This window comes from Aedes albopictus, chromosome 1 (genome assembly GCF_035046485.1).
Source record: "Aedes albopictus strain Foshan chromosome 1, AalbF5, whole genome shotgun sequence".
Lineage (NCBI taxonomy): Eukaryota > Metazoa > Arthropoda > Insecta > Diptera > Culicidae > Aedes > Aedes albopictus.
The window spans coordinates 286035845-286107933 of record NC_085136.1 but is presented as its reverse complement, the minus strand read 5'-3'; positions in this window follow the sequence as shown (position 1 = coordinate 286107933).

Genomic DNA, 72089 nt, shown 5'->3' with positions numbered 1-72089 from the left:
TTGGAGGAATTCCTGACAAAATTTCTTCAAAAATTCCTGGAACAATTCCCAAATAAACTACTGAAATAAATACTTAGGAAATATTTGAAAGAGTTTCTCAAGAAATTCTTAATTTGGTTTCTGAAGAAATTTCTGGATTAATTTTAAATGGAATTCCTGAAGAACTCATGGAAGATTTCCCAACAAAATTCCATAAAAAATTTCTGGAAGAGTTTCTGAAGAAAACCCTGGAAGAATTTTTGAAAAAATTTCGAATAAAAAATCTAGAGGGATACCTGAAGTAGTTCTTGAATGTATTCTTAGAGATTTTTTTTGTCTGTATTAACGAGATTTTTAACCCTTGGCTAGTTCATCTCGGGACCCACGCTTTACTTCCCTTCTGAAGGAAGAACCCACATTTTGTGAGTTTGTCGGGAGTGGGATTCGATCCCAGGTCCTCAGCGTGGTAGTCAAGTATTCTAACCATCATACCAGATGCGCTCCACTATTCTTAGAGATTTTTTTGGAGAAATCCCTGAAGAAATTCCTTCAGAAAGCTCAGTTATTCCGGAAGAAATTCCTGGATGAGATATCGAAGAAACCTTTGCAAGGATTCGTCAAGATATTCCCAAATTAACTTCCGAAGAAGATTTTGGAGGCATTCCTGAAGAAATTCCTGAATAGAATCCTGGAGGTATTCCTTCATAAATTTCTGAGGAATTCTCCTCGATTTTTGGGAGAAATTCCTGAAAAAAAAAAATTCAAAGACTTTTTTTGAAGAAATTCTGTAAGAATTCAAGAACGAAAATGCGGAATAAGACCTCACAAAACTTTTAGGAAAATTTCTAAAAAACAATAACAGGAAGTCCTGAAAAAAGTAGAAGACTTCCCAAAAAAATTTGAAAAAGTTCCTGGAGGAAATTAGAAATTAATTCCTGGAAAAATTCCTTTCTTGATGAAATTCCTAGAGAAATTATAGAAAAAAATCTGAAGAAACTCCTGCAGATATGCTTGAAATTTTTTTTGGTGTTATTCCTGCAGAAATTCTTCCAGAAATGTCTAGAACATCATGGAAGAAATACTGAAGAAAGTTTTGAGAGACTTTCTTAAGCAGTTCCTGAATGGATGCCTGAACAAATTCCTGGAACAATTCCAAAAGAAATTTCCTGAAGATACTCCTGGAAGAATTCATGTAGTTATTTCTGGAAAAAATACTGAAAGAACTTTCGAAAGAATCCTTCAAGGCGACGAAGCCACACCCGGAATTATGAAGAGCACAAATCTTATCCACTGGTGGTGACCAATTGAAATTTCAGGGTGTTGCTTCGTCACATCTTTTCTTTTAGAAATTTCCAAAAGGGTTCCCGATGAAGTTTCTTAACATTAATAAAAACAAAAATAAAGTTTCTGGAGGAATTCCAAATGAAATTCCTGAGTAAACTTGTAGAAGAGATTTTGAAGAAACTGCATCAGATATTTCCAAGCAAATTCCTCGAAGACTTTCTGAAGAAAATACTGGAGGAATTCCTGAAAAAATCCTGGAAGGATTGCTGCAGGTATTCTTGGAGAAAGTCTTGAAGATATTTTCGGAGGATTTCCCAAACAAATTTCATCAGAAATTTTTGGAACAATTCCTGAAGAAATACTTAAGGCAAAACTGGAAGCATTTCCTCACTTTTTGGTTTTTGATTTTTTATTAAATAACGTAGCAATATTTTCAAAATCGGTTTTCGTGCCCATGTAGGGTAATGATCAAGGTATCTTCTGATTTCTTTTTGATGTGGAAAATGTTTTTCGTTTTTGCAGAAAACATTTTTGAACAAAATTTCACGAAAAACTGGTTTCTGCAAAAATGGAAAACATTTTCCACCTTAAAAAAAATCAGAAGATACCTTGGTCCATACTCTACATGTGCACGAAAACCGATTTTGAAAATATTGCTTAGTTATTTAATAAAAAACCAAAAACCGAAAAAAATGAGAAAATGCTTCCAGTTTCGCCTTAAGACGCCTTTGAAAAAATAAATCCTCAATGTATTTGTACAGAAGTTTCGGTAGAAACTCCGAAAAAAAAATGCTGAAGAAACTCCTGGAGGTATTGCTGAAGAAATTTCCTGTCAAATTCCTGGGAGAATTTCTGAACAAATTCTTGAATGAATGACAGAAAAAAAAATCCGGAGGAATTCCTAAAGAAATTCCTGGAAGGATTGTTGACAATTTATTATAGGAATTTTTGAAACAGTTCCTGAAAAAATTCTTGGAAAAATAAATGAAGAAACTTTTGAATGAATTCCTCTAGAAATTGCGAGATGATTTTTTAGAAGTTCCTAGAGGAATTCCAAACAAATCGTTAAACTTGTAAAAGAATTTCTGAACAGTTCTGTAGAATAAATCCTGACGAAATTTTTAGAATAATTCCAAAAATAAACCTAGAAGAATCGCGGAACAAACTTTTGCAGGAAATCTTGAAGAAATACCTTTATAACTTCCAGAAAAACCCTTTTTTGCAGAAGTTCCAGGAAGAATTCCGAAAGAAATTTCTGAAGAAATTCATGGAAGAGTTTCTGAAGAAATTTCATCAGAAATATTTGGAAGAATTTTTGGAGAAACTCCTGGAAGAAAACCAAAAAAAATTCTGGAGGAATTCCTGGAAAAATCCCAGGAAGCATTCCTGAAGAAATCTTTGGAGGATTCTTTAAGATTTTTTTGAATGAATGACTGCAGAAAATACTTCAGAAATACCGGAACAATTCCTGGAGGAATTTCTGGAAAAGGAAATGATAAAAATTAATAAAAAAAATCCTTTTGGAAATTCTTAAATGGATTTCTGAAGGAGTTTCCGGAGGAATACCAGAAGAAGTTCACAAAGAAACTTCAGGAAGAACTGCTGAAGAAGTCTGTGGAATAAATTCTGACGAATTTTTCAGACGAATTCTTTAAAAAAAACCTGGAAGAATTCCTTAAGGAACTTCTGTATGATTTCCAGAAGAAATTCCTCCCCCCCCCTTTCTGAAGAAAGACATGCTGTCGATGGTTCAATAGGTTTCGTTCTTGAAGAATGATGATGAGTTCTTCAAGCAAATTTTCAATCGAAAACTTTTGAGTTATATCTGACAATCATTTTTTATATTATAAATTTCCCAAATTCATATTTTTTATTTTTTGGAATTTACAAAAATGCGCAACTTTTAATTAAAAGGGAAATAATTTCAATTTTTTAAGCATAAATAATAATCTGAATCTATTTATTTTTGAACATTTCAATAGCGTTTGCGAAAGATTGATTGAAACTGTGTTTTTTGCAACATACTATAGTGTCAATGATTGAAAAAACGGTGCGTTATCAATAGAATCAATAGATGATAGCTGGGAGAAATAGCCGAGCTTATGTAGTATCAGTGGTTTTCAGGAGACCTGTTGAGAAACTACCTTCACTTGGCATCATGAAGCACAGTACATATGAAGACGATTAGAATGGTGGCTCCAGAGAGGATTTCTAGACCGCAATCTAGGATCACAGGTGAAGGCTGTTATAAATAAGGATGCTGTCGTAGGGGATTTTGATATCAATAATATGTTCTCAATGATGCAAGTAAATAAATGGAGATTCTATTCAAGTCTAGGCCCGATATAACGAATATAGAGCGCTACAATGCGGCTCACACTGGGGTGCACCACATTGTGATTACATTATGATCTCGGTTTTCCTAGCTAAGAAATTAAATAGCAACAATGTCCATTTTCGTTGTATTCTTTATTTAAATCCGACAGAATAGAATTGTATCAAATTGCATTGTATTCTATGAACCACCACAGAGTACCTTTATTTGTAAAGCATCATATGTTTAATTGAATTTGCACAAAATGCTACAAAGTATGTTATCAGCTCTAATATCAAATTCAACTCATAATCCACTACAAAGCCATCAATTGCAGCGGATAACGGAACGTGGAAAATCCACAAAAAATCCTCCACCACTCTGCCACGGGTCACCGCATGTTCGGACTTAAAACCGCATCCCACTTTTGACCATCCTGCTCCTCATCACCCCGCACAAACGAGCTTATGAATTCGCGAAATTCCACTCGCATAAACCGTTCAGCAACCTCTGCCTGTTTTATACCGATCGCGAACCCGTAGCAGCAGGAAAGGATAACAACCCAAAAACGAGTTAAACAGTAGGAGCGTGTGTGGCGGTGTGAATGCATTCGCGTTCATACGTTGGTATGAGATATGGTGCTCCTGGCGGGAGCTTATCCCGTGGACGACTAGGACGGTGCGATGGTTGGACGTGCCCTCCTTGGTCCTGCTCAGAGATGATGATGTTGGTTTTGTAGCTCTAGCTCTAGCTGGCTGGCTGGCTGTTCCTCCAAGCTATCAGCTAGCAGTTGCAGAACACACATTCGCGGGAACACTCATGACTTGAACCGTAACGAGAAAAACAATGGCCACAAAAGAATGAAACAGTGTGTAGAGACTGTAGAGTCGTATAATAAGCCAACTCCGGAATAGTCCTCGCGAAGGTTGGGGTCCTTCTTTCCATTTGCCATTGTGAACAGTTTCATTTGGCGTTCTTTTGCTGCAAAATAGTATCACATTCAATGTCGGTAGGAATGCCGCTGAATGTGAGGGATTGGATGAGGAATGCTTCTTTTGTTTATGTTTCACCTTGAAGAATATACAATTCTAACGTCTAAACTGCCCTCTATTAGTTTCATAAAAGTTGACTTAAGGCGAAACTGGAAGTATTTTTTCATTTTTTCGGTTTTTGATTTTTTATTAAATAACGAAGCAATATTTTCAAATTCGGTTTTCGTGCACATGTAGAGTATGGATCAGGGTATCTTCTGAATTTTTTACGCGGTAGAAAATGTTTTTCGTTTTTGCAGAAACCATTTTTTAGTGAAATTTTGTTCAAAAATGGTTTCTGCAAAAACGAAAAACATTTTCTACCGCGTAAAAAAATCTGAAGATACCCTGATCCATACTCTACGTGTGCACGAAAACCGATTTTGAAAATATCGCTTCGTTATTTAATGAAAAATCAAGAACCAAAAATTGAGGAAATACTTCCAGTTTCGCCTTAAGGTTCAATTTGACTTGAAAATGTAGCTTGAGTGCATTCTACCCCACTATCCCCCATGCATACGGCGGTCGTGCCCGTATGTGGCAACGAGGTCGTTGTGAAAATAAAAACCTCATTTCAAACCCGGTTTCTAATGGGTTGGCTTCCATTTTCAGCAGAAACAGAAACAGAAAGGATTGAGGTTATCTTAGCCAACAAGCAACGGAGCTTCATCGCAGATCTCACTCCTCCTCCCTCTCCTTTAAAACAATCGCGCGGCTAACTACTTTTTCGTCTAGACGACGACGACAGGAGTGCAACAATTTCGGTTCGAAAATTTCACCATTTATAAACCATGGAGGCGGTGGTGATGGTGATTGTATCGCACCACACCACGTGACAATTTATTAAACAACGTCGCTGAAACTATCGCCATCGACGAGCATTCACAGATACCTAGTTTCCTGGTTAGTGCCCGCATCCGCGCATGCATGCATGCATGCATATCGTATGCATGTAATAATCTAAAGTGCGCGTTTGTAAATTAGCTTTACATAATTGACAGGTCCCGTTTGTCACACACAGACGGCAAGCTAGGGCCATTCGGTATCGACACTTTATTAACAATTCATTTTCATTGGACCGGTTTTCCGTTATCTCTACGGCGCGGCACTGGTGAAGTGATCACCTGGTTGTTATGTAGAACCACTGTCACATGGCATTTTTGGGTTGGGGTACGTTTGTTTGAATGGAGTAAGTGTAATGCTTTCATGTAAGCATACAGAGTTTTTTTTATGTTAATGTTTGTTAGATTTAGTTTTACATTCAATGGATTAGAACTCAATACAAGCACGGCTAGTTCTTTGTGTTTCTCCTGCGGATTTGAATTGAGGAATAGAATTGAAGACTAGAAGTAAGGACTAAGGTCCGCAACTGTGCACCAAACTCAAAACTGACACTAAGAACAGTGGACTAGAACTGACTACTACTCTGTAGTGTACAAAGTATTACAACCAAAAGCCAGGACCCTACATCGTTGACCCAAACATAGGTAGATTGGGAGGAGGCATTCCATGGGGGCCCCAGGAGATTTGAGGGGGAACAAGGAGGCCTCAGTCTCAGGTACGTTCAAGGGTGTCTCAGGGGTGCTTTCAGGGGATCCCACAGGGTTTCAGAATAATCTGAGGGATCTCAGGAACGCTTCAGAAGGTCTCATGGGGCGTTTCAGAGATTCCAGGGTGTCTCAGGGGCGCTTCAGAAGGTAATTTTAGGAGATCTCAAGAGTGTTTCAGTGCTCTTAGGAACATTTCAGGGGTTCCCAGGGGTTTTCAAGGGGGTGTCCGCATGTCTAAGAAAAGTTTAAGAGGGAACCAGGGGCATTTAAGACTCCAGGGGGTCACAGGAGCGCTTTTGGGGCATTTCAGCGGGCCTAAAGCAGGTTTCAGAGGAACTTAGGGGTCTCAGAGTGTACCGAGGGATCTCAAAGGCTTTTCATGGGATCTAGGGGGAGTTTCAGGGGAACTCAAGGGTTCTCTGGGGGTATCAAGAGATGTCAAGGGGTCTCAGGGACGCTTCATGAGGTCTCAGGGGCGTTTCAGGGTTCTCATAAGATTTCAAAGAGCACCAGGAGATGTCAGTGGATACAAGGAGATCTCAGGAGCGTTTAAGAGGTTCCAAGGGGTCTCAAGGGTGCTTGCGGAGGTCTCAATGGCGTTTTAGTGGGTCTCAGGAAAATTTCAGGGGATATGTGGAGGTCTCTTGAATGTTTCAGGGGGTCTCACGGGGATTCTAAGGGGATCGAGTGGGTCTCTGGTACTTCATACTAATGGAACGCTGCCGAAGTCCCCTGCACGCCCTTTAAATCCTTAGATCCCTCCAGAAAAAACTGAAATGCTTTGATACGCCACTGAAACCTCCATAATCCAATTGAAACGCCGTTGAAATTCCTGTAATCTATTTTAAATGCCCCTGAAACGTCTTTTTTTATCCATTTGTTTATTTATTTTGGCTCATTTGTTTTATAAAAAACTTTACGGAGCCGATGATCTATACAAATAATTAGATATTTTAAAGAAAATTCATGTACAATATTAATAAAATTGCCTACGTGTACATTTTTTCTTCGGGCGTGATCCCGAGCCGGAGCTGGATCCGGATGCAGCGAATTGCGCACGACGTTGACTGGCGTCCGGGATTTCCATCGCATCTTTAATCGCCCTAGCTACTTCTTCCAGTGCTTCCAAACCTTCCTTCCGTCGTCGTTCCTTATCAACAGCCTCGGTGGTCTTGCAATGGACTGCCTGAGCTTGTTCCTCTTCTAACGTTTCCAATTGCTCATATTCGTCTTCCAATACCTCGATAACGTCGTTCTCTAATGTTTCCGGTGTCTCCTGTTCGCGTGGATCGTTTGCCGCTCCAGACACAACGGAAGCATAAGAGCTATTTCCTGTTCCTGCTTGCTGAGTCTTCTTTTGGTTGTTCCGCATTTGACGCTTCGGGCACGAATCCTTTCGATGACCTTCTGCTTGGCAGTGAAAGCAAGTGTCTGCCAAGCCGTCGTAAAACATTCTTGCCTTCCATTTTCCGAGGTGAACCGCCGGTATCAATATACACACCGCGCACGCCGTTGTGTAGATTACCAAGGCCCAAATCCGTTGGAAACTTTTCACGAACAATACGTTCAACATTTCCAAACTGACTAAGTGCCGAAGATAGCAGTTCATCAGGTAGCTCCGGTGGTAAATCGAATACTCGAACGTATCTGGTTCCAGCGATGCACATTTGTACTTGCACCGACGTCCCATTTGCATACTGAAATTGCTTCGGTTCCGTATTTTTCTGCAATGATTGTGTCATTGCTTCACCCCTGAAACGTCTTGGAACACCCTTAAAATGTTTTTGAAATCCCCTGAAACGACCCTGAAAACTCTTTGAAGCGCTTCTGAACCGCCTCGATATACCCTTGAAACCTCCTTAGTCCCATTGAAATATCCCCTTTTGAGACCACCGAGAAGCGGGTTAGCTTTAGAAAAATAGAAGGAGGTGAAGGCAGTGATGAGGACCATCAGCAAAACTAGATGTAGAGGATCGACTGGGAAGTTGACTTATTTCTCGGGGATTTCGGCTTTCAGTTAAAAAAAATTCGAGCCCTGAAGAAGATCTCAACATCTGGATCGAAACGTTGGCGATGAGATAAGAAAATCAACGCTTTTTTTTACTGAAAGCCGAAATTCCAGATAAATAAGCAAAAATAGAGATGGTATCATGGGGAATTTCACCAGGCATTCGTTCGGGATTTTTTAGGAATTCCATGACAAATTTTCCCTTGGTCTTCTTTCAGGGAGTTTCACGAGAAATTTCTTAAGAAAAAAAATCATCTTGAAACTAGTTCACGGTTTTCTCAAGAAATTCCTCTTGAGATTCCTCCAGCGATTCTTTAGGAAATACCTTTAACCGTTATGTGTCCGACATTTTTTTTGCTTTTTTCTACACCGTGCTTTTTAAATGGGCGCTGGGTACCGGGGTACCCTGTCGGCCATATACGGGTTAAGGGTTCCTAGAGAAACTCGTACATGTGTTCTTCAAACATTCCTGAGGGTATTCCTTCAGGAATATTATCACAATTTCCACCAAGATTATTTCTTCTGGACTCTTTCTAAAATCCTTCTTGAAAATTCATTCCAGGAATTCTTCTAAAGACTTCCTCAAAAGACGCAACTCCTCTGGGGTTTTCCTTTAAAAATTCAGAAATTTTTCAAGGAACTCTTTCACAAATTACTGCTGGAAATGCTTCATAGGTTAGTTCAGGTATTTGAATGTACAGTCATTTATTCAGGGATTCTATCAGGCACTCATTTGACAATTCCTCATGAAAATTCTTAATTAATTCATACGTTCAGGGATTCTTTTAGAAATTAATCTGGTGATGGTTCAGGAATTTATCTAAATAATCTCTCAGCAATTCCTGCAGAAACGATTCCATAATGTATTTCTTGGCATTTTCAAGGAATTTTTGAAAAAAATCTTCAATGAATACTTTCAGGGGATTCTTCAGTTCTTCCAGATATTTTTCCAAGATTCCTTCAAAAGTTCATTTTTTTCAGATAATTTTTCAGTGATTCTCCAATAATTTCTTCCAGCATTTCTATTTGGTTGTTGCCGGATTCCCTTCAGATATTTCTTGAAATACTATTTTGAAGGGGTTTTTGTGTACTGATCTTGAGAAATTTTTAGAAGTCTTTGAAAAAAATTCCTCCAGAAGTAGCTCTACAAGATCAAAAATTTATTGAAGAATTCATTTAAGAATTCCAGTACCATTACCTTTGTCTTCGACACATTTGAAATGTTATTACAGAAATTCACATAGAAATGTCTTTCGGAATTCATTCGGAAATTTCTCAAGCAGTTTTTTCTTGGAACTATTCTCAGAGTTCCTCAAGAAATTTCTTCAAGTATTCTCTCAGGCGTTTATTTCTCCAGGGATAACTTCAGAAATTGTTCCAGGAGTTGTCCAGAAATGCCTCCAGAAAATTTTGAAAAAATGCTTCTGGGAATCTCTGATTTGTTTTTAATGGATTCCTCATTTCTAATTTCTAAAAATTTCTAGTAAAAAAAATCTAAAACAGTCTTTTTAGGAATTTATGCAGAAATCTCTAAAGGCATGTCTCACAGAAATCGTGGAGACAGGATTTTCGAGGGAATCTCTGCAGCATTTGAAAGAAATTGAAGAAAATTATGAAAAAAAATTTTTTTGAAGTTTGAAGAAATTTCTAAAATTGCGAAGAAAAGGAATCTGTGCAGGAATTTCTGAAAAAATCCCTGAAGAATCTTAATAAATCTCCGGCAGAATCACTGTAGAAATTTCAGGAGGTACTTTTGGATGAACCTTCTCAGGAGGAATTTCCTAGTTTTTTTTTCTAGAGGAACTTTACGAGAAAGTATTGGTGGAGTTCCTAGAAAAGTTCATAGAGCAATGTTTAGGAAGTTTTTGTGTACTAATCTCTTTAGAAATAAATTAAAATTACTTTAGAAGTAGCTCCACAAGATCAGAAATTTATTGAAGAATTTCTTCAAGAATATCAGTACCATTACCTATGTCTTCAACACATTTAAAATGTCATTAGGTTTGCACATATGGATATCTTCGAGAATCCCTTGTGCAAGAATCCCTTCTTTAGCAACTTTTCATTGGAATTATTTCTAGAGTTCCTCTAGAAGTTTATCATGCTTTTTTTGTATAAATTAAGGATAAACAATATACAAGTTTTCCCTCAGGCACTCGTTCCTCCTCAGAAATTGTTTCAAATTTTTGTCTAGAAATGTCTCCAGAATTTTTTTAAGAATTGCTTCTGGGAATCTCCAAGATTTTTTCAATAGTTTCTTTCTAAATTTCTAAACATTTCTAAAAAAATCTAAAACAATCTTTGTAACAAGTTATGCATTAATCTCCAAAGGAAGGTCTCACGGAATTCGTGGAGGAAGGATTTTCGAGGAAGTCTCTGCAGCATTTAAATGGAATAGAAGAAAATTTTGAAAAAAAAAAATACTAGAAGAAGTTTCAAGAAATTTCTAAAATTGTGATGAAGAGGAATCTGAGCAGGAATTTCTGAAAAAATCCCTGAAGAATTTGAAAAAATCTCCAGCAGAATCACTTTAGAAATTTCAGGAGGTATTGTTGGATGAATCTCTCGAGAAATATCCTAGAAGAAATTTCGTAGTTTTTTTTTTTCTAGAGAAACTTTACGAGAAAGTATTGGTGGAGTACCTAGAAAAGTTAATAGAGAAATTTTTAGGAAGATTTTATGTATTAATCTCTTTAGAAATAAATTAAAATTCCTCCAGAAAAAGCTCCACATGATCAGAAATTTATTGAAGAATTTCTTCAACAATTCCAGCACCATTACCTATGTCTTCAACACATTTAAAATGTCATAAGAAATTCACATACAGATATCTTCGAGAATCCCTTAAGAAATTTCTTAAGCAATTTTTCTTTGGAATTATTTGTAGAGTTCCTCTAGAAGCTTATCATGCTTTTTTTGTGAAAAATGAGGAGGCTTTTTTTTTTAACTTCTTCAAGTGTTCCCTCAGGCATTCGTTCCCCCAAGCATAACTTCAGGAATTGTTTCAGAAATTTTTGTCCAGAAATGCATCCAGAAAATTTTTAAGAATGGCTTCTGGGAATCTCCAAGATTTTTATAATATTTTTTAGAAATTTTTTTTAAGAAGTTATGGAGGAATCTCCAAAGGAAGGTCCCACGGAATTCATGGAGGAAGGATTTTCGAGGGAATCTCTGCGACATTTAAATGGAATAGAAGAAAATTCTAAAAAAAAAAAACTCTTTAAGAATTTTTAAGAAATTTCTAAAATTATCTGAGCAGGAATTTCCCTGAAGAATCTGAAGAAATCTCCAGCATAATTTCAGGAGGTACTTTTGGATCAATCTTTCGAGAAGTATCCCAGGAGCAATTTCGTAGACTTTTTTAGAGAAACTTTACGAGGAACTATTGGTGGAGTTCCCAGAAAAGTTCATAGAGAAATTTTTAGGAAATTTATTTGAAAAATCTTTTCTATAAAACTATTGGAAGATTTCTTGAAAGTATTCGTGTAGCTATCTGTGTACGTATTCCTAAAGAAATTCCTGCAGGAGTATCTGGAGAAACGCCAAGATAATTTTCTATAGAGCTCCCTCATAAACATACTTTCTTAGAGAGTTCCTGTAGAAATTCATAGAAAATATTTCTAAATAAATTCCTTAAGGAATTCGTGAAGAAAAAATGTCAACGAAATTTCTGGGGAAATGTATCTCTGTAAGAACTCATGCAGGAATATCTGGAGGATTTTTTGTCTGAACAATTGAAAGTAGAAATGAAAAAAAAAAATCCATGGAAGAATTCCCACAATTTTGTGGATTATTCCCTACCGAAATTTGTAGACACATTCCTGCGGATTTTTTTCCTAAGATTTTTTTAAAATGAATACCCAGAAGATTTTCAAAAGTAACCCCACGAAAATCTTCTCCAATAGAAGGAATACTTAAGAAAATTTGTTGAAAAATTCTTGAGAGAATGCTTGAAGAAAATGCCGGAGAAATGTCTTAAATATCACTGGAGGTATTTCTAAAAAAAAAACCTGGAGGAGTTTCTTAAAAAAAAAAAACTTTGTAAGATTCCCAACCAAGTTCTTGAATTTATTTTTTGGATGTAATTTTGAGAGAAATCCATAGAAGATGTCTTAAGGAAATGCCCAGATAAATTAATTGTAAATTGTAAATCGTTGGTGCAATTTCTTGAGAAATGCTGAATTTTAGTTTTTTTTGCAGAAATCCGTGGATGATTTCCTGAACGTATTTTCGTATCGATTTCCGAAAGAATTTGTAGATGATCTTCTGAGGAAACTTTTATGAAGATTTTTTTGGAAAAATTTCCGGAAAATCCTCTTGAAGAACTTCTGAAAGAAATTCAAGAGGAATTTCTTAAGCAGCCCATAAGAGATGTTCTTTGACGGATTTTCGATAGAATCAGTGGGACAATTTCGGAAGAGAATGCGAGAAAGGTTTCATAATGAAGTTCTTAAATTAATCTTAGGATTAACCTAAAAAAAGCTTGGAAAATTCTTAAAAAACTATGAATTTTCCGAAAGACCGCTGGAAGAGCTCCTTAAGGAGTTTCAGAGAAATCTCCTCAGACATACCTCACAGAGTTTCATGAAAAATTCTTTGATGGTTCTCTGAAGGAATCGCTCGAGGACATTTTTAAGAAATACCTGGAGGGTTTTTACTGGAATCCATGGGCGAATTTCTAATTTCTAATTTTTTGATACATTTCTAGAGGAATTCCGCAAAGAATTTTCGAAGGAATCAGATGGGAATTCTGAAAAAAGTCATGGAGAAATTTCTGAAGCAATTCATTTCAGAGGAACAGGTAGTAAAATATCTAAATTAATTTATGAAACTTTAAAAAAAATCCTGTAGAAAAATTCCGAAATATCTTAGGCCATTGATATAGTATTTAGGATTGGATTATAGACAGTGCTGTAATGGTAAAATCAGAGCTGGTTACTCAAACTTTTCAAATCTTAGCGCTTCCTAAGCTGGTACGCCCCAAGGAAATGACTTCACTATTGCACCTAATTAAGAATTATTCCGTGAAAACCCCTGCTTGCATTATTGCATTTAACGGAATTTTTATGTAATTATCGCAAAAATGACATTTTAACTGGAATTCCTTGTATGAGTTTTGCACGAATTCTCCTTAATATATCTTGAAAACTCTTCTGGATTACTTCCAGAAACACTGCCAAAAATTCTTTTGAAGATTCTTTAAGGATTTACCAAAAAAAATGTTTACAGTAGGAAAATTCTCGCAAGATTTCCATGAATGATTTCCAGTAAGAATTCTTCTAAAGTTTCCTCTTAGTACTCCTTGAAAATGCCTTCCTGTTCATGGATTTCTCCAGACATTCTTTAAGGAATTCCCCCAGGAATTTTCCTGAGCACTTCTTCAAAAGATCATCTTGAACCTGATACATGAGTGTCATCAGACATTTCTTCCAGAACTCCTCATGGGATTCTGTAGAGGGGATTCTGTAGAGAGTTCCTTGTTCCTTCAAGTATTGCTGCATAAGCTTATGGTTGTATTCCTTTATGTATTATTATTATTATTATTATTATTATTATTATTATTATTATTATTATTATTATTATTATTATTATTATTATTATTATTATTATTATTATTATTATTATTATTATTATTATTATTATAATTATTATTATAATTATTATTATAATTATTATTATTATTATTATTATTATTATTATTATTATTATTATTATTATTATTATTATTATTATTATTATTATTATTATTATTATTATTATTTATTAGCGACACTTTATCTTTAGGAGGCATTCGTGTCATATTAATTAAATTTAACAACTACAAGCAAAACAAAAATACTAAATTGCATTGAAAAGGTTACAATCTATCAAGAATTTAACTATTGCTTCTTCTTTTTCTGCAGTGTATCCTAATATTTCATATAGCGATCCACTTATACCGCAACTCATCCTAATTTGTTCTAGTCCTCTGCATTCGGTTAGCATGTGGTGTACTGTTATTATATTGTTTCCAACATTTCTAAAGGAATACTTCCAGAAATATTGTCAGAATTTTCACATGCGTTTTTCTTTTAAGTTCTTCTAGAAATTTCTCCACGGGTGTTTCCAGGAATGTCTCCAAACGCTTTTTTTTTTTCAAAAACGCAACAAGAAATTTGTTCACAAAGATTCGGAGATTTTTACAAAAATTCCTTTATTAGTTTCTTTCAGAAACACAGATTTTTTTTCCAAAAACTTCCCTCCCAAGGCTTTTTTTGGTTCTTTTTTTTTCAGATTTCTTTTCCTTAGATGTTCTTAACATATTTTGCAAAAAAATACTTATTTTCAAAAAAGAAATCAAGATTTTTTTTCTATGAATACCTGCAGAGGGTTTTTCAATTCCTCCAGATATTATTGAAAAGATTTCTTCAATTTCTTTTCAATGATATTCTAAAGAATTTCTACAGGATTTTTTTATTTGTGTCTGCAGAATTTCCTTCAAACATTTTACTGGTATAGGGAATATTTTCTTCGGGAATTGTATAAAAAAATTCCGATAATTCTTCAGAGATGTCTGTCCCAAGAATCCTTTCAGAAGTTTCTCAAGCTTATTTTGTCTGGAATGAATGGCATATTTCCTGAAAATAAGGGGATTTCTAAAAAGTTCCTGAGAATAAGGGGTGTCTTGAGGTGTTAACTCAGATATTCTTCTTGGCACTCATGTAGAAATTGCTCAAATATCTTCAGAAATTGCTCCTGGAATTATTGTCCAAGAATTCAAAAAAAAAGTCAAAAATTTCTTCAAGGAATTTCCGAAGATATCTCCAGGAGTTTTTAAGGGGATTTCTTGTGACAATTCTCCAGGGAATTCTTTTAAATTCCCTAAGAAATCTTTTTATGGATTCTCTGTAATTTGTTCAATTTCTGAAACGACTTAAAAAAAACCCTGGTGTAATATCTCAACAAATTCAGGAGGGATATTTCTGATGGAATCACAAGATCAATTGAAGAAGTCCGTTTAGAAATTTCTGCAGAAATCACTGAAGGAATGTCTCAAATAATTCTTAAAGAAACCTTTGGAACAATTTTAGAAACAATCTCTGTCGAAATTGTAACGAAATTTTCAGAATAATTTTTGAAAAACTCAATGAGAGAATTTTTGAGAAATCCCTTACTGAAATTCCTCTCCGGAAGAATCCTGCCTGAATCGCTGAAGGTAATAATGCAAAAATCTCTAGAATAACTCCTGCAGGATTTTCTGTAGAAAATTTCTGAAAACATTCATGTTGTAATTTTTAATAAAATCCCTAGAACATTTCCAGAAAAAATCTCTGGTGCATCTCCTAAAGAAATATCTGATGCAGTTTCTAAAGGAAAGTCTGTAATTTTTTTGAAGAATCTGCTGGAAGAATGTATAAAAAAAAAACATTTCTATAGAACTGCCTGTAAATGTTTTAGAAGGAATCCATAGAAATCTACCTCACACAATTTATGCAGGGAATATCTGAAGTATCTTCTTTACATTGATGGAATAACGACCGGTGGTTTCATCTTTACAAAAAAAAATCGCTGATGGAGTTACTGTAAGAAACTTACAGTAGATTTAATAACCGAATTCCTGGAATAATTTCTGAATGAATCCATGGATTAACTTCGGAAGAAATCCATGGAAGATTTGATTGGACTTGGAATCATTGAATAAATTTTCGAAGGAATCACATATATAATGAATTTTGGAAGGAATCTTCAGGGAAATTTTTAAAAGCGTCCTTAAAAGAATATCTATAGGAATCTCTGTAAGATTTTCTGTGAAGTTTGTGGAAGTTTTTTTTCGGAAAACCTTCGAGAAATTTTTGATTATTTAAAAGAATTGCTGAAAGCATTTCTGAAGAAATTCGTAGATGATTTCAACACATGAATTCTCAAAATAAAAAAAAATAAAACATTGGAAGATTTTTCAAGGAATTCCATGTATGATTTTCTAAGGGAATTTTTAAATGAAAATGAGACTACCGACGAGAATTGCGGATGAAAGTCTGAAGCGATCCATGGAAGATGTTCTAAAGAACTTTCAAAATCTATATGAGGGAAACTTCCCTAAAATAATTTCTTGGGGATTTTCTAAAATAATCCTTGGAGCAATATCGGAAGAAATCAAGGGAAGGTTTTATAAAAGAGTTCCTAAACAAATTTCTGAGGTAATTTTTAAGGAAATCTTTGGAGAAACTTTTAAAAGAAACTAAAAATGATCTAATGGTGGATGAGTTCTTGAAGGATTTCTCAAAGAAATCTCAAAGGGCATTCATGTTAGAATTTCTTGAAACTTCACTAGAAGTTTTTTTGAAGGAACCGCTGGAGAAATATCTTAATAAATACCTGGAAGATTTATGGATATATTTCTAAAGATGTCCATTAGATATCCTGGAATTCTCAAAGAAAATTTCTGAATGATTCTTTAATAGATTTTTGAAAGAGATTGAATAGGAATTTCAGGAGAAATTTGTAGGGTTATCTTTGAATTTAGGGCATTGTCTATTTAGAATCCGGACGCAGTTAATCATTTATATCTCAAAGATGGATTAACAAACATAAAAAGCAAAACTTTCAAAACAGAGATAATTTATTGTAATTTCCATCAATTTATTGAAAAAATATCATAAAAATTATTTTATTTTTTTTTTCATACATTTTCTCATTTTTTCCGTGTTAACTTCCTTAAAAATCTGCACAATGGTAGTAAATTTTAGCATCAATTCCTTCGGCATATTTGTCTCACAATCGGGTTATCTCTTTAGTATCCTGAGACCCTATACCAGTCTGATTGGGATTCCAAAGACACTTTGCCAAACATTTCTCTTCTTGCGAAATTAGGGCAATTCAGTGAATTCTGAGGAGGCGAAATTTGAGTGTTTTTTTGTTAACACTATCCATCCGTGATGATACTACTGAACATCCCCGGTTGTACTGACAGCTCGCCAAAGTAACTCAAACATCTACAGATCCATCGTGTGCATTTCTGAAAAGCAGCACGCGATTATTGAGGCTATCATCCTTGCACACATTTGATGTCATTATCGTGATGTGAGAAAACGATGCCCAGAGCTCGAACTTCCTGAAAAACCTTGGAATTCCAAGAAGATTAATCCATGAACACAAACTTCAATCTACCGGGGACACTTCCTCATGGCGTTCCCCATTTCTGTATTCCCCATTCCATAAAAAAAAACTCTGTAACCACGATGACACCACTGATTATAGAACAAAATAAGTGTTATATTAAGGGTACGAAAGAATGATTTCCAATATCATAAGATAAACTTTTCTTACAATTCTTTAGGAGCAAAACGTTTTGTATTTTTTATTGAAATTTTTAAAATTTTAAAATCACTCAGGCGATTTTCTTATATTCCGCAGGGCGTAAATTATTCCTTATTGCACTGGGAAGCTTTTTTCTCACACGCCAAGCTTTTTTTTTTTATCTCCAGAGCTGGTTACTCAGTGAGTAACTTGGAGAAACCTCGATGACACCACTACTGGATGGGTTCACTGCGATGGAGGTGGCTTCAGCAGCGGCAGAATGTGAAGTAGAAGGCTCCGGCTCCACCCTATTTGGCATAATGCCATGTGGCATAATGCAATTTGGCATAATGGCCATTTGGCATAATGGCCATTTGGCATAATGTCGTTTGGCATAATACAAAGAACAGCTTTCTTGGTAAGAATGTGAATAATCCTCGTTATTCAAAATGGCCATTATGCCAAATGGCCGTTATTCAAATGGACTTTTCTGCCAAATAGAATTATGGAAAATGGTATTATGCCAAATGGCATTATGCCAAATGGGGTAGAGCCGAAGGTTCCGGATTCTACCCAGACGGAGGTAGCCCCAAAACTGTGGCGGATGCTATTGCTTTTGACAAGCAATCATGAACTAAGTCCTAGTTTATAGAACTAAACCAGAGGGCTAGAACTAAGGGCAGGAAAATAACGATTTAAATTGCTCTATACAACTGATCTAAACAGGGAGGTAAACTACAATCGGATGCACTTCCAAGACCTTGATTTCTACAATCCTTTCGCACATGTTCCAATTCTATGCTTCCTAACAATTGACACGACAGCACCATCCGTTTCGTTTTTCTACAATAGCTGAGAAAATGCTCATCCTATCGAACATGGAAACGCTGAAAAAACACATTCCACTTCGTAATCGGTTGTGGTTTTTGCTGCTGCTCCTACTGCCCCCTTTGCGCTCAGCGTGAGCCATTTTACCGCACCCAAAGTGCTCCATTTGAGACCCATTCTGCTGCGCTCGCTCGCTCGCCCAGATCGTCGATCCAATCCAACGACCGACGACGGGCGACGGCTATCGACCGACCATAGTAAAGGAGCCAGCCATAAAAGGATCCTGGGACTGGGGAAAAATAGCGAATATACACACAGAAACGATGCATTATAATAACGAGTTTCGCCATTTTCCAATCGCCACAGCCAGCGGCATCCGACGTGTTCCTTGTCTTCCTAAAAGTCCGTAGTGCTCCATGGAGCTTTCTGCGGGGCAATTTGCATCGATTGTGTCCTGGTGTTTTCCCCCATCCTCGTGCCACTGTAGGAGAGGGTGGGGCATCGACTCCCCTTTCATTGAACGTTGAGCTCTACAATCGAGCTCTACAAACGCGAGAGGGGTGGAGTCGGCCCCAGTCAGCCAGCCATCCAGCCAGCGCAGAGCTATTCAGTTGATTGAACACCCAATTATGGAGTTCGCGGACTGCGAACTGCTGCTGGCTGGCTGGGAACCAAATGTAGAAATAACTGGCATTCGATGGTCGTCGATTGTACCAGTAGTGGCACCAGTCGTTGGTGAATGAGCGAGCATATTTCTCTATTTTCTACGCGCGCGTTTTAGTGGAATTAAATTGAGACGTTTTCAAGTGAGTGAATTATCGGCAGCAGCCGGGCGGGCGGGCGTGAGCTGAGCGAATGAGTGCTCTCATCGTGTGGTCGTGGTCGTAGTCGTTGTCGTTGGAGTATGATGAAGTAATTGTCCCTGTTGTTGGGGGAGGAGCATTTTGTAAAAATTGTTGAAGTGGGAGCCGGACGAGTAAAAGCAATGCAATCGGGAACAGTGGAGTTTGGTGGTATTATTGCGTTGTGAAATTGATTGATAAATTGTTTTAAATATTACCTGCAGCGGAAATTCGATCGGTTCCGGTCAATTGCAATTCCGGCTGACAGAGTTGATCGATTGCAATGGGGGATGGGGGATGATGGAGCAGACAATGGTAAGTGTTACCATCGATTGTGCATTTTTGGCCAGAATTGATGGAAATAGATTGTTAGATTTGAAGCAACAGCAACAATTTGTTGTGCAAAAAGTTGTAAAAAATGTCAGACTCTATCTCATAATTTTCGAATAAGGATCAGAAGTTTATGTTACTGCAGTAAAATAGTTAGGTTCAAGCTCTCGCTGCAACCAGACGTGTTTTTCAATCTCGCTTCGTATCGCTATTTTCGTCTCGCTTTTGGTCTCCCACTGCTGTGAGGAGAACGTATTTCGCGTCAGATTTCCTGGCGACAATAGAAACCTGTGCTATCCAACGCGTTAGCAACCATGACCGCCGTGCGTGCTCGCGAAAATACCTTCAAGGTAGATTTGTCGAACTTTCCGAAACGCCCGTCGTTCGAAGAAATCCATGGCTTTATCCATGAGACGATTGGTCTCACTGTGGAACAAGTGCTGCGTCTGCAGATGAACCACGCGCAAAATTGCGCACATGTGAAGTGCTGTGATTTGAAGACTGCCCAGGACGCGGTGGACCGGCATGACAACCGTCATGAGTTCGAAGTCAACAGAACCAAGATCAGAGTCCGTTTGGCAATGGATGACGGGGGTGTGGAGATAAAAATCCACGACCTGTCCGAGAACGTGCGGAATGAAGACATTTCCGCATACTTGAAGCAGTTCGGAGACGTAGTTTCAATCAAGGAACAAGTTTGGGGTGAAAATTTCGCCTTCAAAGGCGTATCATCCGGAGTACGAGTGGCCAAAGTTATTCTGCGCCGGCACATCAAGTCGTTTGTCACGATTTGTGGTGAAGAGACACTAGTGTCTTACCGAAACCAGCCACAATGGTGCAAGCACTGCACAAATCCATCACATCCAGGGAACACATGCGTCGAAAACAAAAAGTTGTTGGGACAAAAGGTCGACCTCAACAACAGGCTGAAAGTTGCGCAAAACAAGTCGAGCTATGCCAGCGTGTTAAACCAGCCTCCAAACGCAGCCTCGCTTATGCCTGAGTTCGTAGGCACCAATCTGAATCAGCTTAACGATGCCGCTCGCACATCTCGTGCACAAACAGTAGCTGATGAAGCAGCTACCTCCTCCGGCGCGAACGTCTCTGCACCCTCGAAATACCACGAACGAATGGACGAGAACGAAGGAATAGAGATTACCATGATGCCTGCTGCTGTGGCTGCTGCTGCTGTTGTTGCTGTTAATGATGCCCCTGCTACCGTCACCGCCCCCGCCGCCCCCGCCATCGATCACGCCGTCGACCCCGCCGCCGTCGTCACCACTGCTGCTGCCACCCCCGCTGCCCAGACTGCTGTTGCTGCTGCTTCTGTCACCCGTACGGCGGAAGATCAATCCCCCCAGAAGTCAATGAAAACTGCGTCCAGCCAAGTGAGTGCGTTCAAAATTCCCTCAAATCCGATCCCATCCAAATCTATTACCATGGAGATTTCCGAAAGCGAAAGCAATGAGTCGTCCACTGAGAGTGGACCATTCACGAAGGTCAAACGTGGACGAGGACGTCCAAAAAAACAGAAGCTGGACGCGCCTTCATCAACGTTTGTCGATTCTGCCTAACAAAACTAGCGACGATCTGAAAGTTATCCGATAATCCTGCTCAACTAATCTTGCAATAGTAATATGTACCCTATTCCTTTCCCAATTATTAACCTCGAGTCAGCCGCGAGTATGTTCGGCTCCCCGTCTCATAATCAGTAAAAATGGATAATCCCGCCACTATCAGTTACAATATTGGTTCGATTAATATCAACGCTATCTCAAACGAAAATAAAATTGCTGCCCTCCGCTCTTTTGTTCGTCTGGTCGATTTGGACATCATTCTCCTACAAGAGGTCGAATCTGCAAACCTATGTATCCCCGGTTATAACATCGTTGCCAATATAGATGAAGCGAAAAGAGGCACAGCAATCGCCCTCAAATCCCATATACCTTATTCGAATGTCCAAAGAAGCTTGAACAGTCGTATTCTAACAGTAAAGATTTCAAATGCCGTTACAATTTGCAACATTTACGCACATTCTGGAACCCAAAATTATGCTGTACGAGAAAAACTGTTTAGAGAACAACTGCCTTTTTATCTCCAAAATTCCGCTGAGCACATCATACTAGGTGGTGATTTTAACAGTGTTATTGATGCAAAAGATGCCACTGGCTCCAGTAGCTTCAGTCTGTCTCTCAAACAAATAGTGGACAATTTACATCTCGCTGATTCGTGGAATTGCCTCCATAGGAATATGATCGCTTATAGTTTCATTCGCCCGAATTCTGCCTCTCGCTTAGATAGAATTTACATTTCAAGGTCGCTTGTTCCGCATCTTCGCACTTCGGAGTTGTTCGTTACGTCTTTTTCAGACCATAAGGCATATAAGATTCGCTGCTGTTTGCCAAACCTGGGTAAACCACACGGTCGTGGGTACTGGTCAATTCGTGCGCATATCTTGTACGAAGAAAATTTGGAAGAATTTGAACAAAAGTGGAATCGTTGGTTGCGTGTTCGTCGAAACTACGACAGTTGGATGTCGTGGTGGATACAATTTGCCAAGCCAAAAATTCGTAGTTTTTTCAGATGGAAAACTAATGAATCGTTCCGTGAATTTCACGCTACTAATGAGTTGTTATACCGTGGATTAAGAGAGGCATATGATGAACTGTATCAAAACCCCAATGGAATAACAAAAGTTAACGAGATCAAAGCGAGAATGCTTCAAGTACAAAGTCGTTTTTCAAAAGCATACGCACGCATAAATGATAGATTTGTCTGCGGAGAGAAAATTTCAGCTTTTCAAATAGGTGAACGTTACCGAAACAAAACTATGATCAGTTCCATACGCCACCAAGAACGCCAACTTACAGAAGTTTCTGAAATAGAAAACCACGTATACGATTTCTTCAAGAACCTGTATACTGAGCAAGAACTCAATAGTAGCGAAAATTTTCCCACCAATCAAGTTATCCCTCTAGATTCCGATTCGAATAACGCCATAATGGACGAAATCACGACTGCGGAAATCTTTTTTGCAATTAGGGAAAGCGCTTCTAGGAAATCCCCTGGGAATGATGGAATCCCCAAAGAATTCTACTTGAAGGCCTTCGATATTATCCACCCACAACTCAATTTGATTATTAATGAGGCTTTGAGAGGAAACATTCCTGGTGAGTTTGTCGAAGGAGTCATAGTGTTGTGTAAAAAGAAATCGAACGACCAAACCTTGAAAGGATATAGGCCAATAAGTCTCTTGAACTACGATTACAAACTCCTTTCAAGAATTCTTAAGCAGCGTTTGGAAAATGTAATGGTCGAAAATAATCTTCTTACTGTGAGTCAAAAGTGTTCAAACTCTGACCGTACTATTTTTGAAGCAATCCATTCAATCAAAGATCGAATTGCAGAGCTCAATTGCCGTCGTATATCTGGAAAACTGATTTCGTTTGACCTAGATCATGCGTTTGATCGTGTTAGTAAGAACTTCCGTGTGAATCCCAGTTTCATCGAACTCTTAGGGAAGATTATGTCCGCTTCAAGCTCTCGCCTTCTCATAAATGGAAATCTCTCTCCCAAATTCCCGATCCAACGCTCCGTTCGACAAGGAGATCCCATGAGTATGCACCTGTTTGTCCTTTACCTCCATCCCCTCCTGGAAAAGTTACGCACCATCTGTAATCATCCTCTGGACCTAATAGTGGCGTACGCAGACGATATATCAATCATTATAACGGACATGCGGAAACTAAACCTCATCAAGCGAGCTTTTCTGGACTTCGGGCGATGTTCAGGATCTCTTCTGAATTTCGACAAATCGTTTGCTGTGAACATCGGGACTCACAGTGGCGCAAGAGATACTGTTTGGCCACAGGTATGCGAATCAGTAAAAATTCTAGGGATAACTTTCTTCAACTCTCAAAGGCAAATGATTGATTTCAACTGGGGCGAAGTCATAAGAAAAACGTCTCGGTTGATGTGGTTATTCAAACCAAGGAACCTAACACTGAAGCAAAAGGTCATAGTTCTAAATACTTTTGTTACATCGAAGCTGTGGTTCCTAGCATCAGTGATAAATATCCCAAATCAAGCGGTTGCACGGCTTACATCGCTCATTGGAACCTTCATCTGGGAACGATACTCATTCAGGATCCCTATTGAGCAGCTCACGCTCCCAAATAACATGGGTGGTCTCAACCTGCATCTCCCGATGCACAAATGCAAAGCTCTACTGATCACCAGATTCCTTAAAGAACTACAACACACACCTTTTGCTAGCTCCTTCAATCACCACCTACAGAACCCACCAAACGTAACTGCTATTCCAGCCCTTTACCCTTGCTTGAAGAACATTGCCAAGATGCTTGCCTACGTCCCTAGGAACCTCCAAGAAAATCCCACGACTGCAGCTCTTCACAACTATTATCGTGGGAAACTAAAAGTGCCAAAGGTTGTTGAAGAGAATCCTGGAAAAAACTGGACAAGAGTTTGGAAGAACATCAGAAGCAAAGGACTAACATCAAAGGAACAATCATTGTATTACCTGCTGGTGAATGGAAAAATTCCACATGCTGCACTCCTGTTTCGGCAGAACCGTGCAGACAGCCCAACGTGTCAGCTTTGCCCCAACATCGAAGAGGATATACAGCATAAATTCACCGGTTGTCGTCGAACGACTGCCTTATGGAGACATCTTCAACCACGGTTGGAAACAACCCTAGGTAGGAGGATAACGTTCAACGATCTTCGGATACCACAGCTAGAAAACGTTTCCAGAAGACAGAAATCGCAGGCGCTAAAGTTATTTATCAACTTTGTAAATTTTGTTTTAGATGCCAACCACGATTTTTCAGTGGAAGCGTTAGATTTTGTTTTAAACTGTGTCTAAATGTACATTGTGTATGCGTCTAGTTAAATAAAGTTCCAATAAATGTGTTTAAAAAAAAAAAAAAAAAAGTTTATTTCTATGCCTTTTTGCGGACGGAGGTTAAGTGGCTTCATAGCTTGGAGAAAGGAAACGCCCGTCTAGCAGAAATGAGAGACATGGGTTTGATTCCCACCGGAGCACGTGGTTTTCGTTTCACAATTTAAATCTCAATTTGTTCATGAAAGACATCTCAATTTGTTCATATACACAAAAGTGTATATGAATGTCAAATCGAACGCTCAAAAGATTAGTTCAATCAGTGTTTTTTTCTCAGCCCTCATTTCTATAGTAAATCGTCAATTGTTCTCTCTCTCTTCTTGGCGTAACGTCCTCGTTGGGACAAAGCCTGCTTCTCAGCTTAGTGTTCTATAAGCTTTTCCACAGTTATTAACTGAGAGCTTCCTCTGCCAATGACCATTTTGCATGCGTAAATCGTGTGGCAGGCACGAAGATACTCTATGCCCAAGGAAGTCAAGGAAATTTCCTTTACGAAAAGATCCTGGACCGACCGGGAATCGAACCCGTCACCCTCATCATGGTCATGCTGAATACCCGTGCGTTTACCGCCTCGGCTATATGGGCCCTATCGTCAATTGTTGTACACCTTTAAAACTCGCCAGATGTTGACCTCATGATGGTGATGATGAAAGTGTACCCACCATCAGCGCAAGGATTACCTATGGCTGCAGAACCATTTCGGAAAGGATTGATCTATCAGATAATTTGTTGTTGCTGAGTGAGTTAAAATCGCTGAGTTCCTTCGGTAGTCAACAAAACGTTGCTATTTCATGACAAAAGTATGGCTATTCCACGAACTTAAGTCCGGTAATCAGTTCGTTTAACTCCCTTAGACTACCCCGTCCCATGTATTTAAACCGCGTAATTGTAAATTAATATAGTAGAAGGTAAATGTATCTCTATAGATAGTTCGAACTCATTCATTCATTTTTCGAAAAAAAAAAAAAAACTATGGCCAGATCGGATTTTGCATTTATTCGATTTCTTTATCCGCTTTTGAGATTTTCAAAGGAAAGACATTTTTACTTATTTAACGAGAGATTTTTTTTCGCGTTCATCACTTTCCACAGCCGCTGACAACACAGCGATCGTCTCGTCATGATACTTGCTGTCACCGACGCTTACTAGGGAAAGGACACGCAAGGGGAATGTCACTAATCATTATTCACATCCCACAATAAGAAAAACATGAAGTGTGCAATTATTGGCAATTCACCCTAGTCCTAAAACGCAAACTTCAGTAATCCTCAGTAGTACATAGTTCCAGTTTTCAATTGTTGTATTTAGTTTTGGTCATTTTTTCCTTTGTTTGAGTTAACGGTTCTCATTATTCATTGTCGTAGCTGGAGAATGATCTGGAGGCAGGCTGGCTACCTACCTTGATAGTGTCATTCTTTATTATTTATTATTTATTCATTTCATGGTATTCCTAATTAGATAATTATTCTATCTTCCCTACTGAACATGTGTTCTTTAAAAGGGACGTTAGAAACAATGAACTAGCTTGTTACATATATTCTGGAGAATAGAGATTATCAATATACAAACAATGAAAAAGATAGTTTTAACAATTAACGTACAATAAATTCATCAATGTTAGCTTTTACATAACTTATTAAACTACGTTTAAACTGGTGAACTGTTTGAGCATGTTTCAATTCTTCCGGTATCTGGTTGTATGTGTGCGGTCCCATGTTTTGGAACCGTTTCCTTCCTATTTCCGTCCTAAATCCAGTTCTCTGTAGCAGATGCGCATAGCGCGTATGATGTTGATGTAGCGCTGTACTGAAGTTCCAGTTATGATGCAGATTTAGGTTATTGAGGATTTTAAACATAATCACACACGTACGCATGGAGAAAAGACCTTGTATTGGCAAAATAGTATGCTCGGGGTTGCTATAAAGCAGGTTTGTTGGATACAAAAACTCCAACTTAAAAATCGCTTTCATACAGCGATTCTTCTGGACTTGGATGTCTTTGAGATGTGTATTGAAGGTTGATCCCCAGGTGGTGATGCCGTATTGGTACCGACTGTGGATAAATGCGAAGTACACCTTCAGTAGCACATGTTGAGGTACGAATTTAGAAAGTTTTCGTAACATTCCGCACAATGATGCACAATTGGCAACGATCTGTTTAATATGGTAGTCCCAGCGTAAGTTGTTGTCGATATGAATTCCTAGGTATTTGTAGCTGGACACCTCCTCTATTGTGACGCCGTTTACTATCAACACCGGATGAGGCACAGAGTGGTCCTCTCTAGCACCAAAAACCATCAGTTTTGTTTTCCTTAGATTTAGAGAAAGCAGGTTGTTTTCCAGAAAAGCCGTTACCAGTTGTAGATCATTTGACATCTCAGCATATAGTTCTGTTATGGAGTTAGCCTTGTACGTGATAGCAGTATCATCCGCAAACAGTCTCGGATGGCCTTTTATTCGGAGCTTAGCAATATCGTTGATGTAGATCAAAAATAGCAACGGTCCGAGATTGCTACCCTGCGGTACACCACACTTGACACTGCGGAAGTCACTTCCAACACCAGAGATCATAACCTTTTGTTGTCTATCAGACAGATAACTACGTAGAAGATTATTTGCTACACCCCGAATCCCGTATGCGTCGAGTTTTTTCAGAAGAAGCAAATGATCGATCGTATCGAAGGCTTTAGAGAGATCTAAAAACACCACTCCAGCTATTAACTTTTGGTCCACAGAGTGTGCAATATCGTCAACCAGCTCCAACACGGCAACTTCTGTCGATGATCCTTGCCTGAATCCAAACTGTCTAGGGTTGAGTAGCGCAGTACTATCCAAAAAGTTTGAAAGACGCGCTGATAGAAGCTTTTCAAAAACTTTATTGATTGCTGGTAGAACTGATATAGGCCTGTAGTTTGTTGGGTTCTTGGGATCACCTCCTTTGAAAACCGGATAAACGATTGCCTTCTTCAAACAATCAGGGTAGATGCCAGAAGTTAAGCAGTCGTTGAAACACGTACAAATAATCTGTGAGATCATGACACTGAACTGTTTGAGCGCTGATACCGGAAATCCATCTACACCAGTTGCTTTTGAACTGTCTAACGTACGTATGATATTGCTTACTTCCGTTGGTGAAGCTGGTCGCATGAATATAGACCGACTGGAATATTCTATAGTGTTGAGTCTGTTGATATCGCCGTCTGAATTGAGACAGCTAGCAGCGTTTTCTCCGACTGACGAAAAAAAGTTGTTGTACACAGCGGTGTCGGCACCTCTCAAACGTCAAATTTTCTGCGAGAGTAAGCAGGCCAGCAAAGTAACATGCTTTGCTCTATAGAGGCACAAAACCTAGGATCACAAAACATGCAACAAAGAAGGCGTGGCGATTACTGTTTATCCCAACTGGTAACAGATAACGACATGATCTCGAAATGTTTTGTTGCAGACAATACGGAAGCTGAATTTGTTGCGTACTTTTCAACTCGTGAATAATCACTTATTACCAACTCAAAATCTTCAGAAGCGTTGCAGTGTTTACCGACTCGAAGTAACCGCTCGAAAAACACAAATGCAAAGTTTAAGGTTTTATACGACGAAGCCATACCCAGAAATTTTAAAAGCACAAATCTGAAGAACCATAGGACGGTTTGCTCTGAAAAGTTGATCGATTGATCACTACCAGCGGGTAACCAATCGATCAACTTTTCAGCGCAAACCGACACGTAGTTCTTCAGATTTGTGCTCTTGTAAAAACAGATTGTGGCTTCGTTATATCTTCACCTTAATAATCTCTGTGATCTCTGTTCCGAAACCACCTCCGTAACGCTTTTGAAACCCTCTGAAAATTCTCTGAAACTTCCTAAAATGCTTCCACAATCCCCCTTAAACCCAGTCGGACCCCATGTAACGCACATAAGACCCTCTGAAACCCCCGAAAAATCTTCGTAACGTCTCCGTAATGCTTTTGAAACCCGCCGAAAATCATCTGGAACTTCCTGAAATGTTTCCACAATCCCCCTAAAACCTTCTTGGACCCGATGTGACGCATCTGGAACCCTCCGAAACCCCTGAAAACGCCATCATAATGCCTCTTAAATCTGCTAAAATTTTCTGAGACTTCCTGAAATGATTCCGGAAACCCCCACGCACGCCATGAAACGCACATGAGATCCTCCGAAACTTCCGAAAATGTATTCGTTACACCTCTGAAGTACACTGAAAATCCTCTGGAACCTCCTGAAACCTACTCGGACCCCATGTAACGCACCTGAGACCCTACGAAACCACAGAAAACGGCTCCAAAAGCCGTCGACAATCCTTTGAAGCTCGCTACAATGCCTTCGAACCCCCATTTCCTCTCAAACTAATGAAACCTGCTCCAAAAATCAATGGCCCCACAAGCTTACGCTAGGGGGAGCCCCATGAAGCCCTTTGATAGTACCTTTCAAACCTTCTTGAAATGCTTCTGAGATCTCCTTGCACTCCACTGAAATCCCTTGGGACCCCTGAAACCTTCCTTTGCCTTCCCCTATAAACGTACTCTGACCGTCGTTGCCATAGTACTATAGGATATCAGGCGAACCAAAATCTGAAAAATAACTTTCAGCAATGATTGTTCTGAAATTTTCTATCCATGTAAACCAAGATTCTAATTCCCTGAAGAAGGTGAAATACACACCGAAACGTCGGACAGTACATGTAAAAGGCGTTCTGGTTACTTAAGAACGACTAAAAGAGCCGTCAAACCAGCTAAACATAAACTAAGAGAAACCCAGAATTTCAAGTTGCTAGATGATGTAGTTACAAAGATATTGTGCATCAAAGTTGAGTAAAGCAAAAAAGACGATTTTCGCAAAAAAATACATAATTTCAAATCGATATTTTCTAATTAATATCATCATTAACTATTGGTTTCAATACATCATTGGTACGGCAATAAAGCAAGCTTTCCAACCAACAAGTGGTTTTGTGAAATAGTTGAACAGTTGTAAGAAAATCGGTAAAATAAGAAGAAGAAGAAGTTGGAAAATACAAGAAATTCAAATTTTGTTAAGCGGCATCTTTGTCCCCCAAACATTCCCAGGTCCAAAGTTATTTTATATCAAGCTTGAGGTCTGCACTAACAATTTCCATTGCAAAATCCTGTGGTAAATTGCGGTCTTGGGAGATTTAGAGTTTTTTTTTTCTCGTATGAGAACGCTCCTTGAGATTGAACGACGATTCTCAAACAGTCTAAGCAAATTCCCTTGGAACTCAATTTCGAAATAAATTCATAATATTTTAATCATTCGAAGTACAGAAAACAAAACAAAATTTAAAAAAATATAACAAATTTATTTTTTTATATGTTTTTGGTTATTTGACCACAATAAAAATGCACCCTTTTCAAAAATTGATCGTGATGTTTGAAAATGTTCATTCTATGTAGCCGATTGCAGTTTCAAGTAATATATTTTGGCCGAACTACAACTACAGAAAACTAACAAATCCTCGAGAATATGATGAAAATATTTCTGTCCGCCTGCTTGTACGGAATCCCCCATAATGCATAGTGACCGCAATTATTACATTTTCTTTATGCAAAACATTGGTGCTGGCTGAGTAGCTCTCCCTTTTCTTATGCAGGGCAGAAAAAAGTGGCATATATCAAAATAATTTTCATAAAAAGAGGTTTCATGAGACAGCGAACTTGTTCGATCGCAGAGTTCTGCGCTCTCCAAAGTAGCTCAATTTCCTGCCACAATGCGTCTCTGATTTTTCCGAATTCACTGAATCGTTCGCTGCTTTTAAATTAAATCCCAGAGAACCAATTTGCACGTTTAATGAAGTTAATGTTCATGTTGTACGTAATATTATGCGGTAAAATTACATCGCATCCCGAGCAAAGTACAATAACTGAGCTGTAACATACTGATAACTAGTGTTTGCTCCAGAACAAATTTTACAATTTTGTGTTATCAACTTGGTAGTGCATGTTACCAATACCTGTCAAACTGGGAGCATCATCGTCGACAACAACAACGGAAGTTAGTTATCAATGACCGTTGCAAATATCTTTCTGATAACAAAATAAGTTTTCAATTGGATAAAATTTATAGATTTACAGAAGTTGTTATCAGGGTGCCTTTGATGATAACATAATGAGATTTTTTATTGGTATCACGAGTATACTTGGTTGTTATGTTGCCTGCTTATTCAGCCACAATGAGAACAAATATAGTTAATTATTTTTGATATCAGATAACACAGTATGTTATCCGAATGTTATGAAACTTTGCTCGGGATAAGATGCAGTAATAGTGCCTTATGCGTATAAAAGTGGAGGCACTATACGTGCATTGACGGAAAAATAATGACGCTATGTGACTTGAAGCGATATCTTACACGATGCACGGGATGCATTTTGCGACTTAAAAGTATTCGAAATAAAAAATCTTGTCACCTAAGTTTCGAACTAATAACCTTTGGATTTTCACACTTAACACCAAACACTATTTATAAAACACACTGATTTATTGTCATGACATTCTAACTCACATCAGTGCTTCTTGGAATGCATTTGGTTTCCGTGCGCTGTATGTGTTCGGCAGGCTATCTGGAGATCAAAATAATGTAGCACAGTTACCACTACTCCTCTCTTGCTAGCACCACCCATAGTTAATTATCAGGTCAACAAAACAAAAATGATGACTTTGTAACTTGTTTTGTAATCATAATGATGACTTTTCACTTTCTTGTAGCTTTTTGGCACTCCAGCAGCACCTCTTTCATTGTTATCATATATAACATCGCAATATGCCAACGTTAACGTCTTCTTCTTCTTTCTTTTTCTTTATTAAAGGGATTTTTAGCCGGCGGCTAGTTCATCTCTCGCCAACGTTAACGATTCTAGCTTATGCGAGTTTGTATGTACATTTGAACGAGTTTATTTTCACTTTTATGCTATTTAGTTTATACATCAATGCGAGTTGAACTGATATAATTAGAAAAATACCAAGCGAAGTCGTATAAACATCGCAGTACGCAATTATGCGAATTCAATTGACACTTTACGAGTTCACTCGAACGCTTTTGCGAATAAGCAAAGTTCGTCGCAACAAAACATCGGAATATCATATACTACGATGTAGACATACATTATAAAAGTTAATTTGCACTGTTATATGATTTCACCAGATACATCGCAGTAAGTTAAAACAAAATAACATCATATGCGATGAAAATTGTGCCTCAGCCGTACATATATGCGATAGTGACTTAAAATAGTACGATGTACAGCGTGCATCCTTATGCGATTTCTGGTTGTCTAGGATAACAGTAAGTGGTGAGTCTTCAGGTTATGCTCCCGAACTTTATCTAGGATCCATCCGCCTGCTAAACATTGGATTCATCGCAAATCGACCCTCACGAAAACCAAGGTTACTAATAGACGAAAATTCTCGCGAAAGCCAAACAATTAATTTCAGTGTGTATCGTCCCAAATGTTCATCATAGAAACAACAACTCGTTCATTTACTCACAAAGGCGCGAATGAACTAATCCAGTGTGAGTGTGTTGCCCGCCAACTAACTGGGATGAAAGCTGCGAGAGCGCTTTCGAACTATTCTCCATTCAACTGCCAAAGATAATCTGCTCGAAAATATCGTGTTGATTCTCAGCTTTCATTCCGATTCCTACTCACGGCGATAATATCATCGATTGTGGAATCGGCAGGAGCATAGGGAAGATTTCATCAGAAGCCCGTTTGTGTGCATTAGGGTTCGGAATATGCCAGAAATAAAGTTATTAATTATATTGGTAGTTCGGGTACTGACATGTAAGGGTTCGTTCAAAAATTACATAACGGGGAGGAAGGAAGCCTAACGCGTAACGCACTTCATGCAAAATTTTAAAAATTTGCAAATACAAAAGTTGTTTCGTAGTTGGGGGTTTTGGGGGTCTGAAATTGTCAAATGTTGCTTTCCTTTCGATTGATTAGCAAATGTGTCATCAACTAGCACTCAAGTGCATGAAGACTTGAAATCTCGGAATTGATTGATTGATAAATATCCCGGGAGTGGTTGCGTCGTGTACTGAGACATGCATCATGAAAAATGCACGCATGTGGTACACAGCGTGAGCGCAGCGTCGCTGCAGGTAGTCAAAGACGCGACTGCTCGAGGGACATTTATTGGACGAATGGTGTATCCGGTAAAGTTATTAAATAATTCAAGGATTTACAGAAGATGGATCGCTTGATTCGTAAATGTAACTCTTCCGCTGAATGGCACAAAAAAGCAAACAATTTTGTCCAATTATATTATTTCTATCTAAATGGTCAGGATCATGATATGTGATGTATATAATTTTAGTATGTTTGTACAATTTTTGATTCCTCCCTTCTCTCTCTCTCAGAGAAGCATGATCTTCAACTATGTAATATACGGTCCGACCCATAATCGTAAAGGGTGTCCACGCTTCCTAAAACACTACATCTTTTTTTTACTCTTCAAGCGAACATTGCAGAAAACACCATCCTCTAGTGCTCATACCAGTGCATTTTGTATTACATAAGTTTAACTTGTAATACGAGAACGACCAATCCACGCTCGATGAAAAGACCTTGCCAAAGGTACACACCTTCCGGTTCATCAGTTAGGTTTAAAATACTGTTAGAGTTGCTTACCAAGCTCATATTACTATAGCGCAAAATATGTGTCTCAAATATGTAAATGCATCAAGGTATAAAAATGTTCATCTTTGGTGAGCATTATTTAAAGACACGGTATCGATACCTACCACGCTGCTTTTCCTTTGAATCGGCACTCGTGGTGATAAATTGTTAACATTCGCAGTGAAAAATATCACCCGCGATAATAACTACCGTAATCCGGGGTCAAATTGATCACTTTAAAACAACTTTTGCGGATAACATCAATGCCAATTCAAATATTGCCAAAAGAATTTCTGTAAAACCAGTACCCTGTGGATCTCCATGGAACCATGTGACAGAATATTGTTCAACAAATTTAAACTTTAATTTAAATAACTCCAAATATCAAAAAAATGGAAATGCCACTTTGGGGCGAAATTGATCAGTATACAATTAAGCATCGGTTGGGAAGAAAAATTTCCTTCTCCGCTTAATTTTGCTCTTCTAAAACCGAATAACGCGTTAAAAATCTTACAATTAGTGAATTTAATACTTTAAATGCAAAATTAAATTTTGAAATTTCCCCTTAAACGCCTAAAGGTAGGCAATTTCGTTTGAAATAAGTGATTTCTATCACAATAAATGACTAATTCATCATAAAATGAACTTTTTTATAACTATTTCATGCTCTGATTAGCTACATAACTTCCTAACCATGGTTCCACAAAAATGTAAAAAAACAGAGAATTTACGGGAAGTCCTATTAGCAATCGATTGTTTAGTAGCAATGATTTCAGCTAAATGAGAAATACATTGCAAATTCCTTAAAAAAATAAGGCAAAACTAACTTTTTTCTGAAAACTTAAAAGTCTACACTCATCTTTAGACAGCTACGGATCAGATGACGTAAAAAGTTTAAGATCATTACGACGCTTAAGAGTTCCTAGTATGGAATTACAATGTAGTACCCGAATGATCAATTTCACCCCGCTGATCAATTTGACCCCGGTTTACGGTACTCCAGTTTTCGTTTCCTTCGAATCGTTTACTTTCGAGCAGCGGAGAGTTGTGATCGATGAATGAACATCACTTCGAGAGCGTGAGTATCTTTGTTTACAAGCGCCATTGCAACCAGCGAGAGTTTTCCTCAGCTAGACAGTGACAGCTGAGTTCATTGCATTAGCGATCAAAATATGCACGGTGAGCTTGGGAATGCTTATCGGCTAAAAAATCATGGTGAGTGCTCCACGATACGATAATTGGTAACCTTGACGAAAACTAGCCTGGTATTCGCCGACAAAGGACATGCGACAGAATCTTGTACGGTGAATTTGAAAGAGTTATTTCTCGTAGACTTGGCATATCAGGCCATCCATTCAGTAAGTGGGCAATTCTTTATCCTTCCATGCCTTAATAAGAGTCTAGTGGATTGATTGATTGATGTAGCCTCACTTCCGTAATTACGAAGTTCGACCGGGTTCTCTTCCTTCCCAGCATCTGTTTTTCAGCTCCTTAAGGGCCTTCTTAACCTCATTCACCGTTGGTGGTTCCACTGCTTGACCGTCATCCCCTATGATAATCGTGTTTCAGGGTGCTCTTCATTGCTACCATTCAACAAATCTTTGAAGTAGGGTAGCGAACCACTTGGGCAGCGTCTGGTATTTTGGGCACTCTTCGCTATAACTCAGTCAATTCCAAACCAATTGACTTGAAATTTTGTACACGGCTAGATACTATACGAATTTCATCGCGTTCCAAAAATCATGTCAATTGGTTTAGAATTGGCTGAGCTATAGCAGAAAAGTGCCCAAAATAGGACCCCTGCCAAAATGGTTCCATTTCCCTACTCCTTCAGCCTGGTTGTTACTGTTGATTTGTCTGTCATCCAATTACCTTCCTGGTCATTGCACACATGGCTAACGCTAGCGCAGTCTTCTGACGCGCACCATTGACAGTTGCACAAAATCCCAACATATCGTTCCTATCCATGCTTTTCTGCGCTTCTTGCTACGTTTTTCTTCAGCTCTTGCAAGCCACCAAACCCCCCCCCCCCCCCCTCTGTTACTGCAGTCTGTGGAGACGGGTAACGGTCACTAGCTTCGAACTCTTGTGGCATTATTTTCGTTTGTCACTTGTTGGCACTGCTCGTTGGGATCGGATAACATCCCGATAAAAATGGTTCTCAAGAGTACTCTGACCGGTACAAGCCTGCGTTATGCACTACGAGCGAGATGGGCCGTTCAAGCGAAGGACGATTTACGGACTCTTCGCAGAGCGCGTGACTGGAGCGGACCTGGTGTGATGGCCAAAGCCCGTGACTATTACGCCGAGAACCTCGGATCGAATCCAACTCCCGATAAACTCACACAATGTGAGTTTTTCTTTCGGAAGGGAAGTAAACCGTGGGTCTCGAGATGAACTACCCTAGGGCTAAAAATCTCGTTAATACAGATAAAAAGAAATAATAAAAAAACTGCTACCCACAACTGTTTTCAATTAAAAACGGTCACTTGGGATCCAATGCAGAACAGCAAACCCAACCTTTTAGAAAATCTGAAACGAGCTTGAAAATTTGACCTCTTCGGAATGATATGCCCAAATATTCATCCCATAAGCATTTAAAATTCCTTTATTAAATTTTTTAAACAAAAGACGCAAGAATGTATGACAGTATTTAAACTGTCTTGGACAGTTTCGGGTCGACTGTTCCAGTGCCATAAGCCCTATCTTCGAATCTCCCAACAGAGACACTATTCTTTTTTACTTCGTCGGGGTATCCTGGCCTGCAAAGGGTGGCTTTGGGTCACCTAGAGGTGGTCAGGCAATGTTTTGTTCGAAAACACATCCCCACGCGAAACACTCAAAACTCCTGGGCTGCCCGAGAATTTTATTCTGGTGTCTTAAGCCCCATCCTAAACTACCCTAACCTTCTTTTTGCCTCGTCGGAGCATCCTGGCCTTCAATGGGTGGTTTGATGCCACCCGTTGTTGGTCCGGCTCTGCCTCGTTCGAAAAAATCACTCCCACTTGCAATTTACCGATCAATAATGCTATAAAATTGGAATACGAGATGGAAAACGTTCTGGAAACCCCCGCTAGTAATTAACTGACAGTTTATCTTTTGTAAAGACGGCTCGTACCAGAAACTAGATGTAAGTAGAATTAAGTAAACTTATATTCATCGATTCCGTTAAAAACCTTGTAGTCTGCTGACGCCCTTAAGGCATCTCCAGATTTTTCCTATTCATTTGGAGATGAACCAGCCTCGGGCTGAAAATCTCCCTAATAAAGCTAATAATAATTTTTTAAACTTTATGTGGAGAATCTACTAGTTACTTGTCATTTATAAGTAAACAGTTGTTATTTAAATGACTGCAAATTTCCAGTATTTCGGAAAAAAGAAATTTTCTATCTCATTTCCAGTTGATTAATCACATTAGCTATGATTTCCAAAGAAGGTGTCCAACACAACCCGGTATAATGTTTCACCTTCGCTAAACGAAACAAAATAACACCATCCTTCCGGGAAGGATCATGTCCCACCTTAAGTGCCGTAACTTTAACTAAAAGTTAGCAAATCTCGAGTGGCTATGAATTTACCCTTCGACAGCAGGAAAAAAAAATAAGCTAAACCATTGTTCGGCGCATATCACCGAACGGCCACGGCAACGCATCGGGAGTATTTATCAGCTTCTTTGTCCGGGGCAGCCAAGTGTCCCGTAACACTCCAGTGAACATCCGGGTGGACCCCGTTGGCGATAAAGAAATTTCTCGACTCGAAGTATACACAAACCTCGGACGTGTGGGATGGCGGGTGGCTGCCTGCGCTAGCAAGCAGGGAACAATCCATTACAATGAGGGAAGGGAAAAAAGACGAACGAATCAATGACGGCGGGGTCATATTATCAGGAATTTTATGTAGGACCAGAGAAAACTTTTCTTCGTGTTTTTTTTGCGCTTGCTGTAGTCCGCCCGTTTCCCCATTTCTCACTGGGGATATGCAAATAAACAGGGTTGTTGAGCCGTACAAAACGCCCAAATCAATTTACACAGATTCTGCCGCAGGGTTCGGGCTCTGGCCAATTTGAATGTGAAGTAGGGAGGAAAAAAAGAGGAACGTAAGGTTCGACCGTTTCGCTTGGGATCCGTGACCCTCTCCCGAGAGGCACCGAACTGTCGAAATGAATTCAAAGTCGAATTAGTAGCGCAATGGTGTAAAGTTCCGATGTCGATGGAAAACTTTGGCAGGGAAAGGGAGTCGGAATTTTTGTCACCTGGTTGACACATACATACACACATACACACTCACATACAGACGGACAATTTCTCAAAAGCCATAAACTGAAGGCGTCACTTTTTCCATATGACTTCAAAACCTTTCCTACCAAGAAGGGTAGACAAAACCCTACCCAATTGAAAGAAGCATCGGACAAGCACAAAACAACTCTACTAAAAGGACACACGGTTCCGGTTTACTTGCCGGGTAGGGATACCTATCGTGTCGGGGAGCCGTTTGTCATCGTTCGATTCGATGCCTGCAGAGCACACAACCGATCGTCATGGCTGTTGGAGGTAGCTCCTTTCATCAACTCATACAAAACTCACGGCATTCAAAATTATAGAGTTTATGAAAAAAAATAAACATTCAGATGTAATAAACTGCTTCAAAGCCTTCAGTTCCTCTAGACATACAGAATTCTCCAGAATTTCTACGAGAAAATCTCCGGTATCTCTGGGAGAAACTCTACCAAACTTCTGGGAGAAATACTCCAGAATTTCTGAGAGAAATCCTCCAGAATTTCCGGGAGCAATTCTCCAGAATTTCTGGGGGAAATTCTCAAAAACTGTTGGGAGAAATTCTCCAGAATTTTAATGGGAGAAATTTTCCATAATTGCTGGGAAAATTTCTCCAGAATTTCTGGGATAATTTCGCCGAAATTTCTGGGAGAAATTCGCTAGAAATTCTGGGAGAAATTCGCTAAAAATTCTGGAAGAAATTCGCCAGAATTTCTGGAAAAAATGCGCCAGAATTTCTGGGGAAAATTTTTCCATAATTTTAAGGAGAAATTCTCCAATATTTCTAGGAGAAATTCTCCAAAATTTCCAGAAGAAATTTCCCAGAATTTCTGGGAATTTTTCACCAGAATTTCTTAAAGAAATTCTTCAGAATTTCTAGGAGAAATAGTTCAGAAGTTCTTGGGGAAATTTCCAAAATTTCTGGGACAAATTCTTCGGAATTTCTGGGACAAATTCTCCAGAGTTTCTGGCAGAAATCCTCCAGAATTTCTGGGAGAAATTCTCCAGAATTTTTGGAAGATGTTCGCCAGAATTTCTGGGAGAAAATTTCCATAATTTCTAGGAGAAATGCACCAGTATATCTAGGAGAAACTCTCCAAAATTTCTAGAAGAAATTTCAAAGAATTTCAAGAAAAAATTCTTCAAAATTTGTAGGAGAAAATTTTCAGAATTTCTGGGAGAAATTCCAAGAATTCCTAGGAAAATTTCTAAATAATTTCTAGGAGAAATTCTAAAAAAAAATATAGGAGAAATTCTGCAGAATTTCTAGGAGAAATTTTCAAGAATTTCTTGGAGAAATTTTCGAGAATTTCTAGGAGAAATTTTCGAGAATTTCTAGAAGAAACTCTCCAGTATTTTTAGGGGAAATTCTGCAAAATTTCTAGGAGAAATTCTCCAGTATTTCTTGAAGAAATTCGCCAAAATTTCTTTAAAAAAATCTTCAAAATTCCTGAAAGAAATTCTCTACAATTTCTTGAGAAAAATCTGCAGAATTTCTAAGAGAAATCCTCCAGTATTTCTAGGCAAAATTCATGAAAAACGAAACACAAACTTCCATCCACACTTATACAGCAGATTATCTTAGTTTGCGATACATTACTTCCCAATGTTCATGAAAGCTTCAACCACTCGTGAATAGAAAAATAAACTCAAATCGAGAAAAAGCTTCAATTTTAGCGAAAACCTCCTCTCACTGTCAATTGCTTCACTACAGAGAGTGACGAAGGGGTGACATGTTCCCGCTTGCTGGCTCTTCTACGCTTTTGCCAACTTCTGCCGGAAAACCCGATGTCATCGTCGGCGGAGAAGAGTTGGGTGCAACCCATCATACCTACTAGTACCCAACAGTGTATCACCATCCGGTTGGGGCGGGCTGCGTGGGAAACCGTATACGCTTTTTTCATGGTGAGAGGTTCGCTCAGCAACTGACCTGGAAGTAGAAGAAGAGAAAAAAATGAGATAATAGGGTACGGTCAGTCAGGTGTAACAGTTCGATTGCGTAATGAATTTTAATTGGAATGTTTTTCCGGGGAATTCCAGGGGAAAAGTGCTGAGAAAAGAATGACAGATTTTTGGGAGTATTTCGTGGGCTAGGATGGCACGGGAAATAAAGCGGTGCCAATAATGGGATGCTGGTACTCAATTAACGAGGAACGCAATAAGAATATTTTTTTAACAAGATCGGAAAATGGTATGTATTTGAGGAGATATCAATGAAAACTGACTATCGAAGCGATAACTTAATTTCTGAGATAGATAGATGGTGAAGTAATGTTCATTCCAATAAAAATGTAATATGTTTCAAGACATAAGGTAGGGTTTAGCCTTTCTAAATAACGGTCTCTGAAAACAGAACCAGAAAAATTGCTGAAACAGATCCCAAATAAATTGTCAGAGAACACTTTTTTTTAAGAAATTTTCTAAAAAGACTAACTCAATTGCAAAAAATAATTATATAAATCTTGGGGAAATTTTTGGAAGAATTCTTATCGGAATTCTTGGGAGAATTCCTGTGAAATTCTCAAGAATTTGTAAAAGAAATTAACTAGAATTTCCATAAACAAAAAATCTCCAGAATTACTGGGAGAAGTCCTCTTAAATTTCTAGAAGAAATTTTCCAGAATTTCTGGGAGGAATTCTCATAAATTTCAGGAAGAAATTTTCTCCAGAATTTCTAGGAGAAATTTTCCAGAATTTCTTGGAAAAATTCTCCAAAATTTCTGGGAGAAATTCTCTTGAAATGTCTGAGAAAAATTCTCCAGAATTTCTAGGAGAAATTCTCCAGAATTTCTGAGACAAATTTTCAGAAATTGCTAGGAGAAATTCTCAAGAATTTGTAGGAAAAATTCTCAAAAATTTCCAGGAGAAATCCTCTAGAAATTCTGAAAGAAATTCCCCACAATTTCTAGGAGAAAATCTCCACAATTTCTAGGAAAAGTTCTCCAGAATTTCTAGGAAAAATTCCTCACAAATTCTAGGAGAAATTCTCCAGAATTTATTGGAGATATGCTCCAAAATTTCCAAGAGAAATTCTCCAGAATTTCTTGGACAAATCCTCCCGAATTTTGCACAGTAATTCTCTAGAATTTCTAGAAATTCTCTAGAATATCAAGGAGAAATTATCTAGAATCTCTATGAGAAATACTCTAGAATTTCTTGGAGAAATTCTCCAGAATTTCTTGGAGAAATTCCCCAGAATTTCTTGGAGAAATTCTCCAGAATTTTCTTGGAGAAATTCTCCAGAATTTCAAGGAGTTATTCTCAAAAATATCTGGAGAAAAAACTCCAGAATTTCTTGGAGAAATTCTTCAGAATTCTAGGAGAAATTCACCATAGTTTTTAGGAGAAACTCTCTAGAATTTCTAGGAGAAATTCTCTAGAATTTCTAGGAGAAATTCTCTAGAATTTCTAGGAGAAATTATCTAGAATTTCTAGGAGAAATTTTCCAGAATTCCTAGGAGAAATTCTCCAGAATTTCATGGAGAAATTCTCCAGAATTGCTGGGGAAATCCTCAAGAATTTTCTGGAGAAACTCTTCAGAGATTATGGAAGAAAGTCTAATTTCTGGGAGAAATTCTTCAGAATTTCTAGAAGAAATTTTTCAGAGATTTTTAGAGAAATTCTCCAGAACTTTTGTGAGAAATTCTCCAAGATTTCTAGGAGAAAATTTTCAGAGTTTCTCTTAGAAATTCTCTCCACAATTTCTAGGAAAAATTCTCCGCAATTTCTAAGAGAAATTCTCCACAATTTCTAAGATAAATTCTCCAGAATTTCTTGGAGAAATTCCCTACAATTTCTAGGAGATAATCTCCAGATTTATTAGGAAAAATTATCCAGAATTTCATTGAGAAATTCTCCAGAATTGTAAAGTGAAATTCTCCTAGATTTTCAGGAGAAATTCTCCATAATTTCAAGGAGAAATTCTCCAGAGTTTCAAATAGAAATTCTCCTGAATTTTAAGGAGAATTTTTTTTGAATTTCTTAAATTCTCCAGAATATCTTAAAGAAATTGTCTGGAATTTCTGGGAGAAGTTCTCCATAATATATTGGAAGAATATTGGAATATATTGAAGAAATTCTCTAGAATTTGTAGGAGAAATTCTCCAGAATTTCAAGGAGAAATTCTCCAGAATCTCTAGAAGAAATTCTCCAGCATTTTTAGAAGAAATTTGCTTGAATTTCTATAAGAAATTCTCCAGAATCTCTTGAAGAAATTCTCCAGAATTTCTGGAAGAAGTTTTCCAGAATTTCTAGAAAAAATTCTCCAGAATTTCAAAACGAAATTCTCAAGAATTTCTAGAAGAAATTCTCAAGAATTTCTAGAAGAAATTCTCCAGAATTTCTAGCTGAAATTCTCCAGAATTTCTAGAAGAAATTCTCCGGAATTTCTAGAAGAAACTCTTCAGAATTTCTAGAAGAAATTCTCCAAAATTTCTAGCTGAAATTCTCCAGAATTTCTAGAAGAAATTATCCTGAATTTCTAGAAAAAATTCCCTTGAATTTCTTGTAGAAACTCTTCAGCATTTCTTAGAGAAATTCTTCAAAATTTCTGGAACATTGTATCCAGAATTTTGTGAATAATTTTCCAGAATTCCAAGGAGAAATTTTCTAAAATTTCAAGAACAAATTCTCTAGAATTTCAAGGAGTAATGCTTCACAATTTCTAGAAGAAGTTTTCCAGAATTACTAGATGAAATTCTCCAGAATTTCAAGAAGAAGTACTCCGGACTTTCTGGACTTTATAAAGAAATTCTCCAGAATTTCTAGAAGAAATTCTGCAGAATTTCTAGGAGAAATTCTCCAGAATTTCTAGGAGAAATTCTCCAGAATTTCTAGGAGAAATTCTCCAGAATTTTAAGGAGGAATTTTCGAGGTTTTCTAGGACAGATTCTCAGAGAGTCAAAGGCGTTTCAGGGCCTTTCAGGAGTGTTTAGGAAAGGTATTTCGGAGCGATTCAACGCGTATCAAGGATTTTCAGGGGTGCTCCGTGGGGTCTCAATACTTAAGGGGGTTGATGATATTTTCATAGACTCTTCAAAGAGTCTCTGGTAATTTTAGGTGCACTTTTGTGGCATTTGTTGTTGTTTGGGGAGGTTCAAGAAGTTAGAGGGCGTGACTAGAAAGGTGGTTTCAGGGGCGTTTAGGGGGATCTGAAGGTCTATCAGGGATTATTCGGGGAATTTCGTTCAGAAGAGTTACAGGGGCCTCCGGACGCTGCAGGTGTTATTCAAGAAAGCGTCTATGTTTTTGGGAATTTATGGGATACATATAGAAGGGTCTTCAGGTGAGTTTCAGTATGTGAAATTTAATTTCCATCGAATTTCAAGCGATTTTACTTCAGGATATTTCAAAGGGAGTTTCAGAGGCGTTTTAAGGAGTATACCATAGTTTTAATCCCTGTAGAATAACCTGTTCCCGCGAACTAAGTTTCCTCTTTTTAGGCACTTTTTAAATTTATGCACCAACAGTCCGTGTGTTGTGTTATCTATTATGATGAAACTTTTCAGATAGTGTGAAAAAAAAATTCAGACACTTCGGGTTTCCTTTATATTTTGAAATTCTTGGAAAACTCAAAAAATATCCGAGTGATCCGAGACAGCTGATGAATTGATATGAAGTGAATTCCTGGAATACGGACATTGCACAGCAAGTTTGCGAATTTTTCATTATACCAGGAGCAAGGAGACAGCATCTTATCATTAACTAGTCAAAACCATTTTTCTAGCTGACATATTTACGATCTATGCGAATCATAACTTCTCGTAGTAAGAAAACAACGAACCCTTCTCAACAGCCGATTTTGCACTGGAAAGAAACCTTGGCCCATAGATAGAGAATACGAAAAAACGCCCGTCTCCCCGGTAGGGGCCCTGACGTTGATTGATTTTCCACTCTGCACAAACCAAGCAGATACAAATGAGGAGCAACGAACAACTCCTTTCACGGCTCCTCCGCATGGTTTTGGGAAGAAACCATTATCCACTTCATTGTTTCCTATGATTAATGTGCAATTTCATGCAATATTTTTCAGCAAAGGAGCAAGAAACTGCTTTGAACAAAATTTACCATTTATCACCACCTCCAAATTGGGGAATTGACTTCTTGAATTGAAGTTGCGATAAAGTTCACGCTTCACCAACTGTACCGAACAAATTCCCACGCAATTCAATTTAAGGTGGCACTTATCCCATCACACATCAACCACCGCCATCTTCAAGTTTGACATAGAAGATCCAAAAACCGTGAGGGGGAAGGGGGTGGTTCATCGAAACAATATGTCAACTAAAATTGAATCATCTTCTGCACGTAAAAGTTTTCTGTGCCCCGCTGCTGGCGGATACACGAGAACGAAGACCCGGAACCGGATCCAGAGACAAAGCGATTGCTTACTTGGCAGCAGTGCAGTTTTGCCCCTGACAAAGTTTGTGCAGGCCACATGCGGCACGGTTGGAAACAAATCAAGGCGGTCGGCGTGGCGACGGGGGAAGAGCGGACAAATAGTCCGTCCATCTGTACGACAAACTATTGCTGCTACTTGCTGCAAGCAGCCAACCAACCACTTTCAGCTCGGTGGTGCTATGCTGCTGGTTCAACTTTACATTGTTTTATCTTGGACGGTGCAGCCGTGTTGTTCTCGTCGTTACTTACGGGACGAAATGAACAAACTCGCTCAGCCGCCAACCACCCGCACCACCATATAGCTTTGTGGAATGAATTTTAATCAAGCGTACTTGAGAGCGAGAGCACGCAGAAGTAGTTCCGCTTTTTTTCTGCTCCAGAGTTGAGTCAGTTGTCCACCGCATATTTTCCAGGCCACTGACTGCACTTACAGCAAACAACTGAGTCGGCTACTGACTGGCTGACCGGCCAATGAACGTTCCGAGAGGGGACAGTTTTGCCTCCCAACTACGGGCCCGCTCCAATAGCTTGTTCCCGGCGGACATACCAACTATGGGCGATTATGGACGATGCTTTCGGTAAAATTAATCGCTTTTTACTTTGCACTCGCAACACTCATTCGTAGAAATTTACGCAGGAGGAATAGTTCGATGGACGTGGGCGTTCCTGAGAGGATCCTGCCAAGAATCCTGAGAGGATTCTGCCAAGAATCCTGAGAGGATTCTGCCAAGAATCCTGAGAGAATTCTGCCAAGAATCCTGAGAGGATTCTGACAAGAATCTTGAGAGGATTCTGCCAAGAATCCTGAGAGGATTCTGCCAAGAATCCTGAGAGGATTCTGCCAAGAATCCTGAGAGGATTCTGCCAAGAATCCTGAGAGGATTCTGACAAGAATCTTGAGAGGATTCTGCAGAGAATCCTGAGAGGATTCTGCCAAGAATCTTGAGAGGATTCTGCCAAGAATCCTGAGAGGATTCTGCCAAGAATCCTGAGAGGATTCTGCCAAGAATCCTGAGAGGATTCTGCCAAGAATCCTGAGAGGATTCTGCCAAGAATCCTGAGAGGATTCTGCCAAGAATCCTGAGAGGATTCTGCCAAGAATCCCGAGAGGGTTCTGCCGAGAATCTCGAGAGGGTTCTGCCAAGAATCCCGAGAGGGTTCTGCCAAGAATCCCGAGAGGGTTCTGCCAAGAACCCCCAGAGGGTTCTGCCAAGAACCCCCAGAGGGTTCTGCCAAGAACCCTGAGAGGATTCTGCCAAGAATCCTGAGAGGATTCTGCCAAGAATCTTGAGAGGGTTCTGCCGAGAATCCCGAGAGGGTTCTGCCGAGAAGCCCGAGAAGGTTCTGCCGAGAATCCCGAGAGGGTTCTGCCGAGAATCCCGAGAGGGTTCTGCCGAGAATCCCGAGAGAGTTCTGCCGAGAATCCCGAGAGGGTTCTGCCAAGAATCCTGAGAGGATTCTGCCAAGAATCCTGAGAGGATTCTGCCAATAATCCTGAGAGGAGTCTGCCGAGAATCCTGAGAGGATTCTGCCGAGAATCCTGAGAGGATTCTGCCGAGAATCCTGAGAGGATTCTGCCGAGAATCCTGAGAGGATTCTGCCGAGAATCCTGAGAGGATTCTGCCAAGAATGCTGAGAGGATTCTGCCAAGAATCCCGAGAGGATTCTGCCAAGAATCCTGAGAGGATTCTGCCAAGAATCCTGAGAGAATTCTGCCAAGAATCCTGAGAGGATTCTGCCAAGAATGCTGAGAGGATTCTGCCAAGAATCCTGAGAGGATTCTGCCAAGAATGCTGAGAGGATTCTGCCAAGAATCCTGAGAGGATTCTGCCAAGAATCCTGAGAGGATTCTGCCAAGAATCTTGAGAGGGTTCTGCCGAGAATCCCGAGAGGGTTCTGCCGAGAATCCCGAGAGGGTTCTGCCGAGAATCCCGAGAGGGTTCTGCCGAGAATCCCGAGAGGGTTCTGCCGAGAATCCCGAGAGGGTTCTGCCGAGAATCCCGAGAGGGTTCTGCCGAGAATCCCGAGAGGGTTCTGCCGAGAATCCCGAGAGGGTTCTGCCGAGAATCCCAAGAGAGTTCTGCCGAGAATCCCGAGAGGGTTCTGCCAAGAATCCTGAGAGGATTCTGCCAAGAATCCTGAGAGGATTCTTCCAAGAATCCTGAGAGGATTCTGCCAAGAATCCTGAGAGGATTCTGCCAAGAATCCTGAGAGGATTCTGCCAAGAAGCCTGAGAGGATTCTGCGAAGAATCCTGAGAGGATTCTGCTGAGAATCCTGAGAGGATTCTGCCGAGAATCCTGAGAGGATTCTGCCAAGAATGCTGAGAGGATTCTGCCAAGAATCCCGAGAGGATTCTGCCAAGAATCCCGAGAGGATTCTGCCAAGAATTCTGAGAGGATTCTGCCAAGAATCCTGAGAGAATTCTGCCAAGAATCCTGAGAGGATTCTGCCAAGAATGCTGAGAGGATTCTGCCAAGAATGCTGAGAGGATTCTGCCAAGAATCCTGAAAGGATTCTGCCAAGAATCCCGAGAGGGTTTTGCCGAGAATCTCGAGAGGGTTCTGCCAAGAATCCCGAGAGGGTTCTGCCAAGAATCCCGAGAGGGTTCTGCCAAGAATCCCGAGAGGGTTCTGCCAAGAATCCCGAGAGGGTTCTGCCAAGAATCCCGAGAGGATTCTGCCAAGAATCCCGAGAGGGTTCTGCCAAGAACCCCCAGAGGGTTCTGCCAAGAACCCCCAGAGGGTTCTGCCAAGAACCCCCAGAGGATTCTGCCAAGAATCCTGAGAGGATTCTGCCAAGAATGCTGAGAGGATTCTGCCAAGAATCCTGAGAGGATTCTGCCAAGAATCCTGAGAGGATTCTGCCAAGAATCCTGAGAGGATTCTGCCAAGAATCCTGAGAGGATTCTGCCAAGAATCCTGAGAGGATTCTGCCAAGAATCCTGAGAGGATTCTGCCAAGAATCCTGAGAGGATTCTGCCAAGAATCCTGAGAGGATTCTGCCAAGAATCCTGAGAGGATTCTGCCAAGAATCCTGAGAGGATTCTGCCAAGAATCCTGAGAGGATTCTGCCAAGAATCCTGAGAGGATTCTGCCAAGAATCCTGAGAGGATTCTGCCAAGAATCCTGAGAGGATTCTGCCAAGAATCCTGAGAGGATTCTGCCAAGAATCCTGAGAGGATTCTGCCAAGAATCCCGAGAGGATTCTGCCAAGTATCCTTAAAGGATTCTGCCAAGAATTCTGAGAGGATTCTGCCAAGAATCCTGAGAGGGTTCTGCCAGGAAATTCTAGATGATTCTGCCAAGAATCCTGAGACGACGTTGCAGAGCATTCCAAGAGGATTCTGCAGAGAATCCCGAGAGGATTCTACAGAGAATCCCGAGAGGATTCTGCAGAGAATCCAAAGAGGATTCTGCAGGGAATCCCTCCGCAGAGAATCTCAAAAGGATTCTGCAGAGAATCTCAAGAGGATTCTGCAGAGAATCCCAAGTAGATTCTGCAGAGAATCCCAAGAGAATGATCAGTTCGATAACATTGTTCCAAAATTCAACTGTTATTTTATTCACGACACTGTTAAACTTAAAATTTGTCATCATAATCTCTTCTCTCTCTTCTCTCCTCTCTCGTCTCTCTCCTCTTTTTATCATCACTCCTCATCCCTCAACTTTCATCATCATCATCATCATCATCATCATCATCATCATCATCAACATCAATATCTTACTTCTTATCTCTCATCTTTCATTTCTCACCTCTTACTTCTAATCTCTTATATATAAGCTCATCATCTTCATCATCTTCATCATCATTTGTCATTTCACATCATCATCAGCTCTCATCTCTTATCTCTTATCTCTCATCACACACCTTATCATCTCTTAGCTTTCCTCTCTCATCTCTCATCTCTCAATTATCAACTCTCATATTTCATCTCTCAACTCTTATTTCTCATCTCTCATCATCATTTATTATCTCTCGTCTTTCATCTCTCACCATTCAACTCTCATCATCATTAGAATCATCTCGCATCTCTCAACTATAATCTCCAATATCTCATCTTCCCTAGAAAAGTGTGACGGTTAGAGGCGCATGCAAGAAACACCCTTTGTATTTGAGATCACTGCGTGAAAACTGTTCATGAAAGAGTACTTATCTTTGAGAAGCTAGTGAGCTAGCGAGATGGCGGGCAAGAAAGCCAAAAGACCAGACAAAGAGCCGACGAGTCAAGTAGCCAAAGAGTCAGATAGCTGAAGAGTCAGAGAACCAGAAAATTCCGAGAGAATTCTGTTGGGAATACCAACAGGATTCTGCACAGAATCCCGTGGGGATTCGGCCTAGGGGATTTTGTTGAAAATCCTGAAAAAAATCTGCGAGGCATCCCGAGAGGATTCTGCAGAGAATCCCGGGAGGATTCTGCAGAAAATCCTGAGGGGATTCTGTAGTGAATCCTGAGAGGATTCTGCAAGAAATCCTGAGAGGATTTTGTAGAGAATCCTGAGAGGATTCTGCAGAGAATCCTGAGGGGATTTTGCAGAAAATTCTTAGAGGATTGTGCAGAGAGTCCTAAGAGGAATGTGCAAAAAACCCAGAGAGGATTCTGCAGAGAATTCTGCAGAAAATCCTTAGAGGATTCTGTAGAGAATTCTGAGAGGATTCTGTAGAGAATCCTGATAGGATTCTGTAGAGAATTCTGAGCGGATTCTGTAGAGAACTCTGAGAGGATTCTGTAAAGAATCCTTAGAGGATTTTATAGAGAATCCTGAGAGGGTTCTCTAGAGAATCCTGAGAGGATAATGTAATGAATCCTGAGAGAATTCTGTAATGAGTCCTTAGAGGATTCTGTAGAGAATTCTGAGAGGATTCTGTAGAAAATTCTGAGATGTTTCGTAGAGAATTCTGAGAGGATTCTGTAGAGAATACCAACAGGATTCTGTACAGAATCTCGTGGGAATTCTGCATAGGGGATTTTGTTGAAGATCTTGAAAAAAAATCTGCCAAGCACCCCGAGGGGATTCTACGGAGAACCCCGAGAGGATACTGTAGAGAATCCTGAGAGGATTCTGTAGAGAATCCTGGGAGGATTCTGTAAAGAATCCTGAGAGGATTCTGTAATGAATCCTGAGAGGATTCTGCAGATAATTCCGAGAGGATTCTGTAGAGAATTCCGAGAGGATTCTGTAGAGAATCCTGATAGGATTCTGTAGAGAATCCTGTGAGGATTCTGTAGAGTATTCTGAGAGGATTCTGCAGAAAACCCTAAGAGGATTCTGCAGAGAATCTCGAGATGGTTCTGCAGAGAATCCCGAGATGATTCTGCAGAGAATCCCGAGATGATTCTGCAGATAATCCCTAGAGAATTCTGCAGATAATCCCGGGAGGATTCTGCAGAGAATCCCGGGAGGATTCTGCAGAGAATCCCGGGAGGATTCTGCAGAGAATCCCGGGAGGATTCTGCAGAGAATCCCGGGAGGATTCTGCAGAGAATCCCGAGAAGATTCTGCGGAGAAGCTTGAGGGGTTTCTGCTGAGAAGCTCGAGAGGATTCTAGAGAGAATACCGAAAGGATTCTGCAGAAAATTCCAAGAGGACTTGGACTTGGACTTGGACTTGGACTTGGACTTGGACTTGGACTTGGACTTGAACTTGGACTTCAACAAGGGGTATAAGTGACATGACCCACCCCTTGAACTTGTCACTGTCCCAACCGGCTGGGAACTTTTTTCCCCAGCCTTCGTTTCCAGTTAGTGCCGTTTTTAATTAAGCCAACCAGCAATTACAAGCTGTTTACTGCGTGAGGTACGGCCAACGATGTCGTCCTCGTCGTCAGCGTTATCGTCGTCGAGTTAGTACTTGGTCACAGAGTTTGTCCCATTCCCGTTGCTGGCTGTTGGTAACAGAGCTATGCAAGGAATTTATCATTGTTTTATTCAAATTTACTCCTTTTCATGGAAGGCGGACTGGGTGGACACACCACGGGACGAGACGGGTTTGCAAAGTTCTCGTTGTGCTTCGAGGAGCGTAAAGAATTTGCTGAGTTCAGCAACTTTTTTTCTTCTGCCCTCCCCCCAACAACGACTACAGCAGGTCAAAGACGAGGACTATAAGTAAATGACGACGACTCGGGTGCAATTGCTCATTTGCATTCCAAGAACGAGGTTGATTCTTGTATGTTTGCAGTTAGCAGCGCGCAGTTATGATCCTCGTCGCGTGTGAGGGGTAAGAGTTTGCTTCGCAAACATGAGTTAGTTTTGATCCGCATAATGCAAAGCAATATCCTTCCGTGAAGCTGATTGGGTACCTTCTAATGGCAAATATTTACCGTATGAGAAACATCTGGATAAGACTCACATTGTTAGCAAAGCCTTTGAAAATTAAAAAAATCTACTTGAAATGTTGAAAGAACTGGTGCTGGCTTCATTTGCAGAGCCTTTAGTTCGAATCATTCCGTCGTTTTGAATTAGAATTTTGGTGTTCTAGTTTTAGATATTTTGTACCTAAACCTCACGTCACTCGAAGGGTTTTCAAGCATTTGATCAAGATACCACAAACGGCAGTATGGATATCAATAGCTAAAGGGGTTAATATATGAACCTGACAGATATATCTTCCACCGTCCAGTTGCCACTGCTGAGGTCAAATCCGGTGGATTTCACTGGTAGCTGGCCACCACCGGGCAGCTCAAACAACGCAGGTCGGAAAGCTTCAAACCTTCACATCCTCGCGCTAATCTCGTTTGATATATTGCTTTTGGTGGTAATTGTTGACAGCCGAAGATTTGCTGCTTCCTTGTAGGTACCACATGACGCCGACGACGACGACGACGAGGACAAAGACGACGACCATTGACTATGAATGGTGGAATCGTCGTCGTCGCCCGACCATGATCAAAGCGGTTTAGCTGCCGCAGTTTCTGATACGAGCGAGATGTATTATAAGGACACGTTATCCTGCCAGGCACAGTGCACAATATTACCGCGGGTTTGCAGACATCCAGAATTGTACAATCAGCACCTTTCGCCATAAACATACATAACATAACGGCCGCCACACAGCTTCAGATAGATGAAAACCGCAGCCGGTGGTGCGCTTTGATTGCTCCATCCATCTCGGGCTCCTGCACAATTCTACGCCGTCGTCGTCATATCTGAATTTGTTTTCCCAGCAGCCTCCGTAGGCTACCTATACTCGCAGTCAGTTGCGGACGGCACGTCGGCCGTCGGTACACAGCTACTAACTGTGGAACCCGCTTAGATATTCCGGGCATCAGGCAGGCATTGCGTATTGTGATGGCAAAGTTTGCTTTTAGTTTTTCCACCACCCTGAACAACGGGATCCGAGTACACTGACTGTGTATACACACACACAATGTGTGTTGTACTATTTTTAGCAGAGTTTCCCCGGAGCGGATAAAAAAGTTTTCTGCAAATGTAAACCAGCGAAGTGGGACGACCGACGACGACAACGGGACGACGGGCCGACATTGCTCTCTCTGCGGGTAAGTTGGCCAATCCCGTGTGGAAGGCGAGGGGAGGAAGCAATCTAGGACAAGATCCCTTTTTAAGGGGAGAGCGGGATGAAGAATACTCAAGGAATCTTGAATTATTTGAAGAAATCCTGATGGAATTCCTGGTGGAATCCCTGAAGGAATTCCTGAAGGAATTCCTGGAGGAATTGTTAGAGGAATTCTTGGAGAAATTCCTGGAGGAATTCCTGGAGAAATTCCTGGAGGAATTCCTGGAGAAATTCCTGGAGGAAATCCTGGAGAAACTCCTGAAGGAATTCCTGGAGAAACTCCTGAAGGAATTCCTGGAGAAACTCCTGAAGGAATTCCTGGAGAAATTCCTGGAGGAATTCCTGGAGAAATTCCTGGAGGAATTCCTGGAGAAATTCCTGGAGGAATTCCTGGAGAAATTACTGAAGGAATTCCTGGAGCAATTACTGGAGGAATTCCTGGAGGAATTACTGGAGAAATTACTGAAGGAATTCCTGGAGAAATTCCTGGAGAAACTCCTGGAGAAATTCCTGAAGAAATTCCTGGAGGAATTTTTAGAGAAATTACTGGAGGAATTCCTGAAGGAATTCCCGGAGGAATTACTGGAGGAATTCCTAGAGAAATTACTGGAGGAATTCCTAGAGAAATTACTGGAGGAATTCCTGAAGGAATTCCCGGAGGAATTCCTGGAGGAATACCTGGTAAAATTCCTGGTGGAATTCCTGGAGGAATTCCTGATCGAATTCCTGGGAGAATTCCTGGTCGAATTCCTGGAGGAATTCCTGGTGGAATTCCTGGAGGAATTCCTGGTGGAATTCCTGGAGGAATTCCTGGTGGAATTCCTGGAGGAATTCCTGGTGGAATTCCTGGAGGAATTCCTGGTGGAATTCCCGGAGGAATTCCTGGTGGAATTCCTGGAGGAATTCCTGGTGGAATTCCTGGAGGAATTCCTGGTGGAATTCCTGGAGGAATTCCTGGTGGAATTCCTGGAGGAATTCCTGGAAGAATTCCTGGAGGAATTCCTGGTCGAATTCTTGGAGGAATTCCTAGTGGAATTCCTAGAGGGATTCCTGGTGGAATTCCTGGAAGAATTCCTGGTGGAATTCCTGGAAGAATTCCTGGTGGAATTCCTGGAGGAATTTCTGGAGAAATTCCTGGAGAATTTCCTGGAGGAATTCCTGGAGAAATTCCTGGTGGAATTCCTGGAGGAATTCCTGGTGGAATTCCTGGAGGAATTCCTGGTGGAATTCCTGGAGAAATTCCTGGTTGAATTCCTAGAGGAATTCCTGAAGGAATTCCTAGAGGAATTCCTGAAGAAATTCCTAGAGGAATTCCTGAAGGAATTCCTGGAGAAATTGCTGGTGGAATCCCTGGTGCAATTCTTGGAGGAATTCCTGGTGGAATTCCTGGAGGAATTCCTGGTGGATATCCTGGAGGAATTCCTGGCGGAATTCCTGGAGGAATTCCTGGTGGAATTTCTGGAGGAATTCAAGGTGAAATTCCTGGATGAATTCCTGGTGGAATTCCTGGAGGAATTCCTAGAGGAATTCCTGAAGGAATTCCTAGAGGAATTGCTGAAGAAATTTGTAGAGGAATTCCTGAAGGAATTCCTAGAGGAATTCCTGAAGGAATTCCTAGAGGAATTCCTGGAGGAATTCCTGGAGAAATTCCTGGAGAAATTCCTGGTGGAATCCCTGGTGCAATTCCTGGTGGAATTCCTGGAAGAATTCCTGGTGGAATTCCTGGAGGAATTCTTGGTGTAATTCCTGGAGGAATTCCTGGTGGAATTCCTGGTGGAATTCCTGATGTAACTCCTGGAGGAACTCCTGGTGGAATTCCTGGAGAAATTCCTGGTGGAGTTCCTGGAGGAATTCCTGGTGGAATTCCTGGAGGAATTCATGGTGAAATTCCTGGAGGAATTCCTGGTGGAATTCTTGGTGAAATTCCTGGAGGAATTCCTAGTGGAATTCCTGGAGGAATTCCTAGAGGAATTCCTGGAGGAATTCCAAGAGGAATTCCTGGAGGAATTCCTAGAGGAATTCCTGGAGGAATTCCTAGAGGAATTCCTGGAGGAATTCCTAGAGGAATTCCTGGAGAAATTCTTGGTGAAATTCCTGGTGGAATTCCTGGAGAAATTCCTGGTGGAATTCCTGGAGGAATTCCTGGTGGAATTCCTGGAGGAATTCCTGGTGGAATTCCTGGAGAAATTCCTGGTTGAATTCCTGGAGGAATTCCGCAGTGAAGGAATTCCTGGATGAATCCTGGTGGAGTTCCTGGAGGTATTTATGTTGAATTCCTTGAAGAATCCCTGGTGGAATTCCTAGAGGAATTCCTGGTGGAATCCCTTGAGTAATTCCTGGCGGAATTGCTGTTGAAATTCCTGGTGGATTTCCTGGAATACCTTTCTACAGAGATTCTTTCCACCATAAATTCCATAAGGAGTTTCATCAGGAGTAGCACAAGGAATTCCAAAAGGAGCTCCACCAGGAATTCCTCCAAGAATTACACCAGAAATTCTTCCAGGAATTCCAGTGTAGAAATTACTGGTGGATTTCCTGGAAGAATTCCAGTAGAAATTCTTGGTGGATTCCTGGAGGATCACATAGTGGGAATCCTGAAGGAGTTGCTAGTAGAACTCCTGGTGAATTTCGTTGGGGGATTCCTAATGCATTTCGTGGAAGATTTCCTGCAGGAATTCCTTGAAGAAATTGTGGTAGAAATCCTGAAGGAGTTCCTGATGGAATTTCTTGAAGAGTTCCTAGTGGAATTCATTAAGAAATTATTGTAGGAATTTCGTAAGGAATTCCACCATGATTGCTCGAAAAAAAACCCAAGGATGCGTTTTATACCTTTCCCTATAAGCATCTGCAGCGCACTCTGAATCAGCACTTTTCCAGCGTACAGAGAATTCTCGTGATCTAGCGTGAGCAGTTCGTCCCAGCCAGCTTCCCGTCAGCCAGGCAGGCACTCAGTGAGTTGCTGGCTATATTACATGATGAATATTTTGCGCCGTCAGCCAATGCAATGCAAATGCTCTGCTATGTGGGCAACAGGACTGGAACTATTTTTTTTTTCTGCTGCAGAATCGGCGATACAATTTACCCAGTTCCAGTTCTAGTCCCAGTCCCAGTCCCAGGAATCAACATTGACGACACCATGTGATGCGATGCGATGATGGAAGGCAGCAGCTGGCTCGGAAAGTGCACACAAGTGTAAACACCATTGCATTGCATCGGCCGCGCGCGCGATTGTGTGCCTTGCAATTGCAGTTATGCGGGCCGTGATGTGTAGGCCCTTCAATGAACACGGGCGGGCGAGCGGTGACCAGGCTTCAGAGAGAAAAAAGGCGTAGTAGGGTATCGCGCCACTTGGGCGGTGGCTTCTATATTCGTCTGTTTTCCACTATAACTCAGTCAATTTTGAACCAATTGACTTGAAATGTTGTACACGGGTAGATACCTATCTCACCGCATTCCAAAAATTGTGTCAATTGGTTCAAATTTGACTGAGTTATAGTGGAAAACAGACGAATATAGAAGCCACCGCCCAAGTGGCGCGATTCCCTACCGAATGTCGAGTAGCAGTTGTGTGAAAATGTTCGCGCCCACAAAAGTGACGAGGAAGGTATTTTTGATGGTGGATATTGGTAATGTGTACTAGGACGAAGGCAATCGATTTCGATATTGTTCAAAGCAACACTAGAAAAGTTTGTTTCCTTTCTCATTAATGTTTTTTTCTCCTTTTCTTCTTCTAGGCGTAACATCCCAACTGGAACAAAGGCTTGAGAAGGGCAGAATCACTGAAGACATTTTAAAATAAATCCCTTTTTTTGAAGAATGTCTAATAATATTCTTGATTTTTTTAAGAAGATTTTGAAGGAATTCCTAGAATAGTCTAGGTGTTCCTGACTCATTTTGGAAATTGTTGAAGAATATTTCTAAAGGAACGAATATCTTTAGTTTCTACTTGCTAACGGAGTTTTTGACAAAATTCCGAAAAATTCCAGCAATTTTTTTGCAGAAACCCTAGGAGAACTTCTCAGATGAATTCTTGGAGAAAAGAATAACTTTGAAGAAAAACTCAAAACTATTTAGGAATACCAGAAGAATTTATTGAGAAATCGGGATTTTAGAAAGATTTCGCAGGTATTTTTTTTTTCTTTGAAGAATTCTCGAAGAAATTCAATCGAATTCGACAGAGATTTTTTTAAAGTTGAGAAACTCGACAAGAGCATGTTGCACAAATTTGTAAGGAAATTTTTGTGTGATTTCTTGGGAAATCTCGAAGAAGCTCTTTGGAGAATCTTTGAAGAAATGTCCTCAGGAATCCTTGCTGGAAATTATGAATAAATCTCTTGAGGATTTCTTTTTCAAATGGCCCCTAAATCAATATTGGCACATATTTTTGTAGAAATTACTAGTTGAATCCCTGAAATAATCCGTGGTGAAACTGTTGTTGGAGTAAGGGATCGTCCATAAATGACGTAGCTTTTAAGGGGGAGGGGGTGTCTGGGGAGATTGTGTGACGAGCTATGTATGGGAGGTATGCGTATGAGGTATGGGAAATTATGCTACCAGGGGGGTGGGGGTAAAAAAAATCAGCCAAAAAATTCTACGTCATTTATGTACGCTCCCTAATTGAAAAATTTCTTGATGAAAGCTTCATTGACATATTTTTGGAGGACTTGTAAACAAACAGTTTTTTTTATTACTGGAGATATCCTTGGAAACATCCATGAATAAATTATTGGAGAAAGTCTGGCAGAAATTTTAGGTGGCATCCATTTATAACGTCGCACTAAAATCGACAGGATAACTGACACTGATGACGATAACAAGTGGTAGTCGAAATACGCGTATCTGTCAAGGGATAAACATAACAGGGCGGAATTAAAAGGTACAAAATATATGACACTCATTCTTAAATGTGATTAACTCACTTAGCAGTGATTTACGACTCCATGTTTCTTGGGCACTTCTTCATTACTCATGGAGACCTATTCACTCCAAACCCTAATTAATTCCGGAAACAAACATCCTGTATAAAGATTTAGAATTTCATCGAACGTTTTTCGAAAACTTTTGGTTTCCCATTAGAGTTGGAATATGTTGGCCATGTTTTTATTATGAGCGAGTGTTACAGAAGAAATAAATTTTTCAGTGATAGTACTAGATTTTTGCTCTTTTTACAACAGATTTGTTTTATATTTTTGTCTGTTTGTGCAACTGCCCACTCGTAAAGTTTTCGAAAGGCCTTTGAAGTATTACCACGCCACAATATCTGGAAAGGCTGGCTCGGTTTGCCATTCGTTTGAGAATGTCACTAAGAGCAGCATATGTCACAGAAGAGTAAGGACTACCCGGGGTTTAGGTAGCACAGGAGTTACAGTTATGTTATTCTGACCAAATGCTATAGCTAAACGCTATAGCCTAAAGACATAGCATAGTCAAATTTTACCCCATAAATTGAGGTGTAGCTCAAAAGTGTGACGTGCTGGAGCAAATCTGAGACCGGATTCGGTCCAAAATCTGTCAGAGACATATCTGTTTGCTCTTGGGACAAAGAAAAAGTTAATTTTTGATTCCCTGTGTAATTAGCTACATATAATAAAACAAAAAAAAAATGCACGGTTGAGGTCTAGTTCTGATAGTTTTGAATGTTGTTTAATGAGAGTTTGAAATGCGTTATGACGTGGGAGAAGATGAAAAAAAAAACAAATTTATCCACCTAGTGGTGATAGTGCCTTTCTTGTCGTATATGTTCTCACGATCTTCCCGTCGACGTAAGTCAAAAGTGTTCCTGAATCCTGATTTTTTTTTAAGAAAAGCAAGCATTTTATCAAAGCCATCATTGAAATGACTGAAAACTTATTTATGGCACATAGTCCGACGTTATACATATTCAACGTATAAACAGAGCTGAATAATATCAGATTTTTCAGTTGACTGCATGAGTACCTTCACTAACACTGGAGGCTGATCAATATCTAGACGATTCTAACAAGCTAAGATATAACTTTTTACACAATCACAGATTACTTTGCGGTCTTCGATAAAGTTTTTTCTGCACATTTTAGGTTTTATTGTATTGACTGTTGAAAACAAGAACGTAGTGAGTATAGTGAGACGTCTGTTTGTATGTGGGTTTAATTTAACAAGATTTTATTCTTTTACACATATATATCGCTTGCATTGATTTTATTTACTTTCGTAGTTCCGGCGAAGCACCAAACGCTGGTTGTGCAACCCTACCGGTAGTTTCTAATGTGGTATGAGCCCATTTTCCAGTTAACCGTTGTTCAGGTTATTAAAAAAAGCCGTGATGTGATGTGTCGCATGGTACATTTGGTTACTTTCGATGCGGCATCGGAACAGGTTCCGGAGCACCACTGGGTCTCTCAAATATAGTCTGGGACTATTTCATTGCTAACGTTCATTAGGTTTCCTAAAAAAACCACGATTTGACTGGTGATCGTTCGACTGTAAGGTTTAATCTTATGACTTTCGGCAACGCAGTCTTTATTGTATTAAACGAAATTTAAGCTATCTGCCCGACGTTTCGACACTGTAGATGACACCAATCCAGTGTCGAAACGTCGGGCAGATAGCTTAAATTTCGTTCAATACAATAAAGACTGTGTTGCCGAAAATCACAAGACCACGATTTGATTTATCTTATGCATGGGTATAGATTCCTTTTGAATATGACCACTTCCAGTGAAACACCCAGAACTGGTTTCGGGACACTACCGGTTGTCCAAATATGATCTGAGGCTATGTTCTTACGAATCGATCATCGTGTTATCAAAAAAAGTTCTCCAGTTGGCCTAGTGGTTGAGGCTATGGATCGCCAATCCGGAAACGGTGGGATCGATTTCCGTTCCGGTCGGGAATATTTTCTTGACTCCCTACGCACAGTGTATCATTGTTCTTGCTTCACAATATACAAATTCATGCAATGGCAGGCAAAGAAAACTCTTCAATAAATAACTGTGTAAGTGCTCTAAAGAACACTAAGTTGAAGAGCGGCTAGCCAAGTTCCAATGTGAACGTCGAGCCTTTATGGCTAGAAGCTGCTATTTGATGTACCGTCAAATCCCGGGTATTCATCACTCTTTAATACGACACTTTTAAATTCGTAACCCCGCTCATTCGACATTTTGTCGAATTAAAAATAGAATTAGTTTATCGAATTAAAAGTTTACCCAGGTAATTTGACAGCAATCATTGTCAAATTAGCGTGGTTTTATGGTACCACACGCATGGGTTTGGTTCAATTTCCCATTTTATCACTTTCGGTTCACATTTTACCACTTACCGATTGTTCCGGCGAGGCACTCGAAACTGGTTCCGGAACACTACTGGTAAATGTGGCCTGAGACAATTCTTGCTGACCGTTCTTCGCGTTTTCGAAGAAGCCGTTATTTAATGTGCTGCGTGTAGCGTTTGGTTCCGTTCTACATTTGACCACTTTCTTCGGGGCACCTGGAGCCGGTTTCGGCACACTATTGGCTTTTTAAAGTATGGTCAATGATTTTTTTTTCTTGTTAACCTTTCATCAGGTTACCTAAAAAGTAATTTAACCCTAAAAGGGATACCTTCATGGCCTCAGTTTCGTCACTTCGCTGAGTGTGTTCCATCAAAGACGAGCTCTGAAAGGCGCCTGGGGTCCAATGGACCCCAGGTATCCCTTTTAGGGTTAATGTGTCGAGTTTATGGTTCACCCTTACATTTGACCACTTCCGATGGGGCATCCGTAATCGATACGGAACACTACCGGTTGTCCCCAATATGGCCGGATTTTTTTTTAAATTAAGATACCTTAAATCCGCGACTTGATGTGTCGCATGCATGGGTTTGGTTCACCTTCATATTTGACCATTTCCGGCAGGACATCCGGAACCGATTCAGATATGTTATGAGAATATTTTCCTGCTTACTGTTCATCAGGATATAAAAAAAAACGCTATTTGATATGTCACTTGCATGGGTTTGGTTAACTTTTACACTTGGCCACCTCCGGCGGGACATCTGGAACCGGTTCCGGGACACTACCGGTTCCGATATGGTCTGAGAATGTTTTCCTGCTTACTGTTCATCACGTTATCGTTAAAGCCGCTGTTTGATATGTCACATGCATGGGTTTAGTTCACTTGTTTGTTTAGCCACTTCCGGTGGGACACCCGGAAACGGTTCTGGCACACTACCGGTTCAGATGTGGTGTGAGACTATGTTTCTGTTTACCATTCATCAAGTTGTCGAAAATGCCGTAGTTTTATGTGCCGCATGGATGGGTTTGTAGCGTTTTCATATCATATTCATATATGAATATTCATATATGAAAATTTAGCGTAGCATATAAAAAAACCTGAAACTTTTTTTTTTGATGTTTTTTTTTCTTAAATAAAAGGTTTAATTTTCCCATACAATACACTTTTTATTTTTTATCTAGTTCATTTATTTGGGGCTCGATCGCGTATAACGCTTTACGGACCGAAGATATTTTTTGTACTTAAAAGTATACATTATACAGATTAATAACTTTTTAATGATATCTGTTAGTAATGGGGGGGAAGCCTGGGTACTCGTGACAGCTCGAGCTTAGAAGGTCACATTTTGAGGGATGGACAGGGTAAGGGTTGTACCAAAGGTTTCACTGCAGCTCATCCGGGGGTGAAGACACTTTTTTAATCTTGTACCGACTTTTTGAACCCTCTAAGCAGAATACCCTCTTCGGTATGAGTGTAATCAGTTATGTACCAGTTAACAGGTAAATAACTGATAACACTCATTTGAACCCTTTTTTAAAATTTGATTATATTTCGAACTCTTATAAAACTATACATACACAAAACACGATTTAAATTCATACAAAATCTCAAAAGCACTCCACACTGAACTACGAACACTTACACACTTTTCGTCGTTTTGTCCTTTCTTCACTTGACAGTCGATGTTTTGGCATTCGACGTTTTGTCACCCGTCTGTGCTCGAGAAAATATGAGGTTTGTACACCAAAAAGGGGCTGTCCATAAACCACGTGGTCATTGGGGGGGGGGGGGGGGGGGGTTCGGCCAATGAGCATTTTGTATGGACGAATAAAAAAATTTGTATGGACAAATGACCACGCGGGGGGGGGGGGGGGGGGTTGAGAAGTCCCAAAAAAATGACCACGTGGTTTATGGACAGCCCCAAACCTTGTCCTTAAAATGGGTCAATTTTAGAGCATTTTAGATCCAAATTGATTTTTTTTTAAGTTCCTTGATCGATCGGGAATCGAAATCGTCACACTCAACATGGTAATGCTGAATACCTTTACAGATGTGATTATATGTTCCTTTTCGCAATTTATATTTCAATTTGTTCATCAAACATGTGTTTCTGTTGCGTACAAGAATGTCAAAGTATTTTCAACATTTTAAAAATTCGAGCCAGTTTGATCCTAAAACTGAACCGTGCTCGCGCTGTATACTGAGCTTAGAATAAGGTCCCACTCCAGCGAAGACGTTACACCAAGAAGGAAAAGAAGACAAAACTAATAAAATCGTCCCTTTTCGAGTAGTACTTTGCAGTCCTAATAAATTTCAAGTTCGACAGTTTCTGTTGCTTCCCTTAACTGGCCTTACGCAGGGAGTCCCCGGAAGCAAAAAAGTATCGTGCCAGCAACGAATAAATTGAGTAACAATACCTACTTTTCCGTACAAAAGCCTCCAGTGCACAATACATATCCTGTTTTACGAGCAAGCGGCCGTCCCATGTCATTCCGTGCACATCTTCACGTAGGTACCGTAAAACGGGGTATCTTTGATAATGCGGGTAACTTTGATAGTGCGGCAGGCATTGTATATTTTATCTTATAACTATGATTCCTTCAACCAGTTAAGAAAATGGTAAACGTAAATCAATTCTATACATATGAAAGTTCATCTTAGACGAATTTTCATTAAAATCTAGTTTATATACAACTTTTTGGTTGATATTGTTGATATTTTTGTCATTTATCAACCCCTTCAAACAATCAGCTATACGACTTCGTTAAAACTATTTTTTCAATGAATGGACTATTATTCTCGATAGATTCATCATAGTAGATTCCAAATCTGGCCTTGAATCTCTTAGCGAAGTGTGTTTTTACGAAATGGAAGCAATTTTGTAAATTGGGATATTATTCTCCATACATTGATAAACGCCTAAAAGTATGCAATGTCCTTGTAATTTCATGTAGATAAATATGTGTGGTTCAAAATTTGTTAATAAAACTTTAAAAAACTACCCAAAAAAGAAAACTAACCATGAATAGCATGTAATCTTATGTTGATGTACCGTTGAGCATTTATTATTACAAAGATAATGATTTTTGATAGCTAAGTTTATTGTGTTTTGCACTCAATACTCCACAAACTCATTTTTATATGCAGAATTTAGTAAAAAGTCAATTTTTTATATAAAAATTCTCTCTAATATATTCCACACCCCTTCTCCCATCATGTTCATACTCCTAAGATTTCAATCTGTGATTATTTTTTGAGATTTGATGTGTTTTTAGGGCATTATCAAAGTTACCTCAAAATGAAAATCTGATTTTCGGTTATATGAAAAACTAAAAGTTATCCAAAATATTTCAGATCATCGAATCTTTTAATTGCAATTGATAACTGATACCCCAGTACTTGTTTTAAAAATATAAAACTCGGGGAAATACTGTTACATGTAAAAATATTGAGAAAATTCGCTAAAAAACTATCAAAGTTACCCCATTTTACGGTATCTATTTAGGCAAACCCCACGTGTGAGTGTGTACCCCTCCTAAGCCACCCGAATTCGCGGCGAGGAATGTCCCCTGCAAGATAATTTCCGTCCTGGGTATCGTTCGACCTCCTCAACCTTGGCTGCGAGTTTGGCACAAGGGGGGAGGGGATTCGAACAAATAAAGGCCATAAATGTCATCGTGTTTTCACTTACAGCGCAGTCAGTGGTACACGAATGCACTGCACATACATGCACGTGTACACACATTATGATAGGACTGTTGCTTCCTCGCCACACCACTCTGTTGATTCATCTTCTCCTTATCACCACCTCCACCACCAGCCCATCAGGAAGCAGTGCTTCGATGTTTGGTTTTCGGAACGGCAATGATGAATATTTATGTCCGATCTTAGTATGTTCCTAGATAGATATGTGTGCCCATCACCGCAGTGAGCTGATGATGGTCGGCAGGACGAAGAAAATCCCGTTTAAAGCGGACCTATACAATTACTATACAGTATATCGTTTTCGACTATTTCAGTTATCATCAATTGAAAGATAAATCATGGGTTGTTAAATGTAGTTACCATACAAATAATAGTTTTTTTTGAGAATTTAACTTTTTACGAACCATTTACGTAATAATCTATTTATCATCCGCACTTTAACACATATAATGGTGAAATAAAAGATGCAATATTGCGCTTCAACTGTTTTATCAACGCAAGGTGCTGCTACCAAATTAGGCTTCCGACGAGTGATGGAATATAACAAACAAGTAACATATAGTGAAGATACAGGTTATCATATCCAAAAAGGACCCCTTCGGTGTAGTACTACAATTGTAGTAATGAGCAGAATTTTTGTAAGGTGAGAAGATGATTTCTCCGTTTCTGCAATGAAATGGTTCAAAAAGCTTGGGTATTATGATTCCTTGCCTAATTTGATGCGTTTGAGCAAAACTTTGGGTAACTGTATAGTTTATGTTGCTAGAAATGGAGAAAAAGCAACACTGTTGATCAAAGTTTTTTATTCACGCTTTTTGAACCATTTCAATGCAGAAACCGAGAATTGACCTTCTCATCATACTGAAATTCAGCCCATTACTTCAATTCTATTGCTTCACCGATTGTGGCCTTTTATACATGTTATCGTATAATGAATTGTAAAACAATGATATCATGAATCACAAGCCCAAGTCCAATTCTATGTCCAAGTTTAACAATAAAACAAAATAATATGAAGCAAAGCAAACCCAAAGCAAAGCCAAAGCAAAGCCAAAGCAAAGCCAAAGCAAAGCCAAAGCAAAGCCAAAGCAAAGCCAAAGCAAAGCCAAAGCAAAGCCAAAGCAAAGCCAAAGCAAAGCCAAAGCAAAGCCAAAGCAAAGCCAAAGCAAAGCCAAAGCAAAGCCAAAGCAAAGCCAAAGCAAAGCCAAAGCAAAGCCAAAGCAAAGCCAAAGCAAAGCCAAAGCAAAGCCAAAGCAAAGCCAAAGCAAAGCCAAAGCAAAGCCAAAGCAAAGCCAAAGCAAAGCCAAAGCAAAGCCAAAGCAAAGCCAAAGCAAAGCCAAAGCAAAGCCAAAGCAAAGCCAAAGCAAAGCCAAAGCAAAGCCAAAGCAAAGCCAAAGCAAAGCCAAAGCAAAGCCAAAGCAAAGCCAAAGCAAAGCCAAAGCAAAGCCAAAGCAAAGCCAAAGCAAAGCCAAAGCAAAGCCAAAGCAAAGCCAAAGCAAAGCCAAAGCAAAGCCAAAGCAAAGCCAAAGCAAAGCCAAAGCAAAGCCAAAGCAAAGCCAAAGCAAAGCCAAAGCAAAGCCAAAGCAAAGCCAAAGCAAAGCCAAAGCAAAGCCAAAGCAAAGCCAAAGCAAAGCCAAAGCAAAGCCAAAGCAAAGCCAAAGCAAAGCCAAAGCAAAGCCAAAGCAAAGCCAAAGCAAAGCCAAAGCAAAGCCAAAGCAAAGCCAAAGCAAAGCCAAAGCAAAGCCAAAGCAAACCCAAAGCAAAGCCAAAGTCAAAGCCAAAGCAAAGCCAAAGCAAAGCCAAAGCAAAGCCAAAGTCAAAGCCAAAGCAAAGCCAAAGCAAAGCCAAAGAAAAGCCAAAGCAAAGCCAAAGCAAAGCCAAAGCAAAGCCAAAACAAATCAAATTAAATGGGAACTCAAATGGAACTCAAATGGTAATGAAATGGTAATGAAATGGTAATGAAATGGTAATGAAATGGTAATGAAATGGTAATGAAATGGTAATGAAATGGTAATGAAATGGTAATGAAATGGTAATGAAACGGTAATGAAATGGTAATGAAATGGTAATGCAATGGTAATGAAATGGTAATGAAATGGTAATAAAATTGTAATGAAATGGTAAAGAAATGGTAATGAAATGGTAATGAAATTGTAATGGAATGGTAATGGAATAGTAATGAAATGGTAATGAAATGGTAATAAAATGGGAATTGAAAGGAAATGAAAAGGGAACAAAATGGGAACTAAAATGGAACTGAAATGGAACTCAAGTGGGACTCAAACGGAACTAAAAAGAGGCTAAAATGGAACTGAAAAGAATTATAACGTGAGTTTACAGCTTCCAAAATTACCGTTGATAAAGAAACTTATATTTCTGAAAGCAACAGTTGTTTTTTTTTTTCTTTTGCAAATTTTTGTTTAAATAGTTTGACTTCAAATCAAACGTTACCATAGTTCGACAATACCTGGTATCGTTTCCTCTTAAAAACATTTTCATTAGGCCCCCAAACCAGCACTATTTGCACCATTGGCACGTGACTTTCCGAAACGATGAAACCTTTTCTGGGTTCCAAGAGAGTGGCATCATTATTCTTCACTCACATACCTAGTCCTAGGCCCTAGGACCGAGCTGGTGGTCACATGAAAGGATCACCCACGGCACGGCGACAGGTCGTTAGCACAATCCGACAGACGTGGCCGAAATCAAACCACGACGACGACGTCGACGACGTCGATGACAGACTGAGCCCAAATCTAGGCTCTTTGACTGGGAAGCGATTTAAAGTTCACACCTGGGATGGTGGTGAATGGGACCATCACTACACCGCACCGCCTCACGTCGCGTCACATCGCGTCGTTGTTTGGAAGGCCCGTTAATGGTGGACGGGACATTTATGGCACGTGATTGATGTATTTTTGGGGGCTTTTTCCGAGAAGAGTCGAACCTGTTACTTTCTTGCTTGCTTACGGGGAGCTACCTATTGTTCCCAGCGGGTGACAACTAACGATTATTTATGGTGATGTCAATGCAAGAGTGGGGAGTTGGGCGTTGGGACGATAAGAGGTACGATTCGGTTATGGGTGGATTGGCTAGGGGCCAGTTAGGTGGTTTTAGCACATGCTGGATAACAACTTGTAGTACATACATGGGAATGTGGATGTTGTCCAAAGAAATGGACCGGAAGTATTCCACTAGTATAGTTATACTTGATGCTAGAGTGGCCCATGTCTTAAATATACTGAAAGAAGTTTTTCAAACACTTTTTGAGCTGCAATCAAGCAGAGGCTAATGTGGTTTCGTTTTATAAATCACCATTACCATCATAGTGGTGACAGTAAAAAGATTGTTTCCTGAATGGTTTGGTATAAATATCGTAAAAGTACTTCGTTGTACTAGTAGAATTCGAATATCATCTCTGACACTATCATACCAACTCATGATATTATTGAATATCAGAAAACGATGACCTGTATCATTATTGTATGGTAATGTGATTTTTTGTACTAAGCACCGATGATAATCTCCGGAAACATCAACTTTGTTCGATGTAATAATTGTTATTGGCAACATTAATCATCGAAGATTATAACCTGTATTGTAACTGCATGTCACTACTCCAATGCTTTTTAAATCAAGCGTGAGAAATTGCATCCTAAATGGTTTGATGTAGTGACTGTATTGTAATTGAATCTGTACTGTGCGTTATATTGTAAGAGTTTCATCGATGATCTTCAATAGGTAATTATGATAAGCATTTATCATTATTTCTGGAAATATTGTTGATCGACAAACAATAACCTGTATCATACTTGTATGTTACTGGCTTATTCTTGATGATTTGTTTATTTGAGTTTTAATATTTGTACATATTTGGGCTACTTTTGAAATAGCATTCACCAATTTGCAGTGAGAAGTCACTAAATCCAAACGACATAAAAGCTTTATAAATCAATCAGTTGGTCATTCCAGGCATGATTTTATTAAAATGGTAAGTTTTGAAAAATCTTACAAGATGACAAATTGTATAAACATTGGAAACAATCCTTTCTATTTGAATGTGAAATGAAACGAACTCAACGAGTTAAACATAAATGCAAAAAAAAGGAATTCATTCATGATGAAGGAGCTCTCGTAGCATTAACCAGCTGAGCCAAAAATTTAATTAGCAAATTCAACCAAAAGCTACTCATTCCGCCAGCTTGAAAACCGTCACTTTGTAGGAGTTTCCCCATTGTCTACGCTCGGCGAGCGAGCATTATCAAACTTTCCGCACCGCCATTCACAGGGAAAGTTGCATTCCGGTGCTCTATTCGATGTCATAGCAAGGAACAACCCATCCATCATTCCTGGTCCTAGCCATCATCATCATTATCATGTGACGGAAATGAGGAATGCTTTCTCTGGTGGAGCTGTGCATCAGTTTCAACCCGCCCAGTCTTCGTCGAGACCAGGAGGTAACGCGATGACGAACTCGATGTTGACATGAGTTTCCTAGTCGTACCTCAGCGTCGTCAGTCATAGAGTCTTTTACACTACTGTTTCAACATCATATTCATAAGTGGCAACGAAACAAATGACGAAAGGCGAACGGCGGCAACGTCGACGGTGAAATGACAGCGAGATCTGCTCAATGGTCTCATTGCTGAGTGAGATAGCATAAAAAGGCTAAATCTGTTCAAATCGGAGTTCGGAAAACTGTAAATTTCTGAACGAATAAGTAGGAATTATACAGATATGATACAGGTTATTGTTTTTCGATAAATAATGTTTTCAGAAAAGGTTGTGATTGTTTATCATCATTAACTGCTAGAGATCGCCTCTGAAATTCTTACAATACGACGGACAGGTCTGGTACAATTACCATACAACAACCATTGAATCGAACCATTCAGGTTATAGTTACTCTTGCTTAATTAAACTTCAATTTCTAGATGTTGCATAGCAGTAGCATACAGGTATAGTACAAGTTATTGACTTCGATGATCAATATTGCCAATGACGAATGATATCAAGAGCTAAGTTACCGTTTTCAATGATAACCGTACAATTTTGGTACAGTTTATAGTTTTATGATTTGTTTTCAGATCATCAGTTGATACCGATAGTGTGAGAGATGATCATAGGAGTTCTAATAGTATAACGAAACACTATAATGATGCAATTCTTGTATCAAACCATTCAGGTTACAGTTCCTTTATAATAACCATAGTGGTAACGGTTGTGCATAAAACAACAGCATTTCAGCCCTTGAATAATTGCAGCTCTACAAGTGTTTTGGTATTCTATGTTCATTTGCAATACCGTGTTGTTCTTTTAACATTATTTATATTGAGTACTTACGATTATATTTATCGATATTATTTGCTTTATGGTATTCACGTCCAGAGTTGGGGTTATAATTATTATGGCTTATCTTATTAGTTCTGAACGATTCTAAAGTTTCATCAAACTTATAGAATAATATTTTACCCCTTTTTAAAAAGCATGTTATAAACCATATAGCTAATAATCATCACCATTGTAGAAAGGTTTCCTCAGAAATTCCCTAAGCTCCAATTTAGACTGTCCCAAGCCCCATGTGTACTCCAACCCAAAAAAGGCCTGAGTCTCAAACTTTAAGCAAATACGTTACTCTGCCAACAGTCAGAAACTCAGAATACCCCCGTTTCTGTGTCACGTTTCACCTTACACAGCAGAAGACACAGTTAGTCAAAGTTTCTCATTATGACGTGTGTCGGTAGGTGTAGGATATGGGGCACAGCAACACTGTTGCCGGTTTTTGTTTTAGCCTGTGACTGGGAGGTGGAATACCCCGTCGTCACTCACATACATACGGATGCTGAAAGGTATTAAATTTTATGCCCATCATAATCATCCCCCTGAAGAAGCGGGGGAGTTGTTGTTTGCCGGTCTTCTTCTTGCATGTTCCGACGACGACAACAATGATTGTCATCGACCGGAATGGGAAACTGGCTGCTCCCTTTTCACCCACTGACTGGTTATTACTGTAAAATCTTATGTATATTTTCGTACATGACGATGACTGTAGGGTTTAGTTTCATCATATTCTCGTCGTCGCCGAACCCCTGCATAATTTTGTTTGGCAGCTCGTAACATTTTACGAACACTATGGCTGGATGGCGTAAACTTTGTATCGAATGAGTGCGCTGACTATGGGATGTGCTAATTACCTACGCCTGACTGGGAACATATGCGATACAAGCAGAACAATGCTAATCATAGTTGCTACAGTTTTGGAAATTATCGGAATAACAGCTCTAAAATTAACATTGTAGATAAGGGAAAACGGGTTTCTATATTTGCATGCGATACTTCGAATCAGATTGGAATGTACAATATACTAAATGGTATTTGAATTATAAAACAATCATATAGTATATGGTTAATCATTCGTACAATTGTATATTAATATTAGATTTTTTTCAAACAGTAACATTACATGAATTGTTAATCCTTATGTTACACTAAACTGAATGGTGTTAAACATATAGCTTATAGTTTTTCTATTGTTTACATTTGTTTTTTTTTATTTTAATGGAAAACGAAATTAACAGTGAAAATGGTAGCGCTCAATAAAATTTTTCTACTTGATTTAAAATACTTTTAATTTTTGAAATGTTCCAATTCAACGTTTTAAGAATATTTCCAAAACAATACATTAATCGTGTAGAGTTTAGAGTATTATCTATATATATAAAAATGCAGTGGCATACGTGGGACCGCGCATAACTTGCGAACGGATGGTCCGATTTGGGTCGTCTGAGTTTTGTTCTGTTAGTTTTCACCCAAGGAAGGTTTATGAGGCAAAAAACATAAAAAAATTGAGAGTTTTTGAAAATCGGGTTTTCATATATTTTGTGACCGGGGACTTGGTCTTTGGATAGATACTTGAAACGTCAAAAAACGCAGCAGGCAAGACAAAGTTTGCCGGGGACAGCTAGTTTGTACTAAATGCCGTCGAAAAACTTTCAAGTGAATAGTTTCTAGGGCATATAGTTTTTTCTAATGAAATGCTATTTAACAGCTCACCCTATTGACATTTTTTACAGGATTTTTGCGGACTCATGGTATCAGGTATCAGAAGGCCGGCTCCAGAGGCACGTTATCCTCCATTTGGGACATTTGTGCCATCGCCATACATATGAGCCTATTTCATCATTTACCTGAGGGAGAATGGGACAAGGGATGGGAATTGGGAAAGGGAAAGGTGATGAAATAGGAAGGGGTGCCCTAGAAGAGGGAATAAACGCATAAGCGAAACGAGAGCTCATAGCTCATACCACAACGGGGTTAATCAGTGCCCTGAAAAGGACACTGTAAAACGCATAAGCGTAAAAAGAGCCTATAGCTCATTGGAGGCAGCTTGCGACGTCATGCGACTTTCAATATGACATAGAAAGGCACGTCATCAAAAGCATCCTCAATATTCAAGAAATCACCGAAGCAAAAACTACGTTTGAGCGAGTGCTTTCTTGAAAACGTATACAACTTTGTGTAAAAGAGTCACTGTGGACATCCCAAATTGGAAGACATGTGAGTTCACATGAACAGGCATGTTAATCAGGCGAACATCACAGATGTGATAATCGACAATGCGTTTCGAGCATTTCAGAAAGAACGACGTAACCAGATAAATCTGGAACTTATTCCTTCTTTTTACAACGCGCGCACCCTTTCGGGATAAAACTACAGAGTAATTTCACGCCATGAAAATACCCAATAGAAAACTACAAGAGTTCAAAACATGTTTGAAAAACTCAAATCCCTCTGGAGAAAAATAGGACAAAGCCCCATTTGCTGCAGGAGATTTGAAGTAAGCAGAGCTTTTTAGTGCCCACTAAATCGATTCTATAGCTACAATCCTCGGGGTAGGAGCTAAAGATTCGTAGCTATACAAAAGACTGGTTTATCCGAAGACATTTAGAACTTGAACAGGTCCGAGTTCCATTCAGGAATACCTCTTTCGGTCCGCACAGACCGCAGAGGACAAGCTTCTTTCAAAGCAGTAGCTATGGTATACCACAATGAAGGGCGGTATAATAACAAAACCATAATGAAACTCTCTTGGAGCAGCAATGGAAGCGAGTTATCCATAAAATGTGATCGCAACCAATTATTACAGGTTCCCTAGCTTGTTGAGCAGAGACGCCTGAATACGCAAAGTTTGCGAAGGAACACTCCAAAGTGCAAAAAGATCAAATGGAGACTGACACATGCCAATCAGCCAACCAACTGACAAAATCTGCTCATGCAGAGTTGGGTTAGGTGCAATTCTATGTTAAGTTAACCATGAACTGTACTACCTAAGTATTCCATCAAAGTGAAGCATCTCAAATCAATGTTTGAGCTACTTCAGATGCCAAATATCAGCGAAAAGATGCTGAAAACAAGAGCTTACTTGAAGGCATCCATAAGGAAAGGTTGAAACATACTGTTAACGTTATTCTAAAATATAGCATGCTCGAGGCACGACAGTTCATCTATAATGAAAAAAGCAAAGCTGGGTTCACAAGGTAACCTATACAGAAGTTACCCTACGAAACTGAACTTTTTGAAGTAGATCCACTTGGGCTACATACGCTTTTTACGCTGAAAATTGATCTGAGGTTTCCTTGTCGTAGCCACTACCCAAACTAGACAGGATTACACTCTTCACAATCACAGCACAAAAAGGAAACATCAACGACCAACCAAATCGGTGTTAATTGAAAAACGCCAATGGCGAAAACGCATTAAGCGAACCCATATAGGTGGTAATGTAAGCTAATTAACAACATTTGAATGTAAAACATTTGAGTTTTTGAAAATCGGGTTTTCATATATTTTGTGACCGGGGACTTGGTCTTTGGATAGATACTTGAAACGTCAAAAAACGCAGCAGGCAAGACAAAGTTTGCCGGGGACAGCTAGTTTGTACTAAATGCCGTCGAAAAACTTTCAAGTGAATAGTTTCTAGGGCATATAGTTTTTTCTAATGAAATGCTATTTAACAGCTCACCCTATTGACATTTTTTACAGGATTTTTGCGGACTCATGGGAGATACCAACATTTAAATTTTTTCAAAAATATTTCTTAATTTTTTTATTTATTACAACATTTTTGGAATATCTTCAGTAAAATTACTGTTGGTTCAGGTTAGACAATTACCAAATATAATAATAATTGCAGTTTGTTGAGGAATTCCATGTACAGGGGATGGCCAAAATGTTTGGGATAGGCAACTTTTTTTCTCTCACAAAAAAAATCAACATGCTATAACTTTTCGTAGAGTGCATCAAAAAATCTTAAATTTTGACTGTTTATCAACATGTTATATGTGCATCACTGTTACAAAATTGTGCTCCATTGATTAAACTTTCGCAAAGTTATAACCGTTCGGGTGAAATACTATTTTTTAGACAACTCATTTTTGAGCTGTCATATCTCGGAAACCAGTGAACCGAATTGAATGAAATTTTGAACGTACACTAACAATATACAGATGCTTCACAAACTATTAAAACATAGATAGTTTTTGAACGTTGAAAAAAGTTATCATGGGTTGTCACTTTTTGGATTTTTCTCGAAAAAAGGTAATTTTTTTACATCAATGTCAATAAATTTTAGTGTTGATGTCCAAAGATTTTCCGCTTCTGTGCTCAAGTTATCTCTAATCAGATATATTAGAGCCTATTTAGATTGAAGAAAGAACACATTTAGCAATTTTTGTATGGTATTGTTAATTTGACTTATTTTCTTCTATATGGGTAAAAATTTCAACCCGGTATAACTTAATTCGTCGTTAGAAAATATTACATTTTATAACGTTGTATTAAGTATCAATATATTGTTCATAACCGTTAAAAAATTCATTCAATTCGGTTCACTGGTTTCCGAGATATGACAGCTCAAAAATGAGTTGTCTAAAA